Source organism: Trichosurus vulpecula, chromosome 2 (assembly GCF_011100635.1).
Source record: "Trichosurus vulpecula isolate mTriVul1 chromosome 2, mTriVul1.pri, whole genome shotgun sequence".
In the NCBI taxonomy this organism is placed as follows: Eukaryota; Metazoa; Chordata; class Mammalia; order Diprotodontia; family Phalangeridae; genus Trichosurus; species Trichosurus vulpecula.
The window spans coordinates 52,903,072-52,975,160 of record NC_050574.1 but is presented as its reverse complement, the minus strand read 5'-3'; the positions used below and the strand labels follow the sequence as shown (position 1 = coordinate 52,975,160).

The following is a 72,089-nucleotide window of genomic DNA, read 5'->3' as shown; positions in this document are numbered from 1 at the left end:
ATCAGTGATCCTCACTTGGGATCTTCTTGATCAATCCACCAACCAATCAACAAATGTTTATTGAGCCAGGCACTAGATTCAGTACTGGGAATACAAAAATAAGAATTAAACAGTCTCTGCTCTCAAGGAACTCACAGTCTAGCTGAAGGAAACAACATATAGAGTTACATAGAAAATAAATACAAAGTAGTGGCAGGATGAGATGGGGGAAACACTAGCAGCTGGGAGATCAGGAAAGATTTAATGTCTATATCAAGTGGCATTGAACTCAAAGTGTTTGGCACTTAGACTTGGCTTTTATTTATCCCAAGCAAAGTAGAAGATTTGTTTGCTGTCTCAGACCTAACCAGTAAGTCCTTAGGATATTAGCTAATTTATAGTGGGCTTGACCCTAGGCCTGCATAAAAATCAAGTCATAACTTCATAGATGTGGATCTGGAAGAGATCATGGAAGTCATTTAATCCAAATCCTTCCAATCATAAATGAGGAAATTGACACCTAAAAAAGGTGAATTGACTTGCCAAGGGGAAGAGAGGATCTGAAGCCTGGTGGTCTGGCTCCACATCTAGGACTGTTTCACTCTCCCAAACAACTTCCTAAATCTTCTGTCTCTGCACCTCTGCCCCAGCTCCTCCCATCATCCATCAAGAGGCAGACCCTGCCACGAAGCACCTGACCTAACCCAGGGTGGTACCAGGTGGGACAGGAAAGACCAGGACTTAGAGGCACCTCCTTTATTATTAATGGGTGTTTTCACCCTTTCTCCTTATTGGCTAGAAACCTAATTACCATAATTACTAGGATGAATTCTAGGCCAAGGTGCAAATTTGTTCCCCAAGAACCCTCCTTACCAATAGGAACAACTGGGGTTAGCACCATGTCCTGGTGTTCTTTTCAATTCAACAAACTGAATTCAACAAAAATTTATCAAGGATCTGGGGATACAAAGATACTGAAATAATCCCTGCACTCAAGAGGTACAACACATACAAAGATAAGATAGTACAATGAAAAGTAAGGGGAAATTGATCACTAATAACTAAGGGCATCAGTAAAGAGACGGCATGGGCAGAGAGAATTCTGAGAGCTGGAGACGAGAGGGAATTCATTCCAGGAATGAGCAGAAGGTCATGGAAACAAACACATAAGTCTGTGTCTCTGCCCTCTGATTGGGAGACTGAGGAAGATTTGGAGTATGCCTGAGGCTGAACTAAACATCATTCTTGACTCCAAAACACAAAAAGAAATTTCATTCACAGAGAATGCTTCTGGCCAGGGGTGAGGCCTCCCCAAAATTCTTATTTGTAATAATTTATCCAAAGCTTCTTCCTGTACTAAATCCTATCCAATGGCTCTAATGGATATAAGCCCCACAGTCTTTTAAGTCAGAGCTTTAGGAAATAGAGATCTCTAATTAGCTATTTCCTCTGGAGACCGAGGATCAGCTACCCAAATTGTCTTGTATTCAATCCTCTTGACCAAGAGAAATTACTTATTGGTTTCCCTATATACCAGTGGGTAGTGGAATATACCTGTCAGCTTTCTGGGAGTAGGAAAAGCTCCTTAGAACTAATACTATCAACAGTTAAAGTCTAGATACCTAAATCAGTCCATTTCTGCTTTAGGGCAGACTTTAGAGCAGCCTAACGATTATTATGCAGTCTTCTCCAGGCAGCTAGGTGGTGCAATGGATAGAGCACCAGCCCTGGAATCAGGGGGACCTGAGTTCAAATCCAGCCACAGAGCCTTTCTAGCTATGTGACCCTGGGCAAGTCATTTAACCCCAATTGCCTCAAAATAAAAGTATTCTTCTCTTCCCCTTAGTGGCTCCCATATCTTACTAGTGCAAACAGTCCTCTCTAGAAGGTTGTGACATAATAGTAAGAGACAGAATCAAAAATTTAGAGGTGAAAGATACTTTCCAGGTCATCTAATCCAGCTTCTGAGTAGAATTCCTCCTATGACAACACTCTCCTTGAAGATCGCTACTGCAAAAAAATCAATTATTTCCTTCATTTCACTGAGGAGACCAACATGGGAACAGTACAGGAACATATTTGTTTTCTTTGTCTTGAGTCTTATTTGTGTCCAAAATGGTGCTTAACATGGTGCACGTTATTACTTCAATCAGACTCAATCACAGAAAACCTAGAGTTTCTCTTTCACAGCTAAAGGATACAGGGCAATATCCTGCCTGCCAGCCTTGAGCTAAAGGTTTAGGATAAACTATAAACTCCTATGGCTTTTAAATAAGCTCCTCACAATATGATTCCAGCCTATCTTTCCAAGTTGATTTCACAGTTGATTTCCCCATCACGAATTCCACCTTCCGACCAAAGTGGTTACTTGCTATTCATTATGTTTTTGCTGTTGTTGAGTCATTTCAGTCCTGTCTGACTTTGTGACCCCATTTGGGGTTTTCCTGGCAAAGATACTGGAGTGATTTGCCATTTCCTTCTCCAGCTCATTTGACAGATGAGGAAACTGAGGCAAACAGGGTTAAGTGACTTGTCCAGGGTCACACAGCTAATAAGTGTCTGAGGCCAGATTTAAACTCTTCCTGAGTCTTCCTGACTTCAGACCCTGCCCCGACAAACTGTGACACCACCTAGCTGCCCCACCATGTACGACACTCCATTGTACAGGCTGCCCCCATACCTGGAATGTTCTTCCTAATCACTGCCTCTCTGAACCTCTACCTCCCTTTATGGTTCATCTCAAGCACCACATTCCATAAGAGACCTTTCCTGATTCCGCAGGCTGTTATTGCTCTCCACCCTCTCTGAAATTACTTTGAACTTATTTTTATGGAAAGAATGGACTGGCCAATAAGGGCTAAGTCCTTAGAGCACATGTAATACCTGCCTACAGCCAGTCCATATGTAGGATTTGTTGAACTTGCTTCTGGAAACTCACAGCGAAAGAGCCCCCTACCCTCTCTGACACAGAGGATGCTTAGTACAAACAGTTCTCACTTTATGTAAATTTACATTATGCAAATTCAACTTTACATAAAGAATGCTGAAAGAAATCCACATTCCAAAAAAGAAATGGTTGTTAACTTTACAATACTGTGCTCTCTCTCTGCTCTTATAGCAGCTCAGCTTGGTGCTCCACAGCCTCCCAAAGCCTCATTCCTCCCCCCCCCCCAAAAAAAAAACCCAAGAGAAAGCAGAATGGACTGGTAAAGAGACCACCACCACCACCGCCACTGCCAGATCAGGCGTTTAGCGTGAGACCTCCAGCACTGAGAGAGACCTCTGCCCTGCTCTACCCACCCACATTAGCATCTGGCCCCTGCGGGTCTGTCTTTGATCCATTCATGCTTGGGTAAAGTGTGTCTATCCCTGGCCCCATGAGTCACCGGTCCTCTCCTGCCTGTGTCTGTGTCCAGCCCCCACATCTGCCCCCTGCATGTTCTTCTTCTTGGTTTCAGCCAGGCCCCAATGTGGCTGGCCCCTGCCCCACATGTTCCTCCTCTGCTCTCCCTTCTCTGTAGCAGGCTCCCACATGTCTTTGAACTTTGTGCTGGCCTCCTCTCTTCATAGACCCTTTTCTGCCTCCTTCCCTCCCTCCCTCACTTTTCCATGTCAGCAAATTCTCATTACATAAAAATGACTTTACATAAATGTTGGCCAAATGGTCCACCTACATAGAGTAAGAACATATACTGAATTGTTTGTCAATTTATTAAGTGATAATGAAAATACTTTTAACTGGCTACTGAGCTGGAACTGAGTGTGCATACAAAAGGCTATAACAAATGAGATCTCTCTTTTTCTGGTGATAAGAACTGTTGTGGACATCTGGGTAGAGGAGGTAGCTCAGCCCCTCTCTCTCACCTAGCTGACATGCAGCCTGTGAACACATGATGCCTCTGTGGCTGTCTCTGTTGGGTCTATTATTTTCTGATCTTAGGTGAATGAGTATTGGATACAGAAGGGACCAGGTTACAACCTTGTGCGCCTTGCAAAAGCAGAAAAGCCATCAGATCTCCAGCAAGTAGAGTCTATAGCAAAGTCTGTCCATAGCTACAGCAGCCAAGCTTCATGAAGAGAGACCTTCGTGACTCGGCCCAAAAGTAAATTAACCCAGCAACCAAGATATCATGCCCTGAAAGGGAACACAGCTCATCTACCAGTCATGGCACACAGATATTATCTTGGTGGGGAGAATGTTTGTGACCACCACTCTGAGTCTGAGCCCAGGGACTGAGTTGGGAGAGGAAAAATGTGCTCCTGGTTTGGGAAGCTGTTCTCAGTAACTCTTTCGGCTAAAAATGAGTTTTGTCCTTTCGTATTTCTTATAGCACGTTGTCCCTGTTGTGTTTTATCTTTTATCGTACTTATTTTATATACATGTTCTATTCTTCCACCACCACATCTGGCAGAAAGAATCAATCCTTCCCCCATCCACATAGACACACATACACAAATTAGCAGAGTGCCCCAAATGCCCTCAAGAAGGCATTTCTTTGTAGATGTACTTTCAGTACATGGATACTGTCCATATGGTTGCTCAACTGTTTTCCTGGAAGTCACATGAAGAATCTGGTTCTGATCTTGACTCATTTAATTGTTCTAATTTCTATTTTGATGCCAAGATGGCACTGCCAGAAACAAGTCAATGTGAGTCATATTTTGCCTAAGCATGTCGACTTTGCCTGTAATAAGTGTAGGCCAAAGGATTTGAGGCAGGTGCTACGGAAAAAGAGATAAATGACTAACTCAAAGATTCTTGTTACTAGAATAGAAAATCATCATTCCATCTAGCCTAGCCTTTCCATCGTACAGATTTTATTAATTTTATTGTTATTTTATTATTTTTATTTGCATTTAATATTTTATTTATATTAGATGTAGACACCTTGATTGAATCAGTGAGTCAAAAGTATGAACTGAGTGTGAATAAGTCCTTAATCAATTTGAAAAGATCAAAGGACACTGAGGTCATTGTATGAAAGAAAGAATCTTGTGACTGGTTGAGAAGACCAAGTCACTCTTCTTAGGATACATATAAAAACAGCAAGCTAGTTCAGAATCAGTCAGTCAAGTGGAGGAAGATTCTAAATTTGGGAGTTAAGGATTTCAGGCCCATGAGAATCACCCTGGTGGGGAGGGATGATGAGCATTTCCTTCTTCCTCCTCCCCCTCTCCACTGACCAGAGAGACCAGGCTAGTAGGAAACAATGCCTCTAGCCAGGAGTAGGGAGAGACATCCTATGGGCAAATAGGTCACATGGGAAAAAGCAATGACAATGCAGACATAGAATTGACAAGTTACAACTTTGTGAACTTCTGAAACTCAGAAGACCTGGAGATCCCTTTGGTATCAATAGCAGTATCCACCCAAGTCAGTAGCAACATCACTAGAGAAGCAATGGTGATGGCAACATCAGCGATGGCAGAAATAAAATGAAGACAAACTAGGCCCACTAAGGAAAGACAGCTTCAGGACCTCACAACCCAGTAGAGAGTTACACCTAAGGAGAATTTCATAAGGATTCTACAAAAGGAAAAAAGGATTCCTAGTAAACAAGAGCTATAAACCCTTCACCATATGTGTTCTCTATATATGTTTCTTACAACCATTTCATTGTGAATCCTTCCTCCTAGGGGTCATGTGTGTGCAAAAGGAAAGTGTGCCACTAGACTGGGGTAAGGGTGGGGAGGGGGGGAGAGTGAAGGAGAGGAGTGTTTTTGTAACAACTCTTCATGTTATACCTGCTTATTAGATAACCTTTCTAAAAGCTTATTAAGTCTGACTGATAATCAGTGGGAAGCGCACTGGTGGGGGCTCATGAGTAACAATACCAAAAATTCCAAGCCTCAGAGCTACTCCTAAAATCCTAAGGAGAGAAGCAGTCAACTACTCTTTAAATACTCTCCCTACCAATGTCAGTGGGAAATGGGGAAGTAGTGCAACGCAGATGAGGAAATAGAAGTTCTGAAAGGTAAAGCAATTTGCCTAAGGTCACAGAGCTAGTTTCTGTTAGAACTAGAACCTAAGTCTTATGTCTCCTAGTAAAGTATTCATCCCTCTACCCCACAATGTATATGAGAGTCTGAGGTCCAGGGTGTTCCCTAGATGAGTAAATTTATTCAGAAGGAGAGATCAGCTGGAATACATAAGCAGCCGGTGGACTACTCGAGCTTGGATTTTTTCCCCAAGAGAAAGTGAGCACTCAGTAGGAGTTGTGAGAAAGTGGGAGAAATTATGGTTTAGGAGAGATGATAACCTGAAACTCCTGAGACACGAAGCATTTCTGATAGTCCATGGAACTGTATTTCTCTGTTTTTATCATTCTTGTTCATTTTAACACAATTATTTAATTTTAACGGAGGAGAGTTTATATTTATCTGTCCCAGCATTTACCATGCATAATAAAAAATTAAGTATTTTGCCCAAACTTAAGTCTAATATTCAGGAACATTAGCATACTGCTTCCTGTTTCAGTTAGAAAGTGGACAAGATGACTTCTGAGGTCACCTCCAGTTCTGATATTCTTATTCTATCAGCTCCTCAATAATATCCTTTGCTTCCTAATTGACCCATCTTAGAAAAAAACTGATCACATGTTACAGCTATGTCCTACGTCTTGCTCCTGGGGTCTATACCTCTCACTCTTGCCCAAGTGATGCCACCCCCAAATAGTTGCTACTAAGACTAAGAAATGGAAAAATAAGGAATGTGGATAGCTAGGTTGAAAATCCACCTCTTGTTGCTTACTTACCTCTGTGACCTTGGGCAAGTCAGTTTCCTTCCTTGGCCTCAGTTTCCTCACCTGTAAATTAAGGCAGTTAGACTAAATGACCTCTGACATCCCTTCCAGCTGTAGTTTTATAATCCTGTGATCCTGATGTCAGGGGCTACAATAAGGACCTCAGGCAAGGCTCTCCCAGGGACTCTGGCTAAGTAGGGGAGAACAGAATTCTAGGATTCAATAAAATCAGGTATATTAGTTATAAAATGGTATCATTCAATGATATATCACTATCCATTTTTCCAACTTCAGGGTTAGTGCTTCCATCCAGGGATGGTTATTGGCAGGTAACATCCAAGGGTGTGTGCTGAAGCCTAGGGTTATTATGCAATTATTAGTTAAGGTGGTTAAGGAAAGGAAGAGACTAAAAAAAAATCTACTAACCTCTTAGATAGCCCTCCCTAAAAGGAGTTAAGACCCTCCATCCACCAGACATTATCTGAGTGGAAAATAGTTTGAAGATAGACTGAATGACCCCGCAAGGACTCTTCCTGGCTGAGGGATTTGCCAACTCAATGGATTGATTTTGATAAGGCCTAGAAATGAGAAGAGGCAGGGAACCCTACCACAGCTACCACTTCCCTCAACCATTTCCATCCCTCACATCCCAACAATGTTCTTCCCTGCCCATCCCCATTCTCTGCCCTTGGCATTATCACCTTACTCCTCCTGAGCCCCAATTTTCCAGTTGCTAGTGTGCATCATGATGGAGACTTAGGAAAAGTCCAAAAGTCACAGGACCTAGAGCTGGAAAGCAAGTTGAAGGTTATCTAGCCCAATCCTCTCATTTCACAGGTCAGAAAATGATCATGTGATCATAGATTTAGAAGAACCTCAAAGGTCATCTAATCCAACCCTCTCTCATTTTACAGAAGAGGAAAGTGAAGCCCAGAAAAATTACCCAACACTGCACAGATAGTAAATTGGGGAGTCAAGATTTCAACCCAGGTCCCTCTGGCTTGTCTTACAATCTGTCAAATGGTAACAACAGCTCGGTGAGGCAGAGTGCCCGTCTCCTCTCCCAGCTGACTCTCACCCAAGCCAAGCAACTACTTTGGCACCAGGTGTGATGCACCACACTGGCAATAAGTTTCTCTGTTCTTTACTGCTTCAGCTCACCCCTCTCCTCCAAAATCCAACTCCAAACATCTGAGAAGTCTTCCTTGATTTACCTTACCTAGTACCTCTATTCCCCTGCATCCCTGGAATGTTCACAGGCCTTCACGTTTGGTGGCAAACTTTTATATGCCCCTAAAACTAGAGATAAGCCACCTCCACCCCATCACCTTAGCTCTGGCCCGAGGACTCAGTGAAGCTATAGCTACACAGCAGAACTCAATGGGAAACCCCCAATGGGAGACTGAGCTTCAAGGGTAGCAAATTGTTAAGATTGTTTCCTGGATGATTCACAGTTTGGGCCATTGTTATCCCTTGTTTGTAGCCGGGTACAGGGTGAGGTACCCTCATTAAAATTAAAAAGCAAATGGTGAGCAACAGCTAGAGGCCAGCTGCAGAGTCTCTGACTCAGTCTCTGGCTGTGTGATCTCTAGAAGGTGGCTCAGCCCTTCTCTACCCGTTCTCCTTACCTATAAAATGGAGTGACTGAGATAAAAGGGGATCCAAGACCAGGAAGCATTATTAGCAAGATGTGAGACTATGTGTCAATGCTTCGCCGAGGATATAGTATTGGATTCAAACCATTAACCCTAAATAGCTTCCATATGGTCTGTACTACTTAGCTGAGCAAAATAAGTCTTCAGCAGCTCCTTCCGAGGCCCAAATCTAATCAGAGACGACAATAGTCCACTAGGTTGAATAGAATTTAGGGAATTCATCTGCTCTGACAAGTCTAATCCAATTGCCTGTCCTTGAAAATGTTTTCATGCATAGATCTAGTCGGCCTCAACCTTTCACACAGGTTATCTATTCTCCCTCTCCTCCTGAATTCCAAGAAGGCCAAGGCAAGAGAATGGGGATGGTGAAAAACCTACACTAATCATCTCTCTGGTCTCTAGATGGAAGAGACACTTTGTAAGCTCAATGGGTTGATGACTATATTTGTACTTTGATTCCAGATTCCTATAAAATAGAGCAATTTGGATGGAATAGGACCTGGTCCTAGAGGTCAGGGGAGGTGGAGCAAGGTGGATGGGACCATCAGCCTGGCTACAATTACTACTACTGGTCATCCCCACAATGTCCCCTTTAGTCTTGTCCATGCTTGGGTTTAGTGGAAGGTAGAATAAGACAGAGGAATATGGAAAATCAAGAACCTTACAGGATGGTCCTCCTCCACATGGCATCCAGGCAAGAAGGTTTCTCTGCCAATACTCATTCATATACTTGGTATCATCCAAAGCAAAGAGCAGCAAGATAGATACTACTACTGCTGGCCCAGGCAAGTTTTCTAACTAACACAAGGAACAGACAGCATTTCTAAGGAAGCTAAACCGTACGAGCATTTGGAGATCATCCCCTACATAACACTTTGGGGCCTTTGGACTTCGTTGCTGTTAAGCTAAAGAATGTGTTCAGAAAAAAGCAATAAAAAACCCATAGGGCTAAGCTCAGAGCCTTCAGTCTCGCATCTGTTAGGGAAGTTGGAATTCTAGTGAGACCAACACTGGGCTGACCCAGCTGACCTGGTGAACCTGGGCCGAATCACACAACCTTTTCATTCAATTCCTAATCAGTACAATGGAAATAGAGCAGAGAAAATTTCCAGTACCCTGGACCCTGGAGTCCAGTATGAAAATGTTCTGTAAAAAGAAAATTTGCAGATGGAAAGCAAAGAGCCACAGGGCCCCTGGCCACACCCCGACTCCCCCCTGATAACAGGCCTGACTCCCTGGCGTGAGAGCTAGAAGGATCATTGCATCACTCATGATCTGGGGATTAATGACAGGGAGTGGACTGGACCTGGGTACTTAACTAATCAGAGAGGAGCCTGAGACACCAGAGGAAAGGTTCCAGATTTGAGACTACCACTTTCCTTCTTCTCCTGTTTGGTTCCCCTTCCCCTCATCTTCACTCTTGCCACTAGAATGAAGCCTCCACCCATCTTGCTCTTCCTCTGCCTCCTAGGTAAGTGACTCTCTCTTCCCCAAACTCCTTTGGTGGGGGGGGGGGTGGTCTTCTCAATACACACTGCCCTCAATCCCCCTGGAGGACCCAGTGCTCCTTCAAAAGTTCGCCAAACTGAAGTTCGGCTCCTATGGGCTCAGCCACTGCACCAGGGAGTGAGCAGCAAGGAGCTAGCTTAGTGTGCCATAGAAAGTCTTATACTCAGTCAGGAGACCTGGACTCTAATATTAGGTCCCCAACAAACTAGCTGTGTAATTTTGAACAATACATGCTACTTCCTCAGGGCCACTTCCCATCTATAAAATGAGAGATTTGGACTAGATCGTGTTCTAGTCTGACGGTCTAAGTGTATGGTAACTCTTCAAGGTTTAACATTCTTTGCCTAAGATCACTAACTTATGCTCTCTAACAAAATGATGTCTAAGACTCCTGCCAGTTCTAAGTTATTTTGAATCTATGAGCCAGGATATAAAGAAGAGAGGTGAGGGGAACCTCCACACACATTATCCCACCAGGGAAAGTCAAAAGGCCTCCTGAAAACATATTTTCTTCCTGAGGTCTGAGGCAACTTCTTGTAGGCTTGGACTAAATCATCAGAGGTGGGAAGTAGCCCAAGATCAGGACCCGGCAAAGGTGCATCTGTTCCTACACCAGCAGGGAAAGTCAGATTAATCTGGGAAGGCAAAGTAACCTCCATTCTTGTGGGTGGGTTCTGACATGGAACGCTAAACCTACTTCTCACATCACTTTTTCTTCATGGACCTCCATCTTCTCACCACTATCTGCCCTAAAAAAAATCACGCTGATCATTAATGCCCATTGCCTTTGGGGAAGTACACAAAAAGCAGTTTGAGGAGAGGATGGAAGGTGGTAGGGTAAACAGTGGAAAAGGTTTGGGGAAATGATAGATTTGGGGATGGTATTAGATGAGGTGATTAGGGACATGTTGGGGTGGCAACTGACACTGAATGGCTTTTCAGGGGAGATCTGGGGATAACAATTAAGGAAATGATCATGAATAAACTGGGATGGTATCTGGGAGATGGGGGGTGAGTATCTAGGGAGAGATGGTCAGGGGTGATATTTGGAAAGACGGTTGGGGTCACATTTGGAGAGATGATTAGTGAAATCTGAGAGTGATTGGGATGATATTAAGGAGATGTTTGGACTGTGCCCAACAAAATTCAAATGCATGGCCCTGCTTATAAGAATAAGTAGGGCCAGGCTGAGGGCTGGGGCCCTTCAGGCAGGGAAGCTGGCTAGGGACCTGGACAGGTTCAGCTGTCCTCAGCTTTCCCTTCCTAGCAGTGTCCCTGGCCAGTGGGAACCTACTACAGTTTGGGTTCATGATTGAGAGGCTGACGGGGAAGTCGGCACTGGACTACAATGACTACGGCTGCTACTGTGGCATCGGTGGTTCCAAATGGCCTGTGGATGAGACAGATTGGTAAGGACATAGGCATGAGGAGGTCTGGGAAGGAGAAACTAGATTCCCCCTTCTTACTAGAAATCCCTTCAACTCCTACAATTGACCACTGCCTTCCCTAAAGTACCTCTCAGGAACTGGGAGTTTCTCTAAGCCAGTGTCCCCTGAGAAGATCCCTGGACCTAGACTCCTCTCCCCCTACTCCCTACACACTCCCCCTAGGTTGGTGCTATCCCCACCAGGTGCTGCCATGCCCATGACTGCTGCTATGGAAGGATGAATAGGCTAGGCTGTGATCCCAAAATGGAAAAGTACAACTTCACTATCACAGAGAACAGCATCATCTGCGGTAGGTAGAGGAAGGGGAGAAGGGTAGGGAGTCACAAGGGATGCCATGAGATACAAGTAGCAGATGAAAGCCTTCTACAACAGCAGGCAGACGCCTCTTATAATTGCTTGGGAAGATCAGAGCCCAAAGGCTTCTCTCCCTTCTGTTGCCCCCACCCTTTCCCTTCCCCTTTCAGGGGGCAGAACTTCCTGCCAAAGGCTGACTTGTGAGTGTGACAAGAATGCCACGCTGTGCTTCAGAGACAACCTCAGCACCTACAACCCCAAGTACGCTCACTACCCCAACAAGCTGTGCACGGGCCCCACTCCACCATGCTGAAACCTTGGGCAGCCTCCAGAGGAGTGCAAGCCACCTCCACCTTCCCAGCCTCTACTGTCTTCCCACAAAATCCTCCTCCTGTCCCTCTAAACATTCAAGGGACTCATGACCAGAATTTCCTCTCAAACACGCAATAAATACTTATTTGGCTATCTCTGGAGTCTTCCTGTCCCTGTACTAGCTTCCCTTGGAGGAAGCTTCTGGACCGTGGCTTTATTAATAAATGTCAGTTGTTCTGGCCTTTTGGTAACACTCCCTTGTTTCTTTGAGGTACCAGCCAAATCATCACCATCCCAAACTATTCAGTTCCTTTTACCTCAGACTAACAGAATATTCAATAATAATAGTAGCTAACATTTAAATAGTGCTTACAATATGCCAGGGACTGTGCTAAGCACTTTACACTTATTATCTCTAACAAATCTAGGGGGCAGGTGCTACTTTTATCCCTATTTTATAGATGAAGGAACTGCGGCAAACAAAGGCTAAGTGACTTGCCCAGAGTCACACAGCTGGTGAATGTCAGAGGCCATATTTGAATCCAGATCTTCCCTTCTCCAGGCCTGGTGTTTTATCCACTGTACCCCCTAGTTGCCTCTAATTCTGTCTGAATTAGAAAAGACATTAGAGCATAGAAGGTCAGAGCTGGAAGGCACTTTGTTAAAATTAATAACAATTGTAATAAGTAACATTTATATAGTGCTTCTGCGTTTGCATTTATATCCTAGATCCTCACAATTCTGAGTAGGTGCTACTAGCTCCATTTTACAGATGAGGAAATGGAAGCTGAGAAGCTCAGTGACTTGCCCGGGTCACACAGCTATTTAGTGCCTTAGGATGGATTCTAACTCAACTTTTCCAGAGCTCCATTTTAGAAATAATAATAATAATAATGAACATTTCTATAGCATTTTAAGGATTACAAAATGCTGTGTAAATATTATCTCAATGACCCTGTAAGGTACTATTATTCGCAGCCTACAGATAAGAAACCCAAGGCAGACAGAGGCTAAGTCACTTGCTCAGGGCCATGAAGCTAGTAAGTGTCTGAGGCAACCGCTGAACTCAGAAAGTTCTGACTCCCGAGGTCAGCACTGAACAAGATGCCCTCAAATGTCAGGCTGGAAGTAGTCTCAGAACAGAGAATGTTAAGAGATGGGAGGAACCTCAGAGATCTCAAATTCATCCTGAGGGCTCATAATCCAAGGGACTAGAGAGAGAGACCAGCATTCTAGAGCATGGTAGTTACATAAGAAGAGTTAGTGCTGAAAAGTCCCTCTGCCCACTACCTGCAATATAAAATCTCCACCACTGCAAAATCAATGGGCCTCAGAGATCATCAAGACCAGCCTCATTTTACAGAGCCAATTCAACAGATATCTCAGGGCCTACTATGCACAACACAGACAAGAATGACATGGGATAACCACCATTGATGCTCTATACAGTAGAATAGACAGTAGTCTCAATTTTGCATCAGAAGGTCCTAGGTTGAAGTCGGAGATGTGCTGGGGTCAGCTCAGGCCAGCTTACAAGAGCTTATCACTAAATGTTCAATGTGAGCACTTAAACCTCAGAAACCCACAAAAAATACAAACTAGAGCTTGATTTATTGTTTTGTTGCTTATCTAGACTTAAGTGATAAAGGAAAATGTTAAAATGCAAATTAAACTTGTGTGAAGTAAGTTTCAGAGAGCCAGTTGTTCAATATTTACCAGTATTCCCCTGGCTCAAGTCCACATTCTAACATTTTCCGCCTGTGCCACTCAAGGTGAATCTTTCAGCCTCTTTAAGTCCCAGCTCATTCTCCTGTAAAATAGGGATTAGCAGACATACACCCTTTATTTTAAAGGGCTTAGAGGGAACAGAAGTGCCTCACCTTAAAGTAAAATATGAATGTATTCAATATGTCAAGGATCTGTATTTCATTAACAGGAACATGCCTCTACTGACAAATATCACAGCCCCACTATGCCTTAGTAGGTGGTCTTCAAAGAGTTACTATGGCCCAAAACTTTATTGCTCTATAGCCAACACCATGTGAAGCCTCACCCCAAACTTAAGCAGATCCTTGAGCATCAGAAACATCACCAGGTCCATACATAGCATATTTTTTTAATTTTTTCTTAATTTTTGGCCATCAGTGAACAGAGTATAGATGCCAAGGAAATCACGGATGCCACAAAGGGCAAACTCTTGTGCAAGAAGCTGAGGAGAAAAAGAGAAATATGTTCAGTCCTGGCCTTGGACCCTACCCCCACCCCAGCCAGGATGATCCAGTCTAGTAAGCAGGGTGAGAGAGGTATGGAAATAAATTTAACTCAAGTTCAAACACAGTCAATACAGAGAGATCAAAGTGAGAAACCAAGAGACTGCAGAAGGACTCTCTTCTGTCTTTCTCAAGGAGGTTACATGGAGGAGATGTCACCTCAACTGAGCCCAACTCTCCAAACTTCTGATTTTGTGGCTTGGCCAGGTCTCAGGCCTTCATACCTATACCTTCCCTCAGTAGCTGGATGCCTCCATCTGGGGATCAGCCCACCTGGCCACCATGCTTCACTTCACTCCCTTCCAGGCAGGCTCCTTCATTCTCCCCTACCCCCCGCCACCTACCTACTCTCCCAAGAGTAGGGACTGTCTTTTGCCTTGTCTTTGCATCCCTATCACTTAGCACAGTGCCTGATACACAGGAAGCCCACAATAAAAGCTTGTGACCTGCCCACCTGCCTTAAAGGAAAGAAGGATTTCAACAGGAGAGGAAGAGGGAAACACAAAATCGGGCAATACCGAGTAGTACCTTGGTTACAGTGTGGAATGGCTAATGGCTAATTTTATTTAGTATTTTAAGCTTGGCAAGAACTTGACATACATTATTATATTTGAGCTTCACAATAGCCCTGTGAGTCTATGGTATTATCATCCCTATTTTCCAGATGAGGAGAGGCTCAGAGAGATTCTCTCCAACTAGCACAAGTCAGAAGGGGATTCAGACAGGGGCCCTACTGACTTCAAGTTCAGTATTCTTTCTACACCACACTACATAAAGGGAAAAATTAAATATAGCCACAAAGAGAGGATGGTACCATACTACGGAATACCTTAAAACTAAGCCAAGCTTGGAAGGAGAGTAACAGATAAAGAAACCAAGGCCCAAGAAGCAAAGTACCTGTCCAAAGGCGTAAAGCTCATTTTAAGATACTACATCTGAAGCTGGAATAAGCTCTAAGAAAACACACAGACCAGTTCCCTCACCTTACAACTGAAGAAAGGAAGGCCCTGTGGAGACAGTGACTTTTCCAGGGTCACACAGGTAGTTAAGTGGCATGCGTGGGACTCAAACCCAGAGCCCTAACTCCAAATACAATCCTCTTCTCACTGAACTATGTTGCCTCTAATAATTCTACATCTTCTGGTACCTAGTCTAAGGTCTTCTCCATTATCCAATGCTAGATTCAATCCCAGATGGATGTAATAAATAGACACCCTTTCCTCTTCACTAAAATGATGAGGAGGATGTGTGAGATGTGTGTTTCTTCTCAGGGCTAACCAAGGACTGAAATCATCACTGTTGTAGATCAGAGCAAGGTGCTCACATGGTGCTCACAAGGTGCTCAGATGGTAACATCTGGGCTTCTCTTGCTTCACGCACTTGGCTGTCCTGGACAGTGAATTCAGGACCAGCACCAGGTGCTCCTTGTTTCCTCATGTGAATGGCAAAATAAAGGCTCTAGTTTGGAAACTAAACTCTGTGTTGGCTGTCCTAACAATGTATATAGCTGACCGCTGATTTCAAGTTTCACACACACAAAGAGAGTCCATCTACCTAAAAAGAAGTTTGAAGGGAATTAGATTTGCAAAAATCGCTGCAAGCTATTGACTACACACCCTGCACTCGTTCATCCTTTCATAGACTGGGCTAAAATAAAAAGCCAGAGAATATGCTCCCAGACTTTAATTCTAGTTGACTTTTTCTTTGGGGGAAAGGAGGACAACAACAAAACATTGTCACACTTAGTCAGAATATGCACTGGGGCCCCAAAGTAAAAATGTGATCACCAAGGTCCCATCTCAAAAAGAAGTCACTGGGTACCTGGGAGACCCCTAAAATGTTGACCACCATCCCCTTGCCTCTTCTAGGGTCCTACTCAGGCAGGTCCTCAATCAGTAGGCTGAGCTCTACCAATACAACCTGAAGCCTTCCCAGAGACAAACCAGGTGTCACTACCTTTCCTTCTGCTCCCATCCCCTCTTGCCCTGGGGCTTTGCCAGAATTGTCAGGGGGATGCACAGATGGCAGGAGGCAATACTTTCCTTTGCCCAACCATCCAGATCACAGGATATAGAAGAGACTTGAACTTGGAGTCACAAGCCCTGGGTTCCAGTTCTGACCATACCTTGTTAGCCACATGACTGGTTCTACCCTCCTCTAATGCTCTCTGTCAAGGTAAAGCACAACCATCAAGTCCACTTACTTCTCTAAACTGTTGTTTAGCCCTTGTTAGTCACATAAGAATCCCAGAACCAGAATTCCAGGATTTTCAAGTCAGAAGGGACCTCCAAGACCAACCAGTCCAGGTCAAACCCATACAAGGTACCTATTGAGTCATAAGACTCTGCTTGAAGACCTCAAAGGAAGGGGAGCCCATCCCCTTCCAAGGCAGCCCATTATGGATAGGTTTAAAAGCTAACAAGTTCTTCCTTATATCAAGACTAATTTTGCCTCTTGGTAGCTTCCCCCTGGGGCTCCTGGTTCTGCCCTCTAGCACTCAGCAGAAAGAGGCTCATTCCTCCTCCACAGAATGGCCTTTCAAAAGTGAGCCTGCTCCTCTTAAAACTTTTTTCCTGGCTAAACATTCCCAATTGATTCTTATGTGGGCCTAATTCTAGGCTTTTCACCATCCTGGTTGCCCTCCTCTGGACACTCTCCAGCTTATCAATACTGTTCCTAAAATGTGGTGCCCAAAACTGAATGCAGTACTCCACATGTGGTCCACCAGGGCAGAGAGCCAAAGGTTTACCACTTCCTTATTCCTGGCTACACGTGAAAGCTCTCTTTTAATGCAGGCCAAGATCACATGAGCTTTTCAAAATGTCCCATCTTCCTGTACTAGCACAGTACAGTAACAGAAGACTGGCTCAGGAGTCACAAACCTAGGTTTAAATCCTATAACTGAGGCTTATTACCTCTCTGACTTGAATGAGTCACTTGATTTCCTTGGCCTGTTTCCTCATGTTACAATGAGGGGATTGGTCCTGATGACCTCTGAGGTCCCCTCCAGCTTTAGCTTTGTGATTGCTTATAAAGGCCTGCCTGTTCCCCACTAATGCCTTCACCAAGGATGCCCTTGATGGGTGTATAGATGACCCTTGCAGTGATTCTGTACAGTCAGCAGAGTAGGCATATGGGGTGGCCCCAGGTGACATTCTCTCAATCACAACTTTTCATTATTAATAATGTATCAGAATTTTTCCATGCCTTTATTATCTTCCCTTCTTTCAGGTACCTTGTGAATCAATTCCTCAGCATTCTTCAAACTGTGCCACCTCCAGCACAGAAAGCCTCTATGAACACTTGGTCTACCTTGGTGGGCTTTTCTTGTTTTGGCTCCCTCTGGTGCCGTTCATACCTCTTTCCTAAGTACAACCAGGGCTATGAGGCTAGAGCCCCAGGGAAGCAGTCCTACTGCCCTTCATAGTTAAAACCGTTTGTTTTAAAAATCTTTGGTCTTCTGCTTGTTCTTGTCCTTCCATCTTCACCCTTAAATGCCCTCAGGATAACTCTGTTAGATAGAGCTTTGGCCAAATTTCCTTTAAAATGGTTCTAGCCTCCCTCCAATGCTCTCTGCCATGGCAAAGCATAACCATCAATCATTCTTCTTTGTAAGATTTTACAGATGAATTTATATTCTAAATTAGTGTTGTCTAGCAATAAATTTCACACGCACACACACACACATACACACACACATGTGCGCACATGCACACACGCGCACACACACCATCCCCCAGAAAGGTGAACTAAGTTTTTTTAGGCTTTTTTGGTCTCCATGTTATAGCAACTGATTTACATAGGTTAAACTTCGTAACAAATTATTATAATGGTATAGATGTCACTTCTGTTGTACATTTTTCATTACGCTTAAAATATACTGAAGCATACTTTTGCACTGTATTTGTTTACAGATACTCATTCAGGCTTGAGTTTTCCAAATACTTTCTGGGTCAGCTCTCTCACTCAGGCCTGTCAGTGATTCAGCCAGATTAGAACATAATAAAATGTTCAGACCATATGATTCAAGAAAAATTACTTTACTTAAAATAGGACTAAAAGGATACAAGTCATTAAAAACAAAGGTTTTAACCCTTTTGCCTCTACATTCTCCAAGGAAGCAATGCTGGGTCAGAAAGATGTCTTGCAGGACAGTGAGAACTGTGTCACATAAAACAACAGTTAACATTTTATATGACACTTTAAGGTTTGCAAAACACTTTACATCTTATCTCATTAAATCCTCACAACAACCCTGTGAGGTAGGTGCTATTATTATCCCCATTTCACAAATGAAGAAACTGAGGCTCAGAAAAGTTAAATTGCTTGTCCTGAGGCACATTGTATATGAAGCATCTGAAAGCTGAATTTGAACTCATCTCTTCCTGACTCTTAAGTTCAATGGTCTACCCAACATGCCACCCAGATTTTAGGAACTCCAGGAATACCAACTCCCCACAGATTGCCCATTTTATTTCTATAAAACTCTAGACCAACCAAATTCCAAGGACAGCCTTTTTTTTCTTTTTTTTTTTCAATGATAGCCTTTTTTTAAGGGAAATCATTCTAGCCTATGTAAAATAAATGCTTCTCCTAACAAATGTCATTTTTTTTTCATTTTTATTGTTTATTTTTTTAGAGGTTATGTGACACAACGACTAGAAAGGTATATAAGATAAATAAGGAATAGATTCAAATTTATAAAAAGAAGAGCCATTCTCCAGTTGATAAGTTATCTAAGGATATAAAGTAAGTGCTCAAGGGAAAAAACTCTGACTCTTTATAACCATATGAAAAAATGCTCCAAATCACTACTAATTAGAGAAAAGCAAATTAAAGCAATTCTGATATTCCACCTCACACTCTCCATAATGGCAAAGATGACAAAAAAGGAAAATTATAAATGTTGGAAGGGCTGTAGAAAAACAGGCACACTGATGGACATATTCTGGAAATGTATTCGACAGTTCTGGAAAACAATTTAGAACTATACACAAAGTTACTAAACTGTGGACGCCCTGTGACCCAGTTATATCACTGCCAGGTCTATATGAAAAGAGATCAAAGAAAGAGGAAAAGATCCCATATATACAAAAATATTTATAGCAACTCTTTCTGTGGTGGCAAAAAAAATTGAAACTACTGAGATGCCTATCAATTGGGAAATGACTTAATAAGTTGTGACAATTGATGGAATACTGTTGATATGCCATAAGAAATGAAGAAATAGATAATTTCTAGATGACAGGGAAAGACACATATGAACTAATGAAGACTGACGTAATCAGAACCAGAAGAACAATTTGTACCATAACATCAATATTATAAAACAAACATTTTTGAAGACTTTTATAAACCCCTGAACAATGAAATGAGCGGAACCAGAAAAACAATTTAACAACAACATTGTAAAGACAACTTTGAATGCTGTGAGAACTATAATCGATACAATAATTATCCAAGATTTCAAAAGAGTGATGATGAAAGATATTATCCATCTCCTAACAGAGGGGTGACAGATTTAGGGCACAAAATGAGACACATATATTTTTACATGAGGGAAAGTATTTTTCTTGACTATGAATATTTATTACAAGTGAAGACTTCACAGAAAGAGAAAATATAAAAATGACTTTTTTTTATTTCTGGAATAATCAAGAGGCAATGAGAGGATGGAATGGACTTAGGATTTAACCTCGTAGGAATGTGATTACCTAACTCTTAGGAATTCGGGGCCTGGGGCAATAAGTGTCTGTCTGTCTCTATTTCTCTGTCTCTCTGTCTCTCTCTCTCTCTCTCTCTCTCTCTCTCTCTGTGCTAGCACAGAGTTGTTACCAGATAAGCACAAAAAGGACTAAATACGGTTGTTGGTTCCCTGCTCCAGGAAGCCCCTTCCCTCTTTCCTCATTCATCCTCTTTACCTTACCCATATTATTGCCACATCAGCCGCTAGTACTAAATAAGGAGGTATGTTTCAGATTGGCTATACTGGATTTCGTAGTTCCTTGTTTAGTTTTTTGTGCCTAGATTGTAAGCCCACCTCCCAGCCAATGGAGAGGAGGGATAGTAGTGGGCGGGAGTTTTCTCCTGTTAGGATATATGTTGGTGCTTTGCCTTTGTGATACACCTCCTTCCACTAGTTCATCCTAATGGAGGTGATGCCCAAATCTCTCAAGATTTGTAAAATAAAAGTAATTCCTTTTCCGTCCCTACCTGAGAAGCCTCTGTGAATTATTGGGGTACTCGGGTGGTCTCGCCACCCCACACACAATAAATTATTTTTTATTTTATTTTTCAATGGGTTAGGGTATAGGAGTGTAATAGTAGTTAAGGTGGGACTTTTTGCTGTTCTTCTCTTAAGTGCCTTTAATGATTCTGGCCTTTGTTTGAATGGGGCACATAAAGTGGGATCTTTTTGTCTTGGAGTATTTCTCAGCACTAAGACAATTGGGGGTCATTGATTTGTATATTATGTGATACTGGGAAAGGGGAACATTCCCACACCCAACCTTGGTGAGGTCAGAGCCCTCTGACTCTGAACAGGATATAACTGAGGAGAGCTTGGCATTTGACTTTTGGGGCACACTCATGGAAGGAGTGTTGAGACTCTGGGCAAGCCATAACTGCCCTCCAGCTTTGCAACCCAGACCCATTGGTTCTTCTCTGGTAACTATGTATTGTGATTTGAATCAGACAAGGTCTGTATGTTGATGTTTGTAATTTCTGTTTGTATTTGCTCTGAAGTTCAGGGTGTTGGCTTTTTCCCCTGAACTAAGTGAATGATATTTGTATGTTTGATTAAACTGAGATTGTTAACCCCTTAGAAAAGCAAATCAAAGAACCTATGTTAGCATCTTTCTGTGTGCTGGTTGTTTGTGGGTCTTACACCCCTATAGTAGCTGCTAGCAGACTGTTGCTACAAGGAGGGAGAGAAAACAGATTTCTATTCGTTACAAAAAGAATTGTTTTTTAATGGGGATCGTGCTACAGATATCAAGTGCTGCATACACTTTCAGATGAGGGCAATGTGACTAGAAATTTTTTCTGATCTTCAAGACTTCTCAAACCTCTCCAAAACAGAATTTATGCACAAGAGATAAAGCAATTTCAGCTGCCTCCATTGTCTAGCACACCAAAAAACCAAAAGAGCTAACAAATCAACAACCCACAGCAGAGAAAACTAATCACAACCCCCTAATGTGCTCACTCAGCACCCTCTCCCCTACTGCCCACCGTGCTCTGGCAGTAGAGCTGCACAAGCTGACCAGTTCTACACTCTCACTCCCTCCATTCAATCTCAGAAAATCCAAAGGCAGAAGAAACCTGCTCCAAGCAGGACAAGAGCACCACAGAACCCAGTACCATAACAGAACTCAGTCAAAGAACTGAGGAACAGAGGAACTAGGGAAAAACTCATGCATGGCACTCCACTAAGCCTGAAGAAAAGAGCCCAGAATGCATTTAGGGCCAGTTCTATCTCTGCAGAAGTTACCTGGGACAGAAATTGAAGCCAGTGAACTGTGAATTGCCTGGCATGAGAGGAGGCCAAGATAGCTTTAAGTCCAGTCGCTGGGGAAAGCACACTCAAAAAGGAGTGAGCAAGAGGAGTCTATAAGGAAAAAAAATACTGAAATTACCAAAAATCTGAGAAGAATATTCAATCCACATGCACAAAAATATTGATAGTGGCTCTTTTTGTGGTGGCCAAGAATTGGAAATTGAGGGGATGCCCATCAACTGGGGAATGACTGAACAAGTTGTGGTATATGAATGTAATGGAATACTACTGTGCCATAAGAAATGAAGAGCAGGTGGACTTCAGAAAAACCTGGAAAGACTTATATGAACTGATGCTGAGTGAGGTGAGCAGATCCAGGAGAACACTGTACACAGTAATAGCCACAGTGTGCGATGATCAACTATGACTGACTTAGCTCTTCTCAGCAATACAATGATCCAAGACAATTCCAAAAGATTCGTGATAGGAAATGTTAATCACATCCAGAGAAAAAACTATGGAGTCTGAATGCAGATTAAAGCATACTATTGGCTCTTTCTCCTTTTTGTTTTATTCTTTCTCATGGCTCATTCCATTGGTTATAACTCTTCTTTACAACATGACTAATGTGAAAATATGTTTAATATGAATGCATATGCACAGCCTATATCAGACTGCATGCTGTCTTTGGGAGGGGGGAGGGGAAGAAGGAGGAGAAAATTTAAAACTCAAAAGCTTGTGGAACTGAATGCTGTAAACTAAAAATAAATAATTTTTTTTAATTCAATTAAAGACCTTGAGTATAAGCAGATAAACCACCAAGGAAGATATTACTAACAGAAAGAAATATGGGCTGAAGATCAGGTAAAAAGTTCAAACATCTACAAACAAACATTGCAACAAAAAGGAAAATGAAGCAACATTTGATAAGGTAGCAGAGAGGGCAGGTAGGTGCTGCAGTAGACAGAGTACCAGGCCTGGAGTCAGAAGACTCATCTTCCTGAGTTCAAATCCAGCCTCAGGCAGTTAGTACCTTTGAGACCCTAGGCAAGTCACTTAACCCTACGTGCCTCAGTTTCCTCATCTGTAAAATGAGTTGATGAAGGAAATGACAAACCACTCCAGTATCTCCACCAAGAAAACCCCAAATGGGGTCACAAAGAGTCAGCCACAACTGAAACAACTGAACAACAACAATAAGATAGAGGACCCAGTGGATTCCCAAAGAGAGAATAGCACCATAGCATGATGTTCCTGAATGCTTTAAAAAAGGATTTGGGGGGGAGGGCAGAGCCAAGATGGCGGCTGGAAAGCAGGAACTTGCATGAGCTTCCCAACAGGTCCCTCCAAAAACATATTAAAAATGGCTCTGAACAAATTCTAGAAATGCAGAACCCACAAAATAGCAGAGAGAAGCAGGGATCCAGCCCAGGACAGCCTGGATGGTCGCTGGATGAGGTCTATCACGCATGGAGTGGAGGGGAGTGAAGCCCAGCGTGGGCGGCGGCAGGACCAATCAGACCAGGAGCCAGGCGGAACAGGCCCTAGCGCCCTGAATCAGTGAGCTGTGGGAGTTACCAGACTTCTCAGCCCACAAACACCAAAGACAACAGAGAAGGTTAGTGGGAAAAGCTGCAGGTGACAGAGTGAAAAGAGTTTGTGGTTCAGCCACCGCCCTGGGGGGCAGCGGGGGTGGTACAGCTACAGAACTATAGCTGCAGTTGCTTCTGGCACCAGGCCCACCTGGTGGGAAGAATTAAGTGGCGGATCACAGCAGGAGTGCAGAGTCTGCTTAAGATTTGCGTCAGATCCGGGTTGGCGGTTCTTGGGGGAGGAGAAGTGCTGGTGTGGCAGAGCTTGCTGTGTAGAAAAAGCTCTGAAAACAATGGTGCATCCCCTCAAGCTTGGAACAAAGTACTCTTTACTCTACAAGCAGTCTTACTCCGATGAAAAATTCAAGGGTCAAGTAAGTTGGCTGGGAACATGGCCAGGCAGCGAAAATGGACACAGATTCAGTCTCAGACTTTGGAATCTTTCTTTGGTGACAAAGAAGAACAAAACATACACCCTGAAGAAGTCAACAAAGGCAAAGAGACTACATCAAAAGCCTCCAAGAAAAACATGAACTGGTCTCAGGCCATGGAAGAGCTCAAAAAGGATTTGGAAAAGCAAGTTAGAGAAGTAGAGGAAAAATTGGGAAGAGAAATGAGAATGATGAGAGAAAACCATGAAAAACAAGTCAATTAACTGCTAAAGGAGACTCAAAAAAATACTGAAAAAAAATATTGAAGAAAACAACACCTTAAAAAATAGAACTCAAATGACAAAAAAGCTCCAAAAAGCCAATGAGGAGAAGAATGCCTTAAAAGGCAGAATTAGCCAAATGGAAAAGGAGGTCCAAAAGACCACTGAAGAAAATACTACCTTCAAAATTAGACTGGAGCAAGTGGAAGCTAGTGACTTGATGAGAAATCAAGATATTATAAAACAGAACCAAAGGAATGAAAAAATGGAAGACAATGTCAAATATCTCATTGGAAAAACCACTGACCTGGAAAATAGATCCAGGAGGGATAATTTAAAAATTATTGGACTACCTGAAAGCCATAATCAAAAAGAGATCCTAGATATCATCTTTCAAGAAATTATCAAGGAGAACTGCCCTGATATTCTAGAGCCAGAGGGTAAAATAGAAACTGAAAGAATCCACAGATCGCCTCCTCAAAAAGATCCCCAAAAGAAAACTCCTAGGAATATTGTCGCCAAATTCCAGAGCTCCCAGAACAAGGAGAAAATACTGCAAGCAGCCAGAAAGAAACAATTTGAATATTGTGGACAAACAATCAGGATAACACAGGATCTAGCAGCTTCCACATTAAGGGACTGAAGGGCTTGGAATACGATATTCCAGAAGTCATTGGAGCTAGGATTAAAACCAAGAATCACCTACCCAGCAAAACTGAGTATCATGCTCCAAGGCAAAATATGGACTTTCAATAAAATAGAGGACTTTCAAGCTTTCTCAGTGAAAAGACCAGAACTGAATAGAAAATTTGACTTTCAAACACAAGAATCAAGAGAAGCATGAAAAGGTAAACAAGAAAGAGAAATCATAAGGGACTTACTAAGGTTGAACTGCTTTGTTTACATTCCTACATGGAAAGATGATGTGTATGATTCATGAGACCTCAGTATCATAGTAGCTGAAAGGAATGAACATACGTATATGTGTGTGTATGTATATATACACATATGTGTGTGTCTATATATGTATATATGTAGGGGTGTGTGTGTGTGTGTGTGTGTGTGTGTGTGTGTGTATTAAGGGATAAGAGAGGAATATATTGAGAGAGGGAGAAACGGAGAGATAGAATGGGTTAAATTATCTCGTGTAAAAGTGGCAAGAAAAAGCAGTTGTGTAGGAAGGGAAGGGGGGCAGGTGAGGGGGAATGAGTGAATCTTGCTCTCATCGGATCTGACCTGAGGAGGGAATACCATACACACTCAATTGGGTATCTTATCCTACAGGAAAGAAGGAGGAAGAAGATAAAAAGGGGGGACAATAGAAGCAAGGGCAGATGGGGAGCAGGTAACCAAAAACAAACACTCTTGAAAAGGGACAGGGTCAAGGGAGAAAATTCAATAAAGGTGGATAGGGTAGGAAGGAGCAAAACATAGCTAATCTTTCACAACATGAGTATTGTGGAAGGGTTTTACATATTGAAACGCATGTGGCCTATGTTGAATTGCTTGCCTTCTTAGGGAGGGTGGGTGGGGAGGGAAGAGGGGAGAGAATTTGGAACTCAAAGTTTTAAAAACAGACATTCAAAAACAAAAAAAAAAAGTTTTTGCAGGCAACTAGGAAATAAGATAAACAGGCAATGGGGCATAGAAATTTATCTTGCCCTACAAGAGAAGAAGGGAAAGAGGGATGGGAGGGAAATGGGGTGACAGAAGGGAGGGCTGACTGGGGAACGAGGCAACCAGAATATACACCATCTTAGAATGGGCAGGAGGGTAGAAATGGGGAGAAAATTCGTAATTCAAACTCTTGTGAAAATCAATGCTGAAAACTAAATATATTAAATAAATTAAATTAAATTAAATTAAATAATAAAAAAGGATTAAGAATTGTAAAAGCAGAACTTGTGGCCTACACAGCAGAAGTAATTGGGAGAATAGAAACACTTATATCCACATTCACAAATCTCACTAAAGCAACAAAAGAGAAAATAATTGAGTGAAAATACAAATACACAGAAATGAAGGGCACTATGGAAAAAGAGAAGTAAAAAGCAGTTAACATTAAAAGAACGCATCACCCCTACAGAAGCAAAATATAGTTGAAGACAGGATGTGTAGAGACAATTTAAGGATTACACGGCTCCCAAAAGAACATGACAAGTCAAAACAATCTGAATACCATAATGCAAAAAATAATACAAGAAGACTACCCAGAACTTCTGAACACAGAAAACAAATGAATATACAAATCATCTACAGAGGAAAACTAAATTCTAACTTGCAAACTCCAAGACAGTGATTAAATTTAACAATTCCACTGAAAAACAACAAATTCTTCAAGTGACCAGGAGGAAAGCCTTCAAAAATAAATCTGAAAAGTACAAGATTAGAGAATAACAGAATGTGTGTCTAAAAGTAAAGAAGCTTAAAATAAAACCCAAGGTGACTTACCTTGCAAATCTAAGCCTCACCATTAATGAAAAAAAAATTCAATAAAAAGGAGACATTCAAAACATCCCTACAAAGAAAACCGGACCTGAAGAAATTGTTTTCTTCTCGAACAACCCAGACACAACAGAAATATAAGAAGGGTAAACAAATACAGCAACCAAAAAAAAACAGCAACCAAATAATACAGAGACCATTATGAAATTTCTTTCTAAATACACAAGGTAACAAGGGTGAAAGAAGAAGTCAAACAGAAGTGATAGTTGAGAAACGAGCCTGAAACATCATGGACTAAACCTCACCTACAGGTGAATGAATGTTTTTTGCAGAACTAAATTACCAAATGGAAAGGTACATAAAAGGGAGGCGAGAAGGAAGATAGAGGGGAATAAATAATATATCCTAACCAAATTAAAGGATACCAATGAAGAAAAAATTAACTCCTGTAGTCTCTTGGGAAACAGAGAACCTACAGGAGATTGGAGAATGATGCAAAGTGAGGGACTGAAAGGGGGAAAGAAAGAAGAAAATCTTAATTCAGAGGTGAGAGGGGTACACTGAAGAATGCTCCCAGGAGAGGAGAGAGATTCTATAAAGGAGATGGGGATGTTACAGTCTGCAAGGATTTGGTGCTCAGAGAAGCCACTCAGGAAAAGGGAAACCAGAGCAATTAAGGCTAACTGACACCCAAAAAAATGGAAGGATATGGACCCAGAAGGGAAATTTCAAGGTAAATGGGAAAAAATGACCACAAGGATCAATGATAAACTACGTAATGAGGGACATAGGAAAATTCCTATCATGGGACAATATCCTCTCTATTACCTGCAGGAATTGTTTGTTTTTTCCTAAGAGTTAGGCACAACAGAAAAAAAAAAGAATCCAGAGAGCAAAATCCACAGGGCAATAACCTGGAAACTGTTTAGAAGAAGGAACCCAAAATAGGTACCATAGAAGCTTTAATTCCAAGAGGAATAGAGAGTTTTACTAAAGAAGGACTAAATTGATATAAAGGCCATGAGTTAAAAAATAAAAGTCTAAAATAGAAAGGCAAGATAAATAATGAAGATAAGGAAAAACACAGAACATAAAAACTTTAAAATGAACAAAACAAGTCAAAGGTAAGGGGAGTAGAATTTTATCTCATTACTTAGCTTTCAAATGATATCACTGTATTTTTAGTTTTTGCTTAATTGTTTTATTTTGTTACAAGAGATCTCTCACAGGGTGGAAGTAATCCATAAGTATCTGCAATGTGAAGACAAAACCTAGCATTAAAACTTTAAAAAGAGAGAAATCAGGAAGACAGGGGTTCCAGCCACACCTCTGCTTTGTCATGGCTGCCAGGGGCCTCTCATGGCCTGAAAAAGTTCTCTCAGGCTCTAAGGCATAGAGAAGGTGCCATCTGCAGTAGTAAAGAGAATGTTCCTCAGTGGGTGCTCCTGATACTGATAAAAATCATGCACACAAGCAAAATAAATTTTTTTAGCCTTTTACTATTTGTTACTTGGCTCTGGCATGTTGGTGATCGGACTGCATATATTATATGACTGCATGTATGTACATATATATGTGTGTGTATGTGTATATATATATACACACACACACACACACATATATAAATATATATAAAATCTGACTGTACATAATCAACTGATAGTTGATTCAGTTGTCTTTAATATTTGTTCATTTTGAAAAAGTATGAGTGGAAAGAGTAAAATGTTAATGTAAAGATTTTCTTCCAAGGTACCTGCCTGCCACATAACAAAGTCATTCAAAATTCTATGAAAGATACCACACAATAATATATAGAACACAACTTAAATGACTTGTTCAACTGCCCTCCAATCGCAAACATTAGTTGAGACATATAACGAGGGAACAGTCATGCTCACCAAAGGTGTTAAGTACTGTGATGGAACTGAAGATATGCCCTGTGGACGGAGAAGTGGGTCATTTTTCCAGCCTAGGGGAGTTTAGGAAGATAGAGAGGACACAGGGTTGGGGGCTGACCAGTAGCACAGCAGTTGAAGCTGCAGGTGCGGCAAAGAGCAGCCCAGCAGCCAGGGTCGGTAAGGAGACTGAACACGTGGGCAGAAAGCGATTTCAGGGGACCTTTGTACCAGCATGGGAAGCAAGAGAAAGTCCTATCTGGAAGTTCTGCCTCCCATTACCTAGGTCCAGGCCCAAGTCACAGTTCCAAGGCAGAGAGAAATGGTTGTGGTCACAAGGGAACAGGGACCCAACCTGGATAAAGACCAGAGTACAGACCAGAATAGCAATGACCAGACCTCTCCCTAGATTGAACCATTTGGGAAGCACCTCAAATTTACAGGTCCCCAGATTGAACTATGAAAGCAGTACAAGGAAATCCCCATGAGATGTGATTAGAGCCCAACACTAATATATAGTCCAAAGCCAAGGAATAGGCTAGAAGAATGAGCAAACAGAATAAGAACTTGGCCACAATAACCTACTATCGTGATAGGGAAGCTCAAGACTTAAACACTCAAGAAAGCTCAAGAAAAAGACAATGACTTGAAAACACATACAAGCAGCACCACAAAGCAAAATGCAGAGTGGGCACAAACCCAACACAAATTCTTAGAAGAGCTAAAGAAAGAATTAAAAAAAAAAGCAGAGGCAGCTAGGTGGCACAGTGAGTAGAGCATTGGCCCTGGAGTCATAAGAACCTGAGTTCAAATACAGCCTCAGACACTTGACACATTTACTAGTTGTGTGACCTTGGGCAAGTGTCTTAACCCCAATTGCTCTGCCAAAACAAAACAAAAAAGCAAAAGGGTTAAAAACTAAATAAGAGCTATAGAGGAAAAACTGGGGAGGAAATGAGAGATTTGCAAGAAAATTATGAAAAGAGAATTAAGAGATTGGTAAAAGAACTGAGGAAAAGAACTCCTTAAAAATAAGAATTGGTCAAATGGAAGCTAATGATTCCATGAGACATCAAGAAACAATAAAACAAATAAAAGTCTGAAAAAATGTGAAATATCTGGAAAATAGATCAAGGAGAGATCATTAAAGAATTATTGGATTACCTGAAAGCTATGAACACAAAGAACCTAAACATTGTATTTCAAAAAATTATAAAGGAAAATTGCCTAGATATTTTACAACCAGAGGGCAAAGCAGAAATTGAAAGAATCCATTAGTCACTTCCTGAAAGAAATCACAAAACATAAACTCCCAGGAATATTTAAAACAAGATAAGAAGTCATAGGTCAAGGAAAACTACTGTAAACAGCCAGAAAGAATAAAATACCATAGAACCAGAGTCAGGATCACACAAGATTTAGCAGCTACCAGTACAAAGTAGTCGAGGGCTTGGAATGTGATATTCCAGAAGGCAAAGGAGCTAGGATTACAACCAAAAACAACCTAGCCAGAAAAACTGAGTTAACCCCATGGGGGAAAATAGATATTTAATGAAATAAAGGATGAGAGATGAATAGAATGAAATAAATACCAGAGATGAATAGAGAATATGACATTTAAACACAAGACTCAAGAGAAGTATAAAAAAGTAAACATGAGTGAGAAATCATAAGGGAATAATAAACAAGTTAAACTGTTCACTTTTCTAAATGGGAAGATAATTCATGTAACCCCCATGAACTTTATCATCACTAAAGCAGTTAGAGGGGATGTACTTAAACAGAAGGCAAGGGTATGAGTCTGTTAGGTTGAGATGATCTCAAAAGTAGGATGGGTGGAGAAGAGGGCTGCCATAGGAGGAGGGGGAAGAAGGGGGAAGAATGGAAAAAATTGTCTCACATAAATAAGACACACAATGGAGGGAAGAGGGTAGGGGGTAGTACGGAGTGAGCAACACTTGAATTTCACTTTCATACGAACTGGTTCAAGGAAGGAAGAATATACATACAAATGTAGTGGGATTCATCTTATCCAAAATGCAAGTGGGAAGGAAAAGAACTAGGAGAAAGTGAGGGCAGGAGAGGGGGTCGTTGTTGTTTAGTCATGTCTGACTATTTGTGACACTATTTGGGGTTTTCTTGGCAAAGATACTGGAGTGGTTTGCCATTTCCTTCTCAAGCTCATTTTACAAATAAGGAAACTGAGGAAAACAAAGTTGAGCGATTTGCCCAGGGTCACACAACTAATAAATGTCTGAGGCCAGATTTGAACTTAGGTTTTCCTAATTCCGGGACCAGCATTCTATCCACTGTGCCACCTAGCTGCCCTAAAGGGGGTGGGGGGAGGAGATAAAAGGAAGAATACAGTAAGGGAAGCAGTGATCAAAAGCAAAAGAGACTTTTGAGGAGGGGGAAGGGTTAAAAAGGAGAAAAATAAATATAAGAGAATAAAATAGAAGGAAATATAAAGTTAGCAACCATAATTGTGAATAGGAATGGGATGAACTCTCCCATAAAACAGGAGAGGATGGTAGGATGGATTAGAAACCAGATTTTAACAATGCTGCTTACAAGAAACACACTTGAAACACGAAGATACAACAGAGTTAAAAATAAGGTCCTAGAGCAGAATCTTATGCTTCTGCTGAAATTTTTTTTCAAAAAAAGGCAGTATGTAGGAATCATGATTTCAGAGAAAGTAAAATCAAAAACGTACCTAATTAAGAGATAATCAGGGAAGCTACATTTTGCTAAAATGTAGCACAGACAATGAATTAACATCAACTCTGAACATATATATGCACCAAATGGCATAGCATTCAAATCCTTGAAAAAAAACATTAAATGAGTTATAGGAGGAAAGAGACAGTAAAACTATAAATAGTAGGGGGGCCTCAGGCCTAGATAAATCTAATCATAAAATAAACAAGAAGTTAAGGAGATGAATATAATTTTAGAAAAGTCAGATATGACATCTCTGGAGAATACTGAATGACAATAAAAAGGAGTATACCTGCTTCTCCGCTATGTATGACACCTTCACAAAAACCAACCATGCATTAAGGCATAAAAACCTCACAAAATGCAGAAAAGTAGAAATGTTAAACGTACCTTTTTTGGACCATAATACAAAATAAAAAATTAAATTCAATAAAGGGTCTTGGAAGCATAGAGTAAAAAGTAATCGGAAACTAAATAATCCTAAAGAATGAGTAGGTAAAAGAATAAATCACTGAAACAATCAGTAATTTCATTAAAGATAACGACAACAGTGAGATGGTACACTAAAATTTGTGGGATATTGCCAAAGGAGTACTTAGGGGAAATTTTATGTCTCTAAATGCTTACATCAACAAAAAAGATAAAGAACAGATCAAAGAACTGAGCAGGCAGCTGAGAAAACTAGAAAAGCAATTTTAAAAACCCCAATTAGACAAGTTAGGCTCAGAATTAAACAGAAGGAAAGCAGGCTGAATTGCCTTCAGGAAATTTCAAATATCCTTTGATGACCTCAAACTTCTCCCAGAAACAAAGGCCAGTCTCTTTAATATCAATGCTCTACCACTGTTGTTGAATGGCTACAAGACAAAGAACATGACTGTTCATGACAAACAGAAAATGAGTGTCACATAGGACAATGAAGAAATACATGGTCATTTGAGCAAGCTACTATACATAATCAATGAGGAACTTTGAAAAACAGTAGTAAAAGATGTCATCACAGAAATCTGTAATAGGAAGAGAAGATGGAATGATGTTTAGTGCTGAGTGTGAAGGTGGAAAGCTTAAGTGCTCCACTGGTATTAAGAAAGCCTCAAGGGGCAGCTAGGTGGCAGGGAATAGAGCACCAGCCCTGGAGTCAGGAGGACCTGAGTTCAAATCTGGCCTCAGACACTTGACACACTTACTAGCTATGTGACCTTGGGCAAATCACTTAACCCCAATTGCCCTGCCTTCCCCCCTCAAGAAAAAAAAAAGCCTCAAGGGGGCAACTAGTGGCACAGTAGATAGACTACTAACCCTGGAGTCAGGAGGACCTGAGTTCAAATCTAGCCTCAGACACTTACTGGACACTTACTAAAGCTGTGTGAGCCTGGGCAAATCACTTAACCTTAACTGCCTCACGCACACACACAAAAAGAAAGCCTCAAGAATATAATGTAGATGGGCAGGCACGGACAGGTTGCAATCTGCATTTTTGGAGAAAATATTCAGATTAACAAGATCCTAAATACATTTCAGTATTTGCGTATTATATTGACTCACATTGAGCTTACATTACAAAACCCCTAGATCTTTTTCATATAAACTGCTATCTAACCATGCCTCTCCCACCTTGTACTTGTTGACTTTAAATCTGAGTGTAAGACCACATTTACCACTATTAAAGTTCATCTATTAAATACAGCCCAATGTTCTAGCCCATCAGGATCTTTTTAGATACTGGTTCTGTCATTCCATGTGTCATCTGCAAATTAGAAAAACATGCCATGTATCCAACGGGCTGTTAAAAATATTAAGTACTACAGCACAAAGTTTTATCTGTGGAGCATTCCACTGAAAAACTACTGACAAACTGACATGAAAACTTAACTGATTATCTTTTGGGTCCAGCTATTGAAACAACTTTGAATTCATCTAATTGTACTATCACCTAATACACATTTCTCCATCTTGTCTACAAGAAGAGCAAGACAAGCTTTGTCAAATCCTTCGCTAAAATCTAAATAAACTATCTATATCATTACCCTGACCTGACAGATTCAGGTTTTTGTTGTTTTTACCAGACCTGTGATTTCATCAGTATAGGGAGTTCCCAGTGATGAATCTCCTCTACCAATGCGGATCAGCGCCTTGATGAGGTCATCATGGTTCTTTGTAATTATTGTCTTCCTTTTCTAAATATTCACTAACCAACTCTTTATTAATCTGGTCTAAAATCTTGCCAGAAATCAAAGTCGAGCTGGCAGTCTATAGCATCTTCTCTTTTCCCTTTTCTGAAAAGGCGGCCATTGGCCTTTCTCCAATCCTGTGCTACCTCTCCGATTCTTAGTGATCTTTCAAATATCACTGACGTTGGTTGAGCAATCATATTTGCCAATTCATTTAATACTCAAAGACATAGAGACAGATATAGCTATGTGGATATAGACAAAAATACACACATTCTCATATAGATCTGAACCAGGTGCCTTGCATTTATTGAGGCAAATCCCTGCTCTCTTATTGTTTCTGTATTCACCTTCAACATCAATTCCCTAGTAATTGTTTTTGTGATGTTATTTCCAATTCCTTTCAATCTCCTTCACGGGAGAACAGAAACAAAATAAGAACTTAGCACATCTACCCCTTCCTGTCGTCGTTTATCGCCACCTCATCCACACACGGCAGTTCTATGCCTTCTTCAATCTTCCCTTCCCCTGATATAGTTTTGTTTTTTTTTTTTAACCTTTTATCCTTGGCTTTCCTTGCTCACCTAAATTCATTCTGAGGTTTGGCTTTCCAATCACTATTTTGATTGTATGTGTATGTACATGTTGTTCATTTTAAAAGATTTTATTTATTTGTATCTTTTGTTTTTACATCACCTTTACTTCCAAATATCTCTCTCCCCTACTCCAAAAGCCAGTCCTGGAAACAAAAAATGAAAAAAACAGTTTCAGTAAAACTAATCAACACATCAACTGAGTCTGGTAATACACTGAAAATTTCCTACCTCCAAGAAGAAAGAGAGGTATATTTTCTCCTCTCTTCCTTGGGGCTGAATAGTACACTGTAGTACAGAGGTTTTTGTTCTTTGCATTTACATGGTTGTAGTCATTGTGTATAGTTTTCTTGGTTCTGCTTAATTTACTTTGCATCAGTTCAAGGAAATTTTCCCATATTTCTCTGAATTCTTCATATTCATTTTCTTATGACAAAGTAATATATTCCACTACATTCACATATGACAATTTGTTTTAACCATTCCTGATCAACTGACATCTACTTTGTTTATAATTTTTTGCTATTACAAAAAAATTGCTATAAATATTCTAAGATATTATTATATGTATACAGGACTTTTCCTTCTATCTTGTACCTCTTTAAAATAGATGTTTAGTAGTAGGGTCTCTGGGTCAAAGGGTATGGGCATACCTGTCATTGTCATAGCATAATTCCAAACTGCTTTTCAAAATGGCGGGGCCAATTCACAGCTCCACCAACAGTCTATAAATGTGCCTGCCCACAGCCCCTTCAACATTAGCACCCTCATCTTCTGACATTCTTCCTGAAGGAAGATAGTATGTATTTGAATTCATTCTCCATTACCTTTTCTGGCTTCCAAATTTTGTTCCTTTTTTTTTTAAATGCAATTTGGTTGGTGCATTCTTCATACATCAACATCAGTCTCTTCTGATAAATCTCATTTTTCCTCACCACAATTGTTTCCTTTGTGTCTGGATTATCTGGACTACCCACCTCATGACAGTGGTTATGAGGAATTCAAAAACATTTATTAAATGTTTACCATGTGCAAGGTAACCATAATGATGGTAATTATAACTAGCATTTATACAGCACTTCAGCCTTTGCAAAGTGCTTTACGAATATTATCCCATTTTAACCTCACAACGACCCTGAAAGGAAGGTGCTATTATTGTCCCCATATTACAGCTGAGCAGAACTGAAGCTCAGGGTGACTTGCCCAGGGTTTGGATTCAGATCTTCCTGCCTCCAGGTTCAGGTGCTGTATCCCCCTGCGCTAGCCAGCTGTTTCTATGCATTATCCAAAGATGAAAAATAAGAGTTTCTATCCTTGCAGGGCTTACAATCTAATGAGGGAAGAATGATATGGAAACAAATAAGCAAAATGTAACGTGTGGGGTGCCACGTACAGCTCAAATGGAGGCAGGACAGACTCCTTCCTACAATCTTCTCCAAAGGAGACTTTAACTCCTATCAACAGGGAAAGGAGGAGATTGGGGCAGAGGTGGGGCCCTCTGCTCTCCTCAGAGAGAAGAGGTACTGGAATATCTATGTGCTCCCTTAAATATCATTAATAGAGAAAGGAGGATCCCCAAGTTCTATATCCTAGGCTTGACCTCTTTCCCACCAAATTCCAGTTCCACAGTGAACATACACAGCAGGTAGCAAAGAAACACACTTATCCAAGTCAACAGCCAAACAGACATCCAAGAAGGTATGCATAGAAAAATAAATACCAGACAATACAGAGTGAAGGAGCTCAGCCACACCTGTGTGAGGGGTAGGGAGAAGTTAGTGAGAGCAGGAGAGAAGAAGGAGGTGGTCTCTGCAGTCTCTTCAGGTTCATCTAGCTTCTGTTGTTGAGAGACAAGATAGTGAGATTCCAGTCTTTTGTCTGGGATGTGAGTGGAGAAGGACTCTAGGAAGAACTACTGACAAAAATCCTACTTGTCTTTTCCTACAAGCTACCCCTCTGTCCTTTCTTCAAAACAGTTCCTTGATGAGGAGCATCCCTCCACATTTTTACCTGACCAAATTCCATCAGACCTAGGCATTCTTCATACCTGCTCCAGACTTCCTCAGTTCACGCTAAGGGAAGGCAACTGTCAATCAGAACAAACAGTGCAAAGGATTCACAACAGTATTCCCTAAAGGTCAAGCATCACCCAATCAGTGTATTCTCCGCTACCCAATGGGAACCACTCCTTCCCAAAGAAGATCCCATCAGCATGTCACAACCCCTAAAGCTGTGATTCTTAATCTGGGATCCATGTACTCCTTGAAGTCTGTGCCTAAATTATGGGGGGGGTGGTCCATGAACTTCGATGAGAGGAAAATTACATCTTTATTTTCACCAACTTCTAACTGAAATTTAGCATTTCCTTCAATTATTTTAAAATATTATTTTGAAAAGGGGTCCATAGGCTTCACCAAACTACTAAAAGGCTTTATGACCAAAAAAATAAAAGGCTAAGTGTCCTTCCCATAAACTAGTGATGATGGAATAAAAGGCTCAGAAATTTGTTCTTCTAATTGACAAGTCCTCAACCATGTCCCCAACTAAAAGACCATGCTGGTTCTGACACCAGACAGCTCTGCAACCTTGAACCAATTACTTTTCTAGCTGTCAATTTCATCATCAGTAAAATAAAAGAATAGGCTGAGATGATCCCAAAGGTCCCTTCCTACCAGATATTGAATGCAGAAAGTAAAAAGGAGACGTAGCTGTTGAGAAAATTAACCCTGAGGCTCCCTCTAGGGTTCTACAAAGGCTTCTTATATGACCAAGCCAGGCAGTTTGTGTATGCTTCCATCTAGAAGCAATGACAACTTCCTGTAGAGAGAAGAGAAGGAGCAGAGCAGAAATGCTATGCAGGCATATTTCTGATTCCTCTCTGTTTTACCTGCCTAAAATAACATTGTCACTACCTTGCTCAAGAACTCACAAGGATTTCTGGTTGCTAACTGAATCAAACCCTAACTATGTTATTGCTCAGCATTCCAAGCCCTCAATAATCCTGCAAGGGAAATCACTAGATCTTTATGTCCTGATACTTCATTTTATACAGTCAGTCCCAAGTTAGGACAAGATCTGCACACTGTCTCCATCTCCCAACCACCCTAAACTGCTTCAGACAGCAACCAGAATATAGTGAGCCAATGGAACCACCTAGTGGTCGTCACTGACAACTAATTCCAATCTTTCTTTCCTACTGCACCTTTCTTCTCCTCAGGGAGGCAATATACACAGTGCCCCACCTTTTTTCTGTCTTTTCCTGCTTGCAGCTCGGTTAGTTCTATTCTACATTAATTTTTGTCTTAAACAGAACTGAATAAACAAACATCCTTTTTCCTTCTCTTCTACTATCTGTCCATTTGCCTGAAGGAAGATTTATCTTGATCTTATTTTCCTCTCACTTCCTTTGTTCTGTGTAAGAACTAAAGAAACCATCTAAATTGTCAGTAAAAACCATAATTTTAGTGCTTATTATACATATATATAAGGGGGGAAAGTAAAGCTGTAAATCTTGAAGTGAAATTACAGATAATAAAAAAATAGTGCCATTCTCTTCTAAAGCCCCTCAAAGTTTTCAGCATTCCCTACCAGATTCTCCACAAGTTTTCATCCACCTCTTCAATTTCTTCAAATTAAATCTGCTTTTCCTCAAGCATCATTCAAGAAAACTCTTTGGTATAGTGAAGAGAACTGGATTTAGCTTCAGAGACCTGGGGTTCAAAACCTCACTTTACTATTTTTAGTGTAACTATAAACAAGTCAGTTAACTTCTCTGAGCCTCCGATTGCTAATCTGTCAAATGATGGAATAGGATTTGGTGACCTCCAAGGAAGGTCTCTTCCAACTCTAAATCCTATGATTCCATTTTTTATTCAACTTTAGATTTTCTGCTTTACTAGAATTTGAACAATTATTTTCTATTGCAAACGTATAGCATTTTAACTATTTCAGGCTAAATAAGTCTTTATGAAACAGCTTGAGGACTCATGATGAGGATACACAAACAGATATTGATGCTTGCAAGGAGGGGGGAGTGTGGAGAGTGGGTAACATGAACCTCACTTATGTGAACTGGTCAAAAGAAGGGAAATAAACCACACATACATACAGATACAAAGGGTTGGGTATAAAAATACATTTCACTCAACAAGAAAATAGGAGGGAAAGGAGAGAAGGGGGAGGGGGAATTAGAGAGAGGGCAACTGAACTATCACATGTACCACCATCACTTCAATGGGAAAATGCAGCCCAAGTTTCAAGTAACTGGTTTACATATAAACATCTTGAGCACAATCCATTTATTAATTGGAGACTGCCTATAATGTCTACTGAGAATCAAATAATATAAAAGTAGAAAGGGGCATTAGAGTTCAATTATTCTAACTTTATTTTACAGATAAGGAAACTGAGTCCTAGAAAAATTAAGAGACTTAGCCAAGGTCACAGAGTGGGTTTTTGCCTTGAGCTCCAGTGTTCTTTTTATCATACCTTGTTTTCTCCTATTTCCGATGTCTTCTCACAAACCAGATGTTAAGCACCTGGAAGGCAGGGACTGTATATTAAATTTATTTTCAGCGCTAGCACAGTAATAACATCCTTGTTAGATGTGAACTGGTCCAATCCAAACTTCGCAGAACAACTGTTCTATAAAACTTGGACTCATTCAAAAGGCAGAAACCAAGGACCTAGAAGACCACATGTGGCCTTGAGGCCGCAGGTTCCCCACCCCTGGACTAGATGATCCTGTGCCCTTCCAATTCTAAAATTCTGTAATCCTGTAAAGGAATGAATAAATGGAAATGTATTTATTAAGTACTGGCAACATGTTAGACATGGCTACATACTGGGGATACAAACACAAAAAGCAAGACAGGCACTGGCCTCAGGGAGTTTACTTTCTAATGAGGGAAAACAGTAGTACACGGAGGGCAATTGTGGCCAAGGAGAGATGTTTTGGCCTGAAGTAACAAGGATGCAGAGTCAAACAATGGGTAAATTAACTAACAAAACCCTTCCAGGAATGGTAGTGCTGATAGGATTACCGTAGTCATAGCTAGAGGTGCAAGTAGGGAGATGGGGAGGGACACATGGCTGCAGAGCAGCTAACTGAAGTCTGCTTAGGCTAAATATGGAGAACTCTACCCAATCGGAATCCCAGAGCCCCAGGACAGGAGCTGGATGGCCAGTAAGGGTTCAAGGTAGAAGGTGGAGCAAGGCAGCAGCATAAGGATCCTATAAGTTATATAACAGGGGGCATTCAAAAAGTATCTTGAAAATTGGAATGAAAATTGTGCTTACATTTCTGATTCTCTTCATGTTAATGTGAGAATTTGGTTCTGATTTTACTGATTCCATTTTTCTGTTCTTTTATACTCTCTCGTGAAATTGCTAGTCAAAGGTATTCTTCAGCTTTGTGTGTCATGAGGAAAAGGAGTTGGGGAGGAGGGGAAGAGTAGGAGGTTAAATTTGTTGATATTCAACTATCCTAATTATTTACAGCAGGTTGTGTTGTTTCTCATAGGGGACATAGATTAATTTATATGAATAATAACGGTTCACAGTTCTATAGCACTTCAAATTTTATAAAGCATTTTCTTCACAACCACCTTGAGTAGTATATTACTGTAGTGTATTTATTATTATCATTTAACAGATCAGGAAACTGAGGCTCTGAGAAGCAAAGGCCTTTTCTTTGGTCATGCAACTAATAAGTATCAGAGCTGGGCTTAAAACCCAGATTCCCTGATTCTAAATCCAGCTTTCTTTCCACTATACCATGCTGCTTCCCAGAAATAGGCCCATGGCTCAAAACTGCCTGAATTAAAGTTCATTTATCTTCAACAGGCAAGCTATTGGAAAATCATTAACCTTCAGTGCCCTGAACAGATCCTCCCAGCAACTAAAGAAGTAAAATTGACTAGAGAAGTAGTATGCAGAATTCTTTCCTTAAGGGTTGTCGACTGTCATGTGTTTCAAGATCAAAATGCAGACCCTGCCAAAACTTAAAAACTGATTAAAAAGAGATTAAAGGAGAAATTAATGGAGGAATACAGAGGAAATGCATGCTATGCAAAAGATACCAATAAAAAATGTATTTAAAAAAGAAATCAAGGCACTTAATCTTTGAGATTCACCTGATAAATCCCCTGAAATTTCTAGAAGCAGAAGGCACAAACCAAACAAAATTTGAAGATCAAGTTCACTTCACTTTCTTCTCAAGCTAATATATCTAGAAACCATGTACCCTAAATAAACCCTGTAGTTGAGAACTGACTTTAAGAGTCATAGTTACGTGCCCAAAGGACTATAAAACTGTGCATACCTTTTGATCCAGCAATACCACTGCTAGGTCTACATTCCAAAGAGATCATAAAAAAGGGGAAAAATATTTATAGCAGATCTTTTTGTGGGGGCTAAGAATTGGAAATCAAAGGGATGCCATGCCCATCAACTGGGGAATGGCTGAACAGGCTGTGGTATACAATCGTAAAGGAATATTATTGTGCTATAAGAAATGACAAGCAGGATGATTTCAGAAAAAAACCAGACTTATATGAACTGACGCAAAGTGAAGTGAGCAGAACCAGGAGAATGTTGTACAGACTAACAGCAATACTGTACAACGAACAACTGTGAATGACTTAGCTGTTCTCAGTAATACAATGATCCAAGACAATCCCAAAGAACTCATGATGAAACATGCTATCTGCCTCCAGAGAGGAAGCTGATACTGTCTAAATGCAGACTAAAGCATGCTATTTTTGTCTTTTTTGAGTCTTCTTATACAAAATGACTAATATGGAAATGTTTTACATGATTGCATTTGTATAGACCATATTGAATTGCTTACTGTCTAAGGGAAGGGGGAGGAGAGTGAGGAAGGGAGAGATAGAATTCGAAACTCAAAACTTAAAAAAAGTTTAAAAAATTGTTTAACATGTAATTGGGGGAAAAATAAAATATTATTTTCTAAGTCATAGCTACAGGTAACTATGCTTTTTCTCCCATAGGCTATCAGAATATCTCCAAGGAGGTAAGATTTTCTTCCTGCAATGTGTGTAGCTCTGATTCCATTTTGCCAGAGTCTGACAAGGGGCAGAGGAGACAAAAAGGGCATCATACCATAGTAGTGCTCCTTTTGCTACTACAATACTCTGAAGGTCAGCTCAATTAGTTAGCAATCTTTTAATAAGCACCTACCAAGTGACAGGCACTGTGCTAGCCACTGGAAATATACAATAAGACCAAAAAATGAAACACTAATCAAGCTTACAAAATAAAAGGGCCTGAGGCCAAGGGCCCAAGGCACTAATGAGGCTACTGAGCCACCAGGATTGCTCCCACTTGACAGGACAGTCTGATTCCCAACCCAGGGAGGGAATCTCAAAACAACCATATGCCCCAACCATATACCCTTACCATAATGCCAGTCTATCCATCTCTGGTGGTCCTCAAAGACCAGCATTCACCATCAAACTTCCATTTCAACTAGTATAGCTAGAGCTGCCTCCACAGGCAAAATTAAGGTTACAAAGATTTAATGACTTAGAGTTGATTCCTAGCAATGATTTCCATACGGTCACGGGACACAACAAATTTTCCACTTTAAGTTTTCACAGAAACTGTGAGACTTGAGAGGTCATCTCAGATAACCTACATCCAAACAGTAGTTTCTCCTACAACATCTCTGACAGGGGGTTATCCAAGCTCCACTTGAAGACCTCCAGTAATAGGAAAGCCACTGTGTCCTGAAAACAACTAATTTCTTTTGGACAGAGCTAATTGCCAGGAAGCTTCCCCTTGTTCAGTTGTTTTTCAGTCATGTCTGACTCTTCGTGACCCCATTTGAGGTTTTCTTGGCAAAGATATTAGAGTGGTTTGCCATTTCCTTCTCCAGCTTATTTTACCAATGAGGAAACTGAAACAAACAAGTGACTGAGGCCAGATTTGAACTTAGGAAGATGAGTCTTCCTACCTCCAGGCCCTGAACTCTATCCACTGTGCCACCTAGCTGCCCTCAGATCAATCCAAAATCCTCTGCTAGTGAAAAGAACATCTGATTTGAAGGTCAGAATACTGAGATTTAAAGCCCACCTCTGCCATTTGCTGTGTGACCTTGGGCTAATCATTCTTTTTAAGTTCCTTGAAAGCAAGAATTATTTCATTTTATGTCTGTATCCACTCTGCCCAGCACAGTGAATGGTTGTTGACTGATCTCTCTGAACCTCAATTTCCACAGGTTTCCATTTCCCAAAGCTAATTGTTATGACTCTGTGTTTTGCTACCACCACATTTCTTGAATCTTCTTATCTCCAGACTAAACATTTTCATTCAAATGCCTTAAACTGATCCTCAAATGCTATGAATTACAATTCCCTCACCCTGTCCATCTTCTTTTCAACATGATCCAGTTTGCCGATATCTTTCCTAAAACAGAGCAGCGCAAATTGGTCACAATACTTTAGATGAAGGTTAACCAGGGCTGAGAGTAGGACTATCAGGATGACTACATACAAAATTCTCACCCATGACATGGCAGTGGATTTGATAACCAGTGAATCAGTCAACAAGTGCCTACTATGGGTCAGGTTCTAGGCACTAGAAATACAAATATAACTAGGTACCAAGCAGTGTGAATAAGGAATCCCTTAAAGTAAAATCACAATAAAGTTATAATTATGTAAAATACGGTCATTGGTTTTAGTCCAATGGAAATATGCAGCATGATTTGAGGGAATTCATTACATGCACTAAATGGACACGGTTATACAAAAATGGGAGAGTACTTGCCCTCAAAAGGTTTACATTCTCCTAGAAAGACACATGTTCACAGAAGAGTAAATATAGGACATATACCAAATAAATACACAATGACTTGGGAAGAAAGACTAACAACTCTGAGAATCAGAAAATGCCTCTTGAAGGAAGTGTCACTTGAATTGAGCATCAAACAAAACTGAGTGTCAAACACATTTTAAGAGGCAGAAGAGAGAAGGGAAGAGCACTCCAGCCATCTGGGATGGTCTATGGGAGATGGAATGTCATGGGAGGGGGGGGGGGGAGGGTGCTAACACTGTAGTAAAGAGTATATGAGAGGAAGTAGTATGTAATGAGTCTAGAAAGGTAAGCTGTAGCCAGGCTGTGACAGGCTTTAAAATATATTTGTGTCTTTTATGAAGAACCACTGAATCGTCTTCTGAAGAGCAGAGTGACATGGGCAGATGTGCACTTTAAGAATATCAATTTGGCAGCTATGACAAACAGATTGGAAAGGGTAAAGACTGGGATGCTGGGAGACCAATTAGGAGGCTACAGGAATAATTTAGGTAAGAAGGGATAAGGGGCTAAAATAGCATGGTTGTGGTGAATAAGAAAGGGACAAATAGGAAATATTGAGAGATGATATCAACAAGACTTGGCAACTAATTGGATTTGGGAGGGGAGGGGAATGACTGAAAGTGAAGATTCAAAAGCAATCATAAGGCTTCAAGCCTAAGCAACTAAAAGTATTGGTGGTAGCCTCGAAGTATTAGGGAAGTTAGGAAGTGGAGAGAGTTTAGGGGTAAAGATGAGGTCTGCTCTTAAGCTGAACACTTTTAAGCAGATAGGTAAGAGATAGAGGGGTTGAGGTGGTGCCTCTCATATCTCAGTTGTTTCATGCTGGTTGTTCTTCCCATTTACATGGCTGCAGTCACTGTGGAGATTGCTTTTCTGGTTTTGCTTACTTCACTTTGTATTAGTTCATGTTTAAGTTTTCCTGTGCTTCTCTGCACTCGTATTTTACAGCATAGTAATAGCCTACTACATTCACATATATTTGATTAGCCATTCCCCAACTGATGGATACCAGCTTTATTTCCCATTCTCTTCTACTATAAAAAGGGCTGCTATAAATATTCTCTTTGTCACTTTGACCTTTTTGGAATATATACTTGGCAATAGTTTCTCTGGGTCAAAGGGCATGGATGTTTTTTGTCATTTTCTTCACATAGTCCAAACTGCTTTCCAGTATGACTGAAGCAATTCACAGATTCACTATCTGCACATTAATACACTATTTCTATCTAAGTCAGTTTGCTGGAGATGAGGTCTAGAATTGTTTTATCTTTTGATTTGTGTCTTATTAATAAATTATCTGGAGTATTATTTCATATGCCTATTAATTTTTTACAATTCTTTTGAGGGCAGGTTGTTCATATCCTTTGTTAGTTATCTACATATCTTGGATGAAGCCCTTACCAGAGGTATTTGATACAAAAGGAATTTTTTTTTTTGCATTCAAACACTAGCTGCATTAAAGGTATTTAATTTCAAGTATTTTTCCTTTTGCAAACACCTCTACCTAACCCTTGTTTGGTTAATCTACCCCTAGCATATCTGTAAACAACAGTTTTGATGAGGAGGAAGTGAAGTAAGAATCAATCAGGGAAGAGTAAAAGGATTGCTGTAAAGTAGCAAAAGCCCACTTAAGCGTGGATAATAAATCTAGAGTGGACCCAGTTAATGTAAGCTGTGTGATTCCCTCCAAGACCATTCAGCAACAGTTGAGCAAGTATGAAGGCAGACAGTGAGAGAGATCTAGGGGTAATATTTAGAAAGGGATGAGTAGTGGCAGATTAATAGGGCAAATAACTCAAGGGTCAGAGACAGAGTCAACTTTTGGGTTGTTTCCACTGAAGTCTTATTAACACAACTGAATATTGCACACTCATCCTGCAGAGTGCAGACCGTGTCTTCTATTTCTTTTGACTAGCATGACTGGGAATATACAAAGCACCTAACCCTCATTCTTCTGATTCCCCTATTTGGGCTCCTTAACGACATGTACTACAGATTGCCTTGTATTTTTTTTTAACTTTTCACATTAAATCCAGATGAAAAAACATCTATCAGGCACCTATTATTTATTGTGCAATTCTCTAGTACTAGACCGCCATGCCAGGAATGTGTCCCTGGTCCTATTCTATTTAAACACACATTTTTTAAACACACATCATTCTACTGTCTCTAAGGATGGCATGCAACCTCCTCCATTTGGTCTTGAAAGCCCTAAATCCAACTCACCTTTCCAGACCATTCACACAAGCTGTATTCCATTCAAATTGGCCTACTCACTGTTCCCCCAAAGTCTCCATTTCCATCCTCTGAGTCTCTGCATAGGCTAATCTCCACGCTTGGAATGTTCTATCTTACCTCTGACTCTTGAAACCACTAGCTCCCTTCAGAGCACATATTAAGTGTCACTTCCAACATGAGACTTTTACAGCAAGAAAATCCTGAGCAATTTTTCCTATTCCCCACCCCCCCACCAACATTTTTTTTTACTTTGCATTTCCTTTGTATTTTGTATTTCCTTATTTGTATACATGAGAGGCAGTGTGACACTAAGAACACTGGATTGAGAATCAGACCTGGGTTCAAATTCCAGCTCTGCCACTCAATAGTTGTGTGACCTTGGACAAATCACTTAACCTCTCCTGTCTTCAATTTCTTCATCTAAAGATATGGGAGCTGGACAAGACGATCTCTAAGGTTACTTCCCACTGTAAATCTATGATCCTATGCTGTTTACCCACAGCAGAATGCAAGTTCCTCAAGGACAGGGATTTCTTATTGGCTCTGTAACCATCCTCCTCCCAGATGCTCACACAGTGTCTTGCCCAAAGTAAGTACTTGATACATGCTTTTTGAATCAAATTGAAGACAGGAGTTGGGCGACTGAATTAAAATCCTGAAAGATATGAACAGGCTAAAAGAATGACATTTAATAGAGACAAATGTACAGTTTTATGCTTGGAAGTGAAAATCAACTTCACAAGCATGAGATGAGAGATGTATAGAGGACTAAACTTCTGATATGAGACCTTTCTGACAGTAAAGGTTCTGGTAACTTTTGTCTGCACCTCCTCCCCAATTTTCCTTTGTACTTCTCTGTCCCTTCTCCTTCTCTCTCTCTCCATCTTTCTCTCTCTGTCCCTCTCTCTCTCTCCCTTCTCTCTCTCCATCTCTTTCTTCTCTCTCTTGCTCTCTCTCTCCTTCTTCTCCTCCTCCTCCTCCTCCCCTCCCCTCCTTCACTTTCCTTACATGTCAAGTGAAAAGAATGAACTAAATGATCTCCAAGTTCCCTTCAATGTTTAGTTCTCTGGTCTTATGAACTCTGGGATATGACAGTCCAAAAAGGATTATCATTCTCAGGTCCCACTACTACAGGCAGTGTCTACGACAAAGGAGGTATCTGGAAATATTTCAGGAAAGGCACTGAAAAGCTGGAATATAGCCAGAGCAGGGTGACCTTGAGGGTGAGGAGCCTGTGAGGAGGATCAAATGAAAGAACTTGGAATGATGGACAAAATAAAACAGTGAGAATAAGATACCTAAGAATTTTAAGGTATGAATGTGGAAGGACTACTTTGCTTTGTTGGACCTCAAAATATTCAAAAAGCAACTAGGGGTGGGGGGAATTATAGAAGAGAAGATTTCAACTTGACATAAGGCGTAATTAAAACTGTTCAAGCAATGAGAACTATCTAAATATAGAATGGGCTGCTGTGGGAGGCAGCTCTCCATTAACTGGGGTCTTCAAGGTGAAGTTAGGTGACTTGTTTTCATTGATGTTGTGAACTAAAAGATGCTTCTTGCCCCAGTGCTGTGGAGGATGCAATGATGAGCAAGACACACCTCACTGCAGCAAGAATGGTAAAGTTTATACATATTCTTAAATAATTCAATGGATCTGGGATCTCATCAGTATGGGTATTCCCTGTCACTGTTGCTACCAATCAATCAACGAGCTTTTATTAAGCATTTAACACATATGGCACTGTGTCAAGTACTGTGCCTATAAAAAAAATGGCAAAAATAACCTCTCAGAGAGCTGACATTCTAATGAAGGAAAACACATGTATACAATACATATACACAGAATACATAAAAAGCAGACAAAAGTAGATGTAACCTTAGAAGGGAAAGCATTTGGCAGAAGGTAGCATTTGAACTGAATCTTGAAAAAGGCTAGGGATTGAGTCAGGAGAACATTCTAAGTGTGAAAGGCAGCTCACAATCCATCCTCGCCTTTTCTTCTTGTGTGATTCTTGTTCATGCCTCTCCACAGAGGTTCAGCCAACATGCTAGAGGCCTCCCTTTTGACCTTTTTAGATCTTGTGGATACCAAAGTAATCCAAAGCCATCCATTATTCTTTGCTTTTGCTACATGACTGGCCCACTTCATTTGCTGATATCATTCAATGCTATCTCCTCCCTTATGTCACACCTTTAAATCATCAATGGACATGTGTTATAATGTGTGTGCTTACCCTGTGTCTTTCCACTGCCCTTTTGGTGACCCTTCCAAATCTGATTCCTTACAGACCTTGTTCTCATCACAAGAACATTTGTGTTGAGAAAGATAGGGTTTTGTATCATGTTAGGAACTGGAGACAATTAAGAGATTTCTAAGGCTCTTATCCCAAATGCAAACCACCATCAGCATTTTCCCTTCAATTCAATTCTAGGCCTAACTCATTATTCATCTGTAGCTTCTATCCCAAAGATATAGGAACTGACATACTAACTCAATAGATTGTCCATATAACTCCACATCATAGTCTGATCAATAGGAATTTTTCATCCATTTAGGTTTTCCTGAGTGATGGCAAACTTAGCTCTCAGGGGAATAGCAGGGCACAGTGGAAAAGTGCTGACTCTGGAGTGGGAATACCTGGCTTCAAATGCCACATCACCTAAACAACCACTTAGCCTCCTTGGGACTCAGTTTCCTCCTATGTAAAATGAAGGCTGTGAATGAAATGGTCTCCAAGGTCCCTCCCAGCTCTAGAGCTGTGATCCTTCCTAGCAATGTCTGTGGATAATTATGAGTTTCACTAAATGGCCCAGTAATGTTTTGGGGTTTGATGAAATCAGAGTATTGTCATTTGCAAACAGTAGCATCTCACCATCTGTAAAGACTCCTACCTCCTTGTGGACCTTCTGCAAGACAACCTTCCTGAAAGAGTTAAAGCTATAAAAGATATTAACCAGGAAATATGATCAACATAGTTGTCCATCAATGTCATGGATCCGCATAAAATCCAAATAAAATGATTCCCAACTGATAGAGATGTTAATCCAAATACTATTTTCAGATTACATTGTATTTTAATTAATTCAAGCCTTATCAGTGCTTAAAAGTCCACAGCAATGTTAAAGAGGTCAATTTAATCAACACCAAAAAACTGAATAAAAAAACAAATTGTCCAAGCTGTGACATGTAGCTTGACAGGCAACCCATAGAATGAGTCCTTCAATGTATTTCTCTTGGATAGGTGTTACAGATGTAGTGAGCTGGATCCAGAATCAGAGAGGAGACAGGACTAGACAGTGCTTTCAATGATCCCAAACTACTTGCTGGTACCAAAAACCCTTTTCTGTGGCACCAATGGTACTTTTTTCCAGGGCCCTTCAATGGTATCATACAGCTACAAATCATGGAACATCACGATCTCAGAAGAATTATAATGGCAATCCAAAAGGCAAAAGAAAAATTAATGATGGTTATTAGGCAACTAGCATGTTACCAATGATTGTGAGAAGAGGTATAAAAAGATATTATAAAGGGCATGTGTGACCAGAAAAGAAGGTTAAGGATGTTCACAATAACAAGAATGAAACAACAGATGGACAGCCAAAACAGCACACTAATTCCACAAATTTTAAGAGAGCAAGAGGAAGATCTCTGGTATATGCAATAAACCTTTTATGGATGATTTAAGGGTAATACAGACTAGAACAGCACAGGATAAAAAGACACTGAAGAAGTCATAATCTACATCAGTGGAAGAAAACACTACACCAAAGTAACCACAGATTCCCCAAAACGCCAAAATTATTTTCTTTTGTACAAAAATTTACCATGGAACTGACTACATAAGGAGTGAAACAAAGGCTAGGGGTGCTGATTGGTATTGGTATTGCTCTGTGAAGTGACAACTTCACACTAGAATTTTCACCTGTTTTTTTCCAACGTAACCATTAGCAGCTTAGAAAGAGAGACATACAAGCACTCCATCTTTTTTCCATTTGAATATTAATCTTTGGTAGCATCATAAATTACTCACCCAGAGCAAGAACTATCTCAGACCTAGAGGTCATACACATGTAATAAACTCTGTGTTCTTGACCATATAAGGACATTTGCATACTTACTGGTGACATTACTCTGAGAAAGGATTATTTGGTCGGAGAAGGGAAGGTCATTTGAATTCCACAAGTACTTGTTTTAGTCCAGGTTAAAAGTTGTTTCAAGTTCTTTCCCCAAATGGATGTAGAGTTAGACCCCAAAAGTATTTTGGCATATGTACCCATTTTTCACATACGACTTAGCTTGGTGAAAATACAGCGAAAAGTTTTAGCCCTGTTATTTACGGAGATGGGGTGGTACAGAATGCTACACAAAAGATTGTATATTTTTACACAAAACTGGTTGGTTTTGTTGCACTGGTTTTGTTTTTGTTTTTTTATTTACATATTTGGAAATGTAAGTGATTAAACTGTATTTAAAAAATAAAAGAAAGCCAAGAGTGCCAACAGCCATACACCAGCCATTCTCAGTCTCACTCATTCACAAAATGTGGTCACACATTGGTAAAACAACTTTAAAGTTGGTTTTTAATCTAGATTTCATCAGAATACAAAACTCCATTTTCATAGATAAAGTGGCACATCTTTGCAGCTTCTATTGCACCAAGAATTTAAAATTAAGAACACAAAACAGAAACATTTGGTTTGAAAACACTGCAAATAGCCAAGTACAGTACTTTGGTAAATCAAAAATAAAAAAGGCTTAGATCAACAGAAATTAAAAAAAAAACACTTTGGGGTGTAAACTACAGACAGACTCTAGGACACGTTTCTCATCATCGATTTCCATAGATAAGGCAAGACTTGCTAAGTCTATGGATCATGACCCCATGGAGGTCTTAAATATCTCCAAACTGAAGCTAGAACAAGTGTAGTGCAATCTGAAAAAAGAGAAGGCCCCTTGTACATCGACACACGTTCACACCCTTTGTAAAAGGCATGCTAGTATACCAGCACCATAGCTGCAGACCCAAGGGCAGGCAGGCTTGAGATGACAATTCACCTCTCTCCTTTCTTTTATGTGAATGTACGGCTGCTGAAGTATACCAGATTGATAGCCAGGGAAACCAGATGCCCTTTAATCAACAGAAAAAGGGGAAGGGCAGAACAACGTAAGGTCCATACCCAAACACTTCCATGTCAGAAGCTCTAACAAAGGGAGCAAGCCAAAGGAACAAACAGTAGTTCGGTCTCCATGTCAAAGTTCAGATCATTGTAAGGAAATCGTACAAGTAATCTTTCAGATGTTCCCTAATAAGAACTGGCATTACACCTGCCAATCCACTTCATATGGACCACAGAATCATCATTAAGTGGTAAGTTACCCTGCACTTCTACCAACCCTGAAGAGAGCCAGGTAATGGGGGCATAGGGAGAAGGGGAGAGGGAGGAAGAAAAGGTTCTACATCACTGATGTATCTGGCTTAAAAGAAATTTACTGTATAGAAATTTATGCTTGTGGAAGTAAGTTTCAAAAATTGGTACCCACACTACTAAATATCTAAACAGCAACATCCAGGAAACAGACAAGGCATACATCTCTCATACGGCTCTATCCTCAAGATACACATTTTGAGATAGAGAACAGTATTTGCACTTTGTGACTTATTTTCAATATTATTGTGTTCTCAGTAAATCGCTATCTTTCATTTAAACATGATTTTAAAGGGATTCTGATAATTTTCAGCATTAGGCAGCATGGTGTTATAGAAAGAGTGCTGGTTTGGGAGTCAATAGACCTGGGTTCAAATCCTGTCTCTAACAATTATTAGCTATGTGACCATGAGCAAGCCACTTTCCCTTTTTAAGCCTCAGATTCCACATCCATAAAATGGGGATAACACTTGCACTACCAATCTCACAGGGTTGTTGTGGGAAAAGTACTTTGTTACAGCATTATATAAATATGAGTTATTATCATCACAACTTAGGGACAAAACTTAAATTTTAGAATAGTCAATTAAAAAAATGTATTTGCAACTTTGTAGGAAGACACCTCTCTGTAAAAAGTGATGTCTATTAATCAATGATGCCATCCATGTCAGCATAATTGTATGAAGCTCTCTGATTTTGAATGATACCTACTGTGAAATCTGAGAGGAATAACACTAGTAAATATCTAAGACCAACAACATACAGGAAAATTGTATAGTTTCTGTAGTTAAAAGCTTTGAAATGAATAGTGCCCTGAGGCCAAAATGTGCATACTTGAACTTCTACTCCAAAAAATGGAGAAGAATTAAGACTATATATGCAATGAACTGCACTATTGTCTCTATGAGGATCTAGGTGGCAAGCATGCCTTTCTGAGGTTACTTCTGCCCCAGAATACGTATTTGTATTTCTTTAGTTCCTGCTTTGAAAATGATCAAAAGTTTCATTAGAATTTAGCATTTCAAGAATGGTGAACTGAGATCACTACTATTGACCCAATAAAACCCAGGAAAGGCCTAGGGAGGTTCCCCTAAACTAGAAAAACTTCAGCAATGGAATCAAGATCTACCATATTAGTAGAAAGGGGATGTCAGGGCATATTTACGATGACTGCCCAAGACAGCAACACAGTCCATTTAACTCATTCGCAAAAGGTTCAAGAAAAGGTTTTCCCCTCTTCAATTGTACTTTCACAGGCAAAGGCTTCCCTAGAGTAGCATTAGCAGAGCATTAGAAATTACCTACATTCCGGCTTCTCCTGAGCCCAGGTCTAGCTGCTCCACAGGAGAGATCACACAGTGCAAACCCTTGATGCCAAGAGAGCTATGGAAATGTTTTCTGTGCTTATGGAAGAAACTCTAGATGGTCCTCAACTAGCAGTTAAGAGTTTTCTTTTTGCCACAACTTCCTCACCCAGAGATCATACCTGAAAGCATAGATTCAGTTTGTCAAAAGAGTATTATGCTTATACACACACACATAGAAAATCTAACTCCACAATCCATTCTGGTAGCTTCTAGGAGTACTAAATAAAATTGCTCTGACCCATACATTTTTCTCTGGTTCAGCTGCCACCAACGAGGTTTTTTCCCCTCCCACCCCACTATGAAAAATTCTTTTAAAACTTTTATAAATATAGTGCTACTAATTAAACTACCACAGAGCTTCTGAGTCCTCCCTTCTTTTCTCTGCACTAAGAGCATTCAGGGTTACCTCTATTTAACACTAAATATCTCCCAATGACATGAAAGTTAAGGAAAGACTCAATCCCTAGTCATGATTCAAATGGGTGATCCTGGCTAGGCTAGAGGCCACCAAACAGTGCTCTTATCAGATATTAAAAGATATAGAGCTTTCCAAATTGTGGCTGCATGACAATGTCAAGGCCCTATCAAGGTACATACATGGATTCCATTTAACCTGCTTTATGGGAAACTGAGGCAGTAAATTCTTAAATCAAATCTTCAACTAAAAGATGCCTACTAAAATAAAAATCCATATCCCCAATTCCTAAAAATTAGCATTTAAACAGTACCAAATTACAACTGAAGAAGAGAAAATAAAACAAATCCCTGAAGCAGCTAATTGAACACAGCCACTGTCATTTTAATCCCAGAAATTTTATGAATTACAAATTACCCAATCCCAGAAACAAGAAGATATCACAAAATAAGTATCCTTTAATCTTTATAGTGCCTCCCAAATTCCTAGAGATAGATATGCTCCTCTTGACCACTAACAGTGACCAAGGAAGCAAAGAGGTAGTTTCCTCCAACATTTCCTACAATGGGTCCCTTCAGTTACCTCTGATTAAAAATTCTGCTGAATTTCACGTTCACGTCACTCTTCTTGTTCTTTCTGATGGGGCCCACTCTCCTCTGTCAGCTGTCACGTAGGAGCACAAACCCAACAGAACAGAAAGACAGCTCATTCAGAAAAAGCTTGGTCCCAATTAGGAATGTGCCCAGAGATGAACACCAACAGAGTAACCAATCCTAAATTCTATTTATAAAAGTGTTCAGAAACACTCGAAGGTAGCTCTCAAAGACAAAAGGAATCTTTTGCTTAAATAATGGAGACTATTGCAACTCAAGGGATTCTACAATATGCAGAAGGAAAAAAATGACTGACCAGTATGCGTGGTCTGTCTCCACCTGGCTGTTTAAGAAACCTGATAAATATTAGAATCTGTACTCTGGAAAAATCCCAAACCACAATGTCCTGGGAACAATCCCAGGAAAACTTTAACGTTCCAATCAAAAGGTCATCAAAATGGAGACAAAAAAAATATCAAAACACATCATTCAAACCAAAGAAAGCATAAATGCTGCTACTAAAAAGATAATTCCATGAATCCAGGGCCAGCCCAGACAACAATATCTATACAATTCAAATATTGCTTTTATAGGTCTCCTTTCTGGGAAATCTTTACAATGGGGTAACTTTTTTTTAAAATGGGAAATCAGCTTTAAATATAACAAGTACAGTTTTCACACAAACCAGTCAAAATCTGAAGTTGAGACTCCATCCACAGATATTCCCAGATAAGATAGTTTTCCTTCAGACAAGCTAAGAATCCTGAGAATACTCAAATTGCTCAAGCTTTGCTATGCAATTTCAGAATCAGATTTATGGTTTAAGGACCTTAGCTGAGATACCTGTTCTGACCCGTGATCCACAATGACAAATGCAGTGAGCTTTTTGTACTATCAAAATCCTAAGAATGAGAAATAAGTTCATTATTACACGGAATTTGATTTCCATGACACTAAAGAAATTTTAATTCATGGATCAACACAGTTAAGTTCCCTTGACATCTTTGATAGCAGCTTTCCAAATCTAAAATAGAGGTGAAGAAATCTGAGATGTTTAAAATATCAACTTGGGGAAAACAAAAACAAAAACAAAAATTATTCTTCCTAACATATATGGTTCTCCCTTTGTAAAAACAGTCCTACACATAAAGAATCCCTTTGAAGACAGGTTCTTCTCAGACATTAGGTCAGGAATTCCTTAACCTCCCCTTCATTACTACGAAAGAGAAGAAAACCCTGTTTCAGTCATGTTCAAAATTCCAGAAATGTTTTGTAAACAATAAGGCAATCTTTTCCATTTCAAAGAAATGGGTACCAAGAAATCAACAATTCTGCTTTTTCTTTCTTCCCTCTTTAACAGTCAGAAGCATTAGCTAGCATATGGCTTGAGTACAACTAGACATGAAAAGCACCTGGTCCAGGTTGAAACTCAAAATCCAGGAGGGGGAGAAATCTAAATTATTTGATTTTCACCCTGACTATAGGCCCCATCTGCCCCTGTATTATACAGCTTTGGAAAAACAGTTCCTGAATTTTTGTCTATGCAATTAAGAGCAGAAGAAAATAAAAGAAATCTAAACTTGTTCCTGAGTTGGAGATCATTTGCAAACTACCCTGTATATTAATGTCTGCATATAAACCAGAGAAAGAAAAAAGGCTTGTCATTCTAAATTTGAAACTAACTTGAACTAATTTGTGAACAATATAGCAAAACTCACCCCAAATATTAAGGAAAGAGTCCATAACCACTGAACTCATTGTCAGGGAGAGCTGAGCCACATTTAAAATGTTCCACTGACCTAATTAACCATTCCTAAGTTCTTGAGTTTTACAGATGATTTTTACTGCACGTGTGGTCAAAACAACAACAAAAAAGAACACATCACTAATGAAATGCTAAATTAAAAAGAGCTAGGGACAAACTAATATTTTTGTATTTGTTTTGTAAGCTTTTTCCTTTCTTTTTTTTTAAATGATGGCCTTAATCAAGAAGCTTAGTCTATTTCCTATTCAGCAATCCATTTTCCATCAGCTTATTGTTTTAAAAGACACCAAGCCCGGTCAGATGTTGAGGGCAGCAAAGGTCTTCACCAAGGTGACCTGTGCACTAGCATCTGCCTCGCTGCGATTATTATCTGTGTTGTTACTCCTATTCTCCGAAACTTTCTGACGGTGTCTTTCCTCCTGGCGCTTCTTCTTTTCCAGGCGCTGCTGCTCTCGCTTTTGTTTATTTGTTACCTGAAAGAGAAGACTGTCCATATCAGTACGAGCACAAGCATGTCTGACAGGCTGCTGCTGCCTACAAGAAAGGAAAAACTGCATGTGCATGCACCCACCCACACCCCCACATACACACATGCATGAGCATACACACACTTTAGCTTTCCTGTAGGAATTCAGAAATCTTTCAACAGTAAAAGAAATAACCTCTGATTACCAATTTTAAGTCTACCTCCCAGATAAGATGTAAGAAAACAAAATGCCTAAGTTTCATTCTCCATTCTCTAGTTTTCCCTTCATAAGCCAATATTCAAAGACAGTTACATTACTTGCCAAATTATCTACTAATCTGAAAAATGCAAATTAAAATAATTTTGAGGAAATCTCACACCTAACTTTTTAAAAACTGCTAAAAACAATAAAATTCAATGTTGGTGATACTGTTGTGGAAATGGGCGTCCTATTAAAATGTTGAACAGTTCAATCTGTTGAGCATTAAGTACCTACTGTGTCCCAGTTACTCTACTAGGGAGGAAAGAGACAAAAACAAAAATGAAACCATCCAGGCCCTCAAGGAGCTTATATTCTCTCAGAATCCGATAGGAAATGGGTATGTAAAATTAAATACCATGGCAGTAACAACGGGGGTGGGGGGTGGGGGGAGAGCAGCAGCTCGGGGTCAACAAGACCTATATAGAAAGTAACACCTGAGTTTGGCTGTGAAGGAAAATGAGGAATTGGAGATGTGGAGGTAAAGGGGTAAGGAGCGGAGTTGAAGGAGCGTGAGGTATAGAAAGAAGGCTAGAACATAAAGAGTACATGAGGGGGGATGATAAGGCCAGAAAGGCAGTTTGGAGCCAGGTTGTTGAGGACTAAAGGAGTTTGTACTTGATTCTAAAGGGATGCCACTGGAATAAACTGGAAAGAAGGATGACATGGCCAGACCTGTGCTTTAGGACCACTGATTTGGTAGCTATGTGGAAGATGGACTAGAGAGAGGAGAGACTTGAGGCAGGGGAACTCCTGCAATAGTACAAGGAAGAAAGGATGAAGGAATGGACTAAGGTAGTGGCTTTGTGAGATCATCATATGAATAAAAGTTTTCAAACTGACTATCTTTTGACCCAGCAACCACATTGTTGGGATTATAGCCTAAGGATGCTATTAAAAGAGGAAAAGAAACTTTAAAAAAAACCAAGTATTTTTGGTACAAAAGTATTTTCTGTACAAAAGTATTCATAGCTGCCTTTTTGTAATAGCAAAAAACCAGAAACCCATACATCCAACAACTAGAGAATGGCTGAATTTATGGTATAACAATGTAAAATATTATTGCGCCACAAAAAAATAACAAATATTAAAATAAATATGGACAAATATAAAATAATACAGAACAAAGTTAGCAGAATTAAAAGAAAATACACATTGATGATTAGATTTAAAAATACAACTTTTTAAGCACACAAAAGGAATTAGAAAAAGACCTATTATTGACAATATTTTTAATCAAAACATAAATAGTACAGATTTTATAGTATTATTTGGAACTTAGTACCAAATAGTTTCATTTGTAGTTTTAGTGAACACAAATGGCATGCTGAGCACACATAAGTGTGCCGCATGCATGCACACATGCACACGCGCACACACACGCACACTCCCAAAGAAGTATCTAATCCAAGTCCAAGCCAAACAGGTTAGCCTACCACAAAATCCAATAAACTGGACACTGTAAGCACTTAATTTTTCATTCATTTCCACTCATTCACCACTCAAAGTTTAACACACTATATGACAAGTTCCTCTCCGCTAACCTAAATGACAGGGGAAGTCTCTATGTGTGACCTTATCTTGTGCTACTGTGGATCATGACATCTTTTTTTTTTTAAGTAAATCTGAGTATCTAAAATGTATCCCAATAATTGTATCAAATTTCATATTTAGTCCAGAAAAAAAAAGACTGGGGAAACATAATAACTCTTTTCAAATATCTAGTGTATTGTCACACTTTATTATACTATGTAGCCCTAGAGGGCATAATTAGAACTAAAGGATGGAAGTTACAGGAAGATAAGATTTTGGATTAGCATAAAGAGAAACTTCCTAAGATCAGAACTATCCAAAAGTGGAAGGGACTGTCTTTGTGCATTCTCCCTCATGAGAAATATTCTAGTGGAGACTAATGACCAATTGTCAGGGATGCTATAGAGCAATGGCTCAAACTCAAATAGAATAGAATCCCTGTGGCTACATAGTGACTTAGAAAACCACAAATTAGCATTATCTATGTTGTATTGTATTTTTATTTTGTTTAAATACTTCCCAATTACATTTTAATCTGGTGTAGCTCCTGAGTTTGACACCTCTGCTGTAGGAGAAGGTGTTAGTTCAGTGAAAAATTGTTAATATGGTAGATGGAGTTTCTTTCAACTCTGAGTCATTAATTCCAAATAATTTTAATAAACAGCATCCTACCATCACTCTTTCCACTCCCCTCATATATACCTTGACGGGCTGGCTTTTACTTGTTTTGTTTTCTCCAACAGGACTGGTTTGTGTTTTATTGTTTTCATTTCCACTTTCACTTAAGCCTTGACTTCCAAAGATTCTGTTTCCACTGCCCCCCTCCTCCCATATGGAGCCACGCTGTTTCTGAACTCTGCCGTAGATCTCCAGTTTCTCCTCGGCCTCATCCAAAGAAAGGTATTGTGCTGAAATAAAGTGAGAACCCAAGATGTTCAAAGGATACAGCTGCCACATTAAATGACTCCCAGGGCTAATTGAGTCCCTAGCACATTATCATTTAGGAAGCCAGCTTTCTTGAGGTATTCTGCTAGCAAGCCACAAATCGAAAAAAGAACCCAAATAGGCTGAAAGATTTTAGATTAAGTGGACACAAACACATAAACACACACAAACACCTGATGCTCTTTCTCATGATCAGCCTTCATACAAATTAATTTGTATGTAAGGTGCTTCAGTTTTCAACATAAGTTTTTGAGATTATATCCTCATTCATTTAACTCCCTAAAGAAAGCATATTGCCTAAGTCACAAAATCCAAGATACAGTAACTGTACCCCCCTTGAGGTAGACATAATAATATAATTTTATATTATACACACACACACACACACACACACACACACACACGGTATATAAAACTAAGTAAAAATCTGATAAACACAAGTACCTGGAAAACTACATGGCTAAAGATAATTGATGAGGTAATATTAAACCTTTCATCTTTGCAGCACTAGTAAAGATCTACAATTCAAGATGACAGAGATTTTCAAAGATATCATTTGATAGATGTTGGTGATTTAGATAACATGGCAGATTCTAGCTAAGGATTCCAAATAGTATAATTAGATACTCTGTCCTTCCATTCTATTCTAATTGGAATGGTTCTCACAAGTATATAGCAAAAGCAATCCACCTAGAGGAGCTAATGCTAACAAAAACTATGATGCATATGGTTTGAGAACAGAGGAATTTAGACCTCACTATCTCATTAATGTTCATTCATTTTGCAGGTTTTTATAAACAGTATGTTATGTACTTACGGTTTCTTTTCCCCTGGTTCATCTGCACCATCGCAAGTATCGCAGATTCAATATTGTAATTCTCAGCTTCCAAATTCTGGACTATTAAATTAACATCCTACCCAAAAAACAAACAGATATGTCAATATCCTCTTTACATGGCCTATCTAATTTCATTGCAGCAATTTAATAAAATATGGCAACTGCCCTAGTTCAAGACTTTTATATACTTTACTCATTATAGGGAATTCCTTCATCTCAACAATACGGAGCATTACCTTAGAATATGCACCTAGAGTGATCAATAAAGCCTTTGAAATAACTTTGGGGCACAGCTAAATACTAGTTTAGTTCCCTACTTTTAATGTAAAAAGTTCCCTCTTTCTAATAGTTTTTTTTTTTTACTAATACCCAGCACTAATTTAAAAAAAAACCCACGTATGCTACTTTAATAATGAGAATGATTCCAGGCAAATCTACAAAATGAAAGGGAAATAATCAGTGTTAATTAAAGTTGAAAAATATCCCATCATGTATAATTAGCCAACGTAACCCAGTAAGTACAGTATCATCAGGCAGGAATCAGGAGTCTCATGAAACTATTTTGACACAGCAGGCACACTTTTATCACAGACAGTGGTAGGTCTTCTCAGTAGTACTAACATTGCAAACCATAGTCAACCAGAGCTATGTCTCTAACTAATATTGCTTACAAAGCATTTCTCTACTATCTAGATACTAACTGAACATCCCGTTGCATTACAAACTTTCTGTACAGCATCTTCTACTTCATCTTTCAAGTCATCTTCAAAGTCATCCTCCTTCGGCTTAATCTTCTCTCTCTTATTTGATTCATCTTTATTGAGCATCTGAAACTAAAAAAAAATTTAAATTTGGAAGCAAGAATCGTGGATTGTTCTTACTGTCTTTATTGTCTTCATTAGAGGCAAAGAAAATAAAATGAAAGAAAAATTATGAAAAACATACTAATATATTTCAAAACCATTTAAATATAATATCAATAAATGGGGCCAACATTTCATTCAGGAAAGGAGACTGAGACAACTCCCCCCCCCCCCCCCCCCGCCAAAAAAAGACAGAAGGCCTAAATATAAAAAGACATCTAAGACAATGGCGGGGGGGGGGGGGGGGGGGGGGGGGCGTGGCATGGGAATTAAGTGACTTGCCCAGTGTCACACAGCTAGTAAGCATCTGAGGCTGGACTGAACTCAGATCCTCCTGACTCCAGGGCCAGTGGTCTATCCACCTAGTTGCCCCCAAGATATTTACTGAATGGTCTTAGACATGGGGAAGCGTCAGTCCCATCTACACCAAATAGACAACATCCATAGGTATTCTTTATGGTCCTAGAAACCGTAATATTGATAGTAATTGTTTAACATTAGAGGCAAACATCTTCCAGTGAAGTGCCAGAGGCAAGAATAAAAGAACCCAACTCACCCTCCTTGCACTGCCTTAGCCCCAGCTGAATTATTGCAATGAGAGGGCTTGTCTACTTTTTAGATACTGTTTGAAGAAAACAGATGCTGGGATAAAACCACCAGCACATATCTTTCATCTGGTTCCCTGGGTTTTGACTAAAAATCTATAAGTCATGATCTAGTATCGTTTCCATGCCAGTTGATCAATCCTATCTGACCATAATTTATCTAACCTCACAAAGCTAATTCCATAATTACATCCCTATCATATTCAGTTAATGCCAAGTTCAATTTTTATAATCACAAAAAACAATCCACTCCTGGGTCTCTAAGATCCTTCACGTACCTAATGCCCCGTAACTGGCATCATGCCTTAGTTTAACGAAAAATAGGAGGCACTGAGTCATCATCTCTGCCTCTAATCTAGATTAGGAATAAGGCAAGGAAAATGCCACTTCGTATAAAAACCAAAGGTGAAAGCAAAAGAAAAAGTCATAGAGCGAAAACTTCAGTGAAAAGAGAACAGCTTAAGCAACAACTTCTATAAGAAACACAAAGTACTCTGGGGAGAAAATATTACCTGTTTCATCTACCTGAGCTGAAGGGGAAACAGACCAACCCCACAGCTCCCTAAAGCTGGATCTCCATGAAAACATCTATATTAGCTATTGAACTCCCAGGCTACCCTCTGTTTTCTCTCAAGGGCTACTGTTTACAAGGCTAAGGAATTTGGGAGGAAGACCATACTCACGTCTGTCTGAAGATGGGCAGGCGCTTCTGAATTATCATTGATTCTGCGAACACTGTCATAATGCTCGCCATAGCGATATGCAATGTGCAGCTCCCTGACGTTGGCTTTGTCCGTACCACGAATCTGAAAGCAAAGCAGGAAGAGACGTGTGCCAGCAACAAACAATGAAACCCTGCTCCATGCCCAATAGCCTTCCAGCCACACTGCTTTTATGGAGGAAAGAAAGCCCAATAGGCCTGTAGGAATTACCTCAAGAAGGCCACAAGACCTTCACATTATGTATGGCCTTTAGGAGCAGAAACTAGGCTAGCTTTCATTACTGATCACGCCATCCACACCCTCTAACCCAGAGATCCCACTGCTAGGCATATATTCCAAGGCAGTCAATGAAAGAAAGAAAAGTTCCCAAACACCAAAATGTCTCCAAATCCCCAATCTCAAACATTGCATTACATAGCAAACACTTAATCAATGCCTGCTGAACTGAAGCTTCTGAGCTGTGTGATCCTGGTCAAGCCCCAACCTGAAGAGCCTCAGCTTCCAAACCTTGAAAATGAAGCTAAAACTGGCACCACCCGCCTTCAAGGGGGCTGTAAGGAGAATGGTTCTACAAATCCTAAACAGCAGAAAAGGAGTCAAGGGACAGGAGAGACTAGACTGTCTGATACAAATGTGAGGTACTAGTCTTATTCATTTTTATAAAACTTTTATCTTTTTTAGTATACAGATAGCCTTCCTTTTTTCCTACTCACAATAAAAAATGAAACAGAACTGGAATTTTATACACTGTTACAGTGTACATGGTACAGCAAGGTGGTGCAATCAAAAGGGCACTGGGCCTAGAGTCCACTCAGACACTTGCCATATGTGTGACCCTAGGCAAGTTATGGTTTGCTTCAGGTTCCTGTAACATGGGGATAATAGTGGCATGTATCTCCCAGGGCAGCTGTGAGGATCGAATAAGAGAATAATCATAAAGTGCTCACCAGTGTCTGGCACATAGCAAACACTATATACATAAATGTTGTCTGTTGTTATTATTTCTATATACTCCAACCCAGAATTGTAATAAAGGAATGTTTCAACTTAAAATCTTCATTTCTAAAAATTATCCTTAAAATTCTCAAATAAATTTCTGAAATGGCATTTCTAAAATACTCCTATAATATATGTGGTATGGCTCTCTTTATTCCCAAAGAACTAATTATGGTATTCAAACACTCTCGGGCTTGAGAGATCTCAAAGTACGCTTAACCCAAAGTAGGCATTTATTCAATAAATGCCTGCTGGTTGACTGACTTCCTATAAACTTCGGTGTATGCTTAACTACATTACCTCTCAATGGCACTCACACTAATTACTTCAAGTTTTTCCGTCATAAGCCACCAATGCTATTTCCGGACATATTACTCAAGACCCCAGGACAAGTCATTTGACTATTCATTGCTTTAGACAATTTTGAGATAAAAAGTTACAAGGAAAGTGCTGACCTATTGCCCAGGTGGAGGGAATTTTCTCATCCAAGAGTTCCCCACACCAATGGAATCACAGATCCAGTCCCTATCCACCACTTAGAGAAGCCTCAGAATTAATTTATTTATAAATGACTTTGCTGTGAATTCTCCACCAGGTCTCTTACCTGCCACAAAGGGGCATTAAGCTGATGAATAACAACATTCATTTGATGATTTCTTGCAAAGGCTACAATTGCATCGTTTCCAGCAAAAGTACCAGGTTTTGCCAAACTGGCAACTAAAATGAAAATGGGAGAAAAATGAAGGCTTCAGGAAAGACTGCTCGAAATGCAAACAAAGCTTCAGCAATTATTCTGCTACACACAAAGACAAGCAGGAATATATAGGGTTCATCATAAATGTAAATAAATAAAATAGTATAAAATAGTACATATCTGGCAAGAAATACCTACACCAACCTTGGATGCCTTGCCTGAAATTCTTATAGAAAAGATGGAGATTCAATATGGTTATAAAAAGGTTGTGACCTCTAAAAAAGAACTAGGGAATCCAGACTCAAGAATTACAGGTTCCCTAGCAGGGAGTAAGACTGAGATTGGAGCCTTAAAGCCACCGATCTATGTGGTATCCACAGAAAAGTGGAATTAACAAGTCATTTTTAAAATGCTAACTCATTTTACTTTCTTCTAAACTCATTGCAAAGTTTTAAAATCATAATATAAAAGAATAATTCTTACATTAATGTTCAAAGAAAGAATTATTTTCCCCAATATTCAGGAGTGTTCCACTCTTGGGAAAAAAAAGTTACATTTCTAATAAATGTCTTATAATTTTCCACAACATATGTAAGGCCTGGCTTCCAAACCTTTAGTCTGACACAGATGGAAGCTGTACAGAGTCAGAATTCTTTCATCTCTGCTATAACAAAAGTCTCTCCCTCAGTCATTTCATTCTCATTCCTCTATGCCTCCAAAAGATTTCCAGGCATGTTCAGCAGCATTTTTTTCTAAAAAGCATTTCCTAATCTACATATAAATTTTTCAGGAAATTAAATAATCGAAAGCTTCTATTCTCCATAGGGCCACAACACCAAACTCGACAAATTACTCTGACTAAAAATATTCAGAATGCAACTCATGTTTGCAAAGCCACAAACTCATTTTGTAAAATGCATATAATTTGGCTAAACATTACGTAATTCATCTGTGTAGAAAATGACCTGAGAATTTTGCCTAAGTCTAATATATAAAAAACCAAAACATTCCAACAAAACCACAGCAATCTCCTCAGAATAAAGGGAGCTCAAAGAACACAGCATTAAGTTGCAAAGGAACTGAGTTGAACCCCAGCACTGTTACAGGTTTACAATGCAACCTTGGGTAAGTCACTACCTCTCAGAGCTCAGTTACAGAGTAGGCTCTGTAAAAGGAGGATGTTGGGATAAACGATCTCTAAGATCCCTTCCAATTCTAAACAGATCTTAGGAGGGACTATTGCAGTTCACTGAACAATACTAACTATTCGTTTAAAGGATTACTTTCCAGTTGGAACAGGCTTTAAGTGAAAACAAAGCCATAAGACCTGCATTCTTCCTTCTGATTTTAGATTATAAGAAATAAAAGTTATAAATCACAATGATGGGCCCATCTCAGGATTACCTTGATATTACTTAACTGACATTCATTAAAAAAAATTGCTTTTAAAGAATCACTTTGTGACAATACAGTGGAGGCTGCTAGTAAGTGTAATTACCTAATGCATTTCTCCAAAAGGATATAGTATCCCACTGACCTACCATGTTTCTCAAAGGGAATATCATCCTCCACAAAAGGTTCAAAGTCATCCCGCTGTCTTATCATATAGTCAACAGTCTCCTGTCTGTGTTTGAGATGATTTCGTGAATGTCCCTCTAACTGATCACCAAGAGCTCGGAATAGACAATTGCTGCAAAGAAAGAAGTTTTGGTTAACAGTATTTTCATTTTAATACAGGAAAAAAAAACTAACAAATTGATTCTCATCAAATGAATCAGAGGAAAGTCTCCAAGGCATTGGACAATAACCATTCATTTACATGGTGCTTGTAGGTTTACAAAACGGCGTTCCTCACAGGAGCCCTATAAGTAGACAGCACAAGTATTATCACTTCCATTTTACACAAGAGGAAACTGAGCTCGAGGAAGTTCAATAATCTGCCGCAGGTCACCTAGGCAACAAGTATCCTAATCCCAATTTCAGAGTATTACCTTTTTCACTACAAACCCACTGCTCCGTGCATTACGCCATACTGTCATAAATCCTCACAGGTGGATTTAGCAAAAGACTCAAGACTTTACCCACTCGGTAAATATGTACGAGAAGTGCCCATCCTGCCTTCCTAGATTCCATCACACTTATCTAATGCCCTAAGGTTTAGAAAGTAACAGTATTATTCTTTGCATTTATTTTGTGGAGGAAGAAAGTAATGCTCATAGAAGGAAAGTACTTGCCTGGAGGCACACAGCCACCAAATGGGAAAGGAGAATTTGATCTAGTGGCTCCAAAGCCAGTGATCTTCCCACTATAATAGTAATAATCTCTCCCCCTTCCCTATCCATTGAGAAGGCAAGAAAAACAAAAACCATTACAAATATGGATAGTCAAGCAAAGCAAATTTCCGCACTAGCAATGTTCAAAATAAAACTTAAAAAAAGAAAGAAGAAAATATGTCTCAATCTGCACTCTTAAGTCTATCAGCTCTCTATCTGAAAGTAGAGAGCATGTTTCATCAAGAGTACCCTGACACTGCAGCTGGCCATTGTAATTGTTGTTCAGAGTTTCTCAGTCTTTGAAAGAATAGTACCCACTTAAGAAAGAATGTGGCATAGAAATAAAAGCTTTGAACTAGGGACACAAGACCTATGTTCTTGTCCCCAGTTACTTGCTATACCCTCCTGGAAAAACCACCTAATCCCTCAGTGCCTAGGTTGCCTTATCTGTAAAATAAGGATAATACTTTACCCTATAAAGGCAGAGGGAGGGGCCTAGACCAGATGACTTCTCGAAGTCCCTTCCAGACCCAAGATTTAGGATTTCCCCACATAACCTTAGAAACAGATAGTCTACATGGCAATCCATATCCACTGTCCTCTTTCTGAACCAAGTTTCACTGGAGGTTCTGTGACACAGCTATCTCATTACTCATTTTAGATAAAGTATCCAAAAGATAAGTGTTGTTTAGGCTCTAAAGGAGTCTGTCCAGCCAAGCTGCTTGAAAGAAAAAAGCTCTTGCATCTAGTGTGAATCCTAAGGAGATAGCGGGGAAACCTCTTCAAACGAACATTCATTGAACAAACAACACTATTATGAAATGGAACGTCTTTTTTTCCCCTGACTCCTCATCAATACCCTGGGGATTAACAACACTTACTCTTGTCAAAGGAAAACCACTCACCTTGGTCACCAGTTTCCAAATCTAGAATACTCCATCTGAACTCTCAAATCTCTGAAAAACTAATCTATTTTCCAATCTTATCACTGACAAAAAGGTCCAATACTATTGAGATCCCAAAGATAAGAACACAGCCTCAGAACTAGGGAGTACTAGCAAGGAGTGGAATCATGCCACTCTGAAGCCTAACAGTGGCACAGTCTTACTCCAAACGGCTTACTTTTCTACATCATCACTGTAAAGACAAATAACTTTGAAAGACTCATCACCCCAACAACAAGCCATGATTCCAGAGGACTCATGAAATAAGCTACCAATCGCCACCTGAGAGAGGGGGGATGGCTTATGAGTAAAGATTGAGATATCTTATTTTTGGACATGGCCAATATGGAAATTTGTTTTGCTTCACCACACATTTTTATAACAAGCTTTTGTTTTTCTTCCACCATACATTTTTATAACAGGTTTTTCTTTTTCTTCCTTTCTCCATAGGAGTGAGGAGAGGGGAGAAAGAGGGGGAAGGAAACCAGAGAAAGTAAAGAGAGAAGGCATATTTTTATTGATTTTTTTAAAAATATATTTTTTTGTAAAGACACTAGCTAACCCATGCCCAAGCATCATAAAATCCCAAACTACTAGCAGTCAGAACTAGAGGTAGGCAAAATAAGTAGCTGAAAAGGTAAGGGAAAGTGTGCAGGTAAACTTTTTCATATGACTTTAAGAGTTTCTAAATAATTTTGAAATAAATCTTCTCAATATTTATTCTAAATATTCTAAGTATGTATTTCTAAATAAATTTTAAAGCTGTTATGTCAATTCAGCAATGGCTCAAAATCTCCAATAGATGGAAACACACAAAACACAACTGTCAGATCCAGCCTAGGATATAGCTTTGGCTGCTCCCCCTTACTATCCTATCACCATCTATGCCCATTGGAAGTTATAGCTTTCGTGGTGATATTACTTCAGCTTGCACAATTTTATGAATCACAACAAAGTCTAAAAATATTCAAAGCAGCAGCTGGTTTTTCTATATTCTGAATTTTTTTTCCTCAGGTGATAGCCAGAGGGTGCTCAAAAGTAGAAATCAATAAGCTATTAAATCTGGGCTACAGGATAATGACAAAACAATTTATGCCAACACCTGCTACTTCCCCAAGAGAATACCTTTACTCATAGGGTGATGGAACCTATCACTGACTCTAAGGCAACCACTGGCAGAGCCCACAGGATGACCACAAGTCCAATATCTCAATAGAATCTAAGTTTCTTGAAGGCAGGGAGTGTTTTGTTTTTGTTTCTGTCTTTGTGTCCCCAGAATACTGCACAGCATCTTACACGGTAGGCACTTAATAAAGGGTAGAAGGCTGGGAGAGCAAATCAGGAAAAGACCTCATTGAAGAGATGGTGTTTAGGCTGAGGCTTAGAGGATAAAGTAGGACATCAAGAGACCAAGAAGATGAGAGAATGGAATATGAACAAAGACAAGGAAGGAAGAAAGGGGGTCTTTCTTGGAGAACAGCCCAGTCTAGCTGGCTAGAAAGTTGGGGTTACATCACTGAAAGCCTTGGATGCCAAACCCTTCACCTTTGAGACAAGGTATGTGAGCCCTGTTTCCACTGAATTTTCTCTCTTCCATCCCATCCTTCTTGCACTCCTATAACCTAAGCACCAGGGAGAAGAGGAGAAAAGCTCAGCTAAGACGTTTCCTGTTCCTACTCCATTTTTCCTTCTCAAGGGACATGCTGTTTCCAAACCCGTATAGTCTCTCTCCCTGTCTTTAAGAGGCTGGCCCTGCTTCCTGTCCCCCCACCCGTTACCCCTGATCCCTTCCCATCATATGCATCTTTGTGCCCATATTTCCTCTTGTCCTGCCTTCTCTCCCACTGCATCCAATCCCCGAGGTCCCCCGATCCCAATTCTTTAACCACTCTCCACATCTTCCCCATCCTCTCTCCCCCTAACAGGGTAGATCATGGCCCTGGACCAGAAAGCAAAACACAGACCTAACTAAGCTTAGTTCCTGGTTCTGATACTTAAATAACTATGAGCACATTTGCAGTTATCTCACTTCTCTAGGCCTCAGCTTTCCCACCTATAAATAGTCATGATGACCCACACAACAAGGAAAGCTATGGGTATAACCCTGAGGAATCAGGTGCACCTAGGATTCCCTTTCCCCCAGGAACGCTACCTCTGGTTACCCTCTCCTTCCTTGAGAGGTAGGATAATCCTACTTTTCTAGCCTCATTCTGTCCCTATTTCCTAGGGCTTACCTCACCTAGCCAATCCAATTTAATAAGCCAAGGCTGAGAGAACCGGCCTTGGAGTTAGGAAGACCTGGATTCAAATCCCCAGCTATGGTATATATTGGTGTGACTCTAGGCAAACCATCTAAATGTTTCAGTGTTCCAAGCAATTCTAAGCTGAGAAAGAAAGCCCATTATAAATAGGCAAAGTGCTGGATTTTGAGTATCTGTATCCATCTGACATTTACTACCTGTATAATATAATCTTTTGCAAGCTGTTTAACCTCTCTGGGTCTCAGCTTTCCGCATCTGAAAAATGAAGGGGTTGACTCAGGTGACCCTGAGGTCCCTTCAAGCTCTAAATCTAAGGTACTAAAGTGCAAAGCAAGTATGAATCTAGTAAAGAGATTTTCCTACACCAATGAAATCACAAGTTTCAGACAAAAACAACAAGGCCCTGGTTAGGCATACGTGTACACACACACACACATCCCATCTCCTATCCCCAAAGCCAGTACACTTGGTCAGCCAGCCACGGTTCCCCACTCTCCCCCCCCCCCCTCCATTTAAAACCCTTCGCACCCTGGCTCTAACTTAACCTTTCCAGCCTCACTACACATTTCTCCTCTTGTCAAACTCCATGATCCAAACTGACCTCCTTACTGTTCCTGAACTGGACACTACATCTCCCATCTCGCTGCCTTGGCTCAAGCAAGCCTCCATGACAGGAATGCTCATGACTTCCCCGGCTTCCTCCAAAACTCATGGCAACTCTTTCCACTTTCTGAAAGAAGCCTTTTGGGACCTGCCCTTTCCTCCGGGATTTGCCTCCCATTTCCCCTGTGAACATACTCCATACACGTCTAGCTGTTTGGTGGGCTCCTGGAGCGGCAGGGACGGCGTTTTTTGTTGTAGTTGTGGCTGTTTTTGTCTTTCTTTGCACCTCCAGCGCTTAGCACAGTGCCTGACACATACTTACACAGTTAAGGGTTTGATCAACCCCAATAGACAGACTACCGAAGTCTCTCTGGATAGAGAGTAAGCTCCTGGGGGGCTTCGTTCTGTGGGTTCGGTGTGCGTCCCCTGCTGTCATCCTATTAGCTATCACTGACATCGCGCTTAAAGGCTAGCGAGGCGCTCACCTCCTCTGACACCCCACACAGACACAGAGGCGCGCGCTTGCACGCACACCCCCAACCCTGGCAGGAAGGCGCCCCATTTAACCGCTGAGGAAACTGAAGCTGAGGAAGGTTGGGCGACTGCGGCTGAAGGCGCTTAATCAACGCTTGCAGGTGGATGGTTACCTGTTCAGGTGTGCAGCTCGCACCGCCGCACCCACACCTCCGCCGGTCCTCCAAGTACGCGCATCCTCTCTCTCCTCCCTCCTCCCCTCTGGTAGAGCCCTGGAGCGCCTCCCCGGTGCCCCCTCCCCTGGTCCCGGCGGCGCGCGCCTCCCCCGTACCCGCTCCTCCCCCGGGTCGGGCCCCGACGCGCGCCACCTCCCCCATCCATCCATCCATCCTCCCCCGGCATGGGCCGCCTCCTCCCCCCATCCATCCTCCCCCGCTGCCTCCTCACCCGTCGCCCGGCACCTCGCGCAGCTTGAGCCCCAGGGCCTGCAGCTGGTTGGCGAAGCTGACGAACTCCTCCTCGCCGCCGGCGCCGGGCTCCGTCCGGTTCCGCCGCTCCTTGGCCAGGGCTCTCCGAGCCGCGCGCTCGTCCCGCTTCCGCTCCGCCTCGGCCTTCCGGCCGCTGCCCGGCCGGCTCTTCACCGCCTGCTTTCGGGACATGACCCGGCCCCCGGCCCAGGCGCCGGGAGAGGGAGACGACGCCCCGAGCGCAGCTGACGAGGCGAAGCAGGCGGCGGCTGCAGCGGCAGCGGCGCCGGGGCAACGGCGGAGCAGCTTCTGCGCTTGCGCCGCGTCCCTCGAGCCTCTGCCTGGCAGCGGCTTCCAGGAGTCCTTGTCACGTGGCCCAGCGCACAGACCCTGAGAGAGGGGACAGAGAGCTGGAACGAGCTAGAGCGGCCCCACAGGTCCGAGTAGTGTTCATTCCGCCCCCTAGCGAGGAAGGTGGTACTCCGAGGGAGGCGGAGGGCGTGGGGACAGTTTTATAACTGGGAGGACTCCAAAAGGCTATCCCAACCTTTGCCTTCTTTATAGATATGGATGGATGGATGGATGGATGGATGGATAGATAAATGGTGTATTAAACGCTTACTAGGTGTAAGACACTGTGCTAAGCACTGGGGATACGAACAGAACATAGGATAGCCTCTGCCCTCAAAGAGTTCACATTCTAATGGGAGGAGAAAACACATTTAGGCTTCAGAGGCAAATCAAATGAAAAAAAAAAAATCTCGTGGTCCATAGGGAGAAAGCAGCAAAGCAGAGGATAATACCTGTAATATTAAAGTCATTAATTTGCTGAGACCCAAGGAGGTGGCTTGCCCAAGGTCACAAAGGGATTGAACTTCAGAATCTCTTTTAATAGTTCATATTTATGTAGAACCTTGAGGCTTTGCATACATTCTCTCATGTGAGCTCATCAATCAACAAATATCTATTAAGCACTACCAGACATTGTACTAAACAGTAGGGATGATATTTTTTATATCTTTACAAATATCTCATTTTATTCTCACAACAATTAATAGGTGCTTTATCTAATAAAATCGAATTATTAAGAGGCATGTGTTGCCCTGAACGTGGGTATGCCCCAGCCACATGTGTTTCCCAGGAGATGAATAGGGACAGAGACTTGGAGTCAGATCTCACCACAGACACTCATGAGCTGTGTGATCCTGGGAGCTAGGTGCTAGTATTATTCCCAATTTACAGATAAGGAAACAGGCAGAAGAAGGTCACAACTGAAACCCTAATTAGATTAGCTGCATACAGAGTAGATGAGAGATAACTAGCAACTAGAGGAACCAGATAGCATCCAGGATAAAGCGGCCTTTGACCTAAATTTTGAAGGAATTCAAAGACCCTAAACGCGGAAGGGAGGAGGGGAAGCATTTCAGACGTGGGGTACAGACAGTACAATGGCAGGAAGACAGGAGATGGAGGCTCCCGTGTAGAACAGGACAATAGAGTAAGTGGAGGGGAATAATATTTACCAAGTCTGTAAAGATAAGTAGAGACCAAACAGAAGTTCATATATGAGGTAATAAGGAACCACTAAAGTTCATTGAGGGGAGAGGGGTGACATGCTTAGGCCTGCACTTTAGGAAAGTCACTTTGGCTGCTGTTTTCGTATCCAACTCTTCATGACCCCATTTGGGGTTTTCTTGGCAAAGATACTAGAGTGGTTTGACATTTCTTTCTCCAGTTCATTACACAGATGAGGAAACTGAGGCAAACAGGGTAAAGTGACTTGCCCACAGTCACATAGCTAGTAAGTGTCTGGGGCCAGATTTGAACTCAGGAAGATGAGTCTTCCTTACTCCAGGCCTGGTGCTCTGTACGGTGCTCCAGGATGCTGTTTAGAGGATCAGCTGGAGTTAGGAAAGACTTGAAGGACAGATGACCATCTGTTTCAACAATCCAGCTAGCAGCTTCTGTGGGGGTGTAAGATCCACCCACAGCCAGCACCCAGAAAGCTGCCGGCATGCTGGGAAAGCACATGTTCTTTTGATCTGCTTAACTAAGGAAAGCAAGGTAAAGGGGTTGACAAGTTTACTTTAATCCAGCATACAGACAGCATTCACTTAGTTCAGGGGAAAAAATCAGCACCCTGAACTTCAGAATAAAATACAAACAAATTACAAATATCAACAGACAGACCCAATACAATTCATAGTTACCAACATCTAGGTTCAGCCCAGGAGCTCAGAACAAGGGCTGGCCCAGAGTCATGCACCACCACTGCTTCGGCAAAGAGCTCCAAGGAACAGACAGCCAACCCCTGGTTTTTATATCTTTTTCAGCATCAGGGGTGACACCCACGTGACCTAGAATCGCCACAAAGAGACGACTTAAACAAGAGCCTCTGCTGTCCCAGACATGTAAACTAGGCCCTCTCTGGAGTTAGCCCCACCTTGGGCCCCACCTCAGTTGCCAATTCACACCGACTAAGGTTTTACACCTATTAGGGGTTTGGGCCTGGGGCTTAGCACCTAGTAAGGCTCAACAGATTACTCAAAGGGAATAAAAGCCAAACTATTCAAGGGCACTTGTTTAACTAAGTGTTAAGGAACCCATTTTGATTACCAACACACCATCAAACAAAACTATGTGCCCCCCCCAATTCTACCCCAAATTGGAGGCACATTTTTGGGTATCAGATCAGCATCAAAATCATGACTCATGAGCTA

General features: G+C 40.6%; 2 protein-coding genes across 4 annotated transcripts; one reads left to right on the top strand and one right to left on the bottom strand.

The window, feature by feature from the left end:
* The first annotated feature begins 9,808 nt into the window (after positions 1-9,808).
* Positions 9,809-11,941, top strand: LOC118839498 (group IIE secretory phospholipase A2-like). Its single transcript, XM_036746967.1, has 4 exons — positions 9,809-9,848; positions 11,157-11,295; positions 11,517-11,623; positions 11,799-11,941. The coding sequence occupies exons 1-4, from the start codon at positions 9,809-9,811 to the stop codon at positions 11,939-11,941; spliced, it is 429 nt and encodes a 142-aa protein (XP_036602862.1).
* Positions 11,942-49,418: 37,477 nt separating this feature from the next.
* OTUD3 (OTU deubiquitinase 3) lies at positions 49,419-69,659 on the bottom strand. Of its 3 annotated transcripts, XR_005009625.1 has the most exons (9): positions 69,350-69,659; positions 63,889-64,037; positions 62,258-62,370; positions 60,619-60,741; positions 59,169-59,300; positions 58,447-58,543; positions 57,387-57,592; positions 52,651-54,899; positions 49,419-51,772 (listed from the first exon to the last, which is right to left on the bottom strand). XR_005009625.1 is itself a non-coding variant. In XM_036746965.1 (8 exons), exons 1-8 carry the CDS (start codon positions 69,559-69,561, stop codon positions 54,723-54,725), a joined length of 1,209 nt encoding a protein of 402 aa, XP_036602860.1. In that variant the 5' UTR covers positions 69,562-69,659; the 3' UTR covers positions 49,419-54,722. The 3 variants fall into 3 exon arrangements, 2 of the variants coding, with proteins under 2 accessions (XP_036602860.1, XP_036602861.1); XM_036746965.1 differs by having other exon boundaries at positions 49,419-54,899; XM_036746966.1 differs by having other exon boundaries at positions 49,419-54,899; positions 59,193-59,300; positions 69,350-69,561.
* Positions 69,660-72,089: the final 2,430 nt, after the last annotated feature.

Bases quoted from the DNA above. Each gene is read 5' to 3' on its own strand.
- LOC118839498 (XM_036746967.1), top strand. From the start codon at position 9,809: ATGAAGCCTCCACCCATCTTGCTCTTCCTCTGCCTCCTAG. The intron at 11,296-11,516 runs GTAAGGACATAG...TATCCCCACCAG, and splicing joins CCTGTGGATGAGACAGATTG to GTGCTGCCATGCCCATGACT. The intron at 11,624-11,798 runs GTAGGTAGAGGA...TTCCCCTTTCAG, and splicing joins AGAGAACAGCATCATCTGCG to GGGGCAGAACTTCCTGCCAA.
- OTUD3 (XM_036746965.1), bottom strand. From the start codon at position 69,561: ATGTCCCGAAAGCAGGCGGTGAAGAGCCGGCCGGGCAGCGGCCGGAAG. The intron at 59,301-60,618 runs GTGAGTATGGTC...ATTTTTTTTTAG, and splicing joins CTGCCCATCTTCAGACAGAC to TTTCAGATGCTCAATAAAGA. The intron at 58,544-59,168 runs GTTAGTATCTAG...TTTTTTGGGTAG, and splicing joins GTAATGCAACGGGATGTTCA to GATGTTAATTTAATAGTCCA.